The sequence below is a fragment of the Mixophyes fleayi genome, chromosome 4 (genome assembly GCF_038048845.1).
Source record: "Mixophyes fleayi isolate aMixFle1 chromosome 4, aMixFle1.hap1, whole genome shotgun sequence".
In the NCBI taxonomy this organism is placed as follows: domain Eukaryota; kingdom Metazoa; phylum Chordata; class Amphibia; order Anura; family Limnodynastidae; genus Mixophyes; species Mixophyes fleayi.
The window spans coordinates 28,562,643-28,634,731 of NC_134405.1; the positions used below are offsets into that span (position 1 = coordinate 28,562,643).

The following is a 72,089-nucleotide window of genomic DNA, read 5'->3' on the forward strand; positions in this document are numbered from 1 at the left end:
ATCATTTAGGGGGCGGGACCAAAATTATGCAATTTGTCAAGCCCCACCCCAAACACACCTTCCCCGGGATCTCCCTGAAGCCAACAAGGAAAAGTTGGCAGGTATGTAATAGATTCTATTACTGCATATGACATCACATTCTTTGGCTCTACCATCGTTATTTTATGTGCGATTGGTTGCTGGTTTAGCAAATTCCTTAAATCAGGTTTTTCAGGCATTGGTGAAGCAATTTTTGAGCTTTTATGACTGAGAATGACTAAGGGGTTACTGGACTCTTTTGGTGGAACACTAGTGCTCTCTGCTGGTCAAAAAGTAAAAAGTGCACGTGTCAGCAATACAAATTTTTATATAAACAGCATGTCTTGTAGTTCAAGCATTCAGATATACTACACATATTTATATAATTACCATTAAAGGGATCAGTAACTTCACCAGACTACATATCATCTCTTAAATCTTCATATATCCTGAGGCGTAACTTTTTTGATGGGTTGATTAAAGCAATAGATCATTATGGATCAGACGATATCGCTTACCTTAGCAAAGCATTTGACGCTGTATGACACAATAAATTAATTCAGAAACTGCAAGGCTTAGGAGTTGACTCAAATATCACATTGCCAGTCATAGCCTGGATATCATCACAACCCTGATCTCCTAAGTTTTCAAGTGAACATATGTCAAGAACGTTCTGCTGGACAATGCAACAATTATGAGAAAAAGATTGTGGGCCTGAGTCATTAAGGAAAGTAAGGCAAATAAAGGAGTAAATGTCCTCCGGAACAAACCATGTTACAATGCAAGGGGTGCAAATTAGTTTATTATTTTGCGCATAAGTTAAATACTGTCTGTTTTTTCATCTAGCACACAAATACTTGATAGCTTTATGTTTACACTGAATTTAAAGTTTTTCTAGGACATGCCCTACCTCAACTATAAGTCTGTCCCCACATTTTAAATTTTCCTCCCCCTCCAATGCAACCTCTCCAATGACTCAGGCCCTGTGTTTGCAATTTAATATCTTGGGGTCTGGTATCTTTGTTTTAAATGAACGCAATGATACACCTATCATGGTACAGTACATTGGTTTTTGCTCTTGTAAATGTTACATTGAGAAAGGTGAATTTAGATGTTATCCACTGCTGATTAATTTTTATGAATACCAACATTTCTACTTTTGTGGGGATGAATGGTTACTCTCTTTGGTTCCACGGCACCAGTGAATACCTATTCAGTTATTGCTCCAGAACACGGGCAGGAAAGATGGAATCTTTGATTATTCTGACCATTGGTCAAGTTCTTCTCCAACAGTTCAACTCTTCCTCAACCACTGTACAGTTAGGTGGAAGGACTTGTAATTCCACTTAAACTAAGCATCATGTAGTGGACTACACCCCATAGTTGATAGTTCCATCTGGGTAGTGTTTGAGACTAAGTGGTGTGGTCGGAGGATTTAAAAGAGGCTCTCTCCATTCTCGGGGGACAATGGGATGGACTGTTCCAGTATGACTAGTGTCCGAGTTGAGTCCAAGTTCAGCCCCATTGACCGTGGCATTGCCTAGTAGTCAGCTGGGCAGTAGAAACAGAAAACGAACTGCAGTCGAGAGATACGTTGGTCAGAGTTCCGAGTGGAATACTAGTAAGAGTTGCATGGAACTGCAGAGACATTGTTACATTTATAGTCATGCTGGGGCTGAAACCCCAACCATTAATCCGTTTAGTGAGTAAGTCTATGAAGCCAGGAAGCCTAAACATGATGACAGAGCCTGGGTACCTGCAATCTGTGTGATACCCTACTTCTAGTGAGAGGTACAAGAACTTGAGTTAAGTGGAGACTAACCTGGTTTTGAGAGTTCGGACGAGCTGCCCTGAGGACAGTGTAGAGACCGAGAGTGAAAGTTACCATTTCAAGGCATGAAGTGTCAGCTCATGTAGAACCGGTGACACACTGTCAATTTGCCAATTACTGGATGTGCATTGGAGAAGTTCGATAACGAAGAGAACTTTATTGAGAGACTATCGAGAGATTGCCAGTGTATTGAATCATCACGTAGGTGATGTCACACGTGGCTGGTTACACTTTTTTCTTATATACTTTTTTTTGTGTGATTTTATATTCCACATAGTTATTGGACGTGTCCTGTCTAGTAGAGCTGAGCAGACCTACACCTGAATTCATCACAACACCCATCTTCAAATCCATTCCTTGTTGAATTCGGATGCCGATTTACGTGCATTTTACATTTTACAAACAAACACACATTGTGCTCACCATGCGGTAAATGTATTTTGCAATGCAAGTTTGCCTTTACAAGCCAGCGCCGCTTTAAATTTTAGCTGTAAACTCGCGACTTCCGGCGACTTGAAAAAATCGGAGTATAATACATTTACCCCCATGTCTGCCTTGATGAATCATTGTGTTGATATAACCTTATGAATAATCCCTGGGGATCAAAGGCCGGCGTGACCTCCCACAGAACAATGGAAACTTTTGCCCCCTGGCAGACACTGCCATGTCTGACCACAAATTCTTGTTGCACATATCAGTGTATACAGACACGTGTGACATCTCAGATGGTGTTTGCACTCTGGGGTTGAAATATTGGCATGTTTAGGTGGGGTTTACTACTAAAACAAGAGCACAGTGGTCACCGTGGTTGCTGCTGTTCTCAAATTTGCCACGTCAGGCGACACATAGGCTGCCCACAGGGGCGTAAACCAGCCTGTAATTTGCATTCTGGCTGTACAAGAGCCAGTCTTCAGTGTGTATGTATTTTTTAAAAAAAATTTCCTAATGGGTTAAAAGCAGGAAGAATGAAAATGACTCTATATATTTAGGTAACAAATACATTTGTAAAATATGGTGTGTAGGGGAGTGATTATGTTAATAAAAGATTTGATCACGTTGTGAGTCTTTTGATTTAACAGTATTTTTGCTGGTGCAGTACAGGTCCCAGAGGGGACGTGAAGCCAGAGCATGCTGGTGCTGATAATCTCATTTATGACCACGCACTTACTGTACTTGGCCTAAACCATCTGACCTCTTCCCTCTACCATTCCGCCTCTTCAGCAATAATAAATTCTAACATCTTCAAATTTTACTTTTGCAATTATAATTGACTTGTTTATTTTTTATAACTTCCTAGATACACTAATAGTGCTATTTATTTGTTGTTTTCTTTTTGAATGTAAAAATGTAATCCCTTAACATCAGCTGTAATTATTGTAATGTTTAATGCTTTGAAGGTTTATTTTTTGTATGTTTGTTTACATGAATCAAAGTCCTTCTATAGCTGGGCATCAGCCAGTCACCGTTGGGGGGTTTCTCTCTCTCTCTCTCTTTCTCTCTCTCTCTCTCTCTCTTTCTCTCTCTCTCTCCTTGCTAAGCTTCCTCATTTGAAAATGTCAGTGTCAGCAAGGATGCAACATTTAGCTTGACCTGATGGGAGTAGCTGGGCAGATCAAGCCATTGGAAACCGCAGTTTGGCCGGGCACACTTGTGCACCTCATGTTCCATCCACATCATCATCACCATCAATTTATATAGCGCCACTGATTCCACAGCGCTGTACAGAGAACTCATTCACATCAGTCCCTGCCCCATTGGAGCTTACAATCTAAATTCCCTAACACACACAGACACTCACACACAGACAGACAGACAGACTAGGGTCAATTTTGATAGCAGCCAATTAACCTACTAGTATATTTTTGGAGTGTGGGAGGAAACCGAAGCACCCGGAGGAAACCCACACAAACACGGGGAGAATATACAAACTCCACACAGATAAGACCATGGTCGGGAATTGAACTCATGAACCCAGCGCTGTGAGGCAGAAGTGCTAACCACTGAGCCACTGTGCTGCCCAAATGCAAATCCAGATGCAAAAAATACATTTAGTTTTGCAGAAAGAGATATTAAAATGATATTTAGCAGGGAGAGGGTATATTTATGGGACATTGCCTGGTTTGGGGGTGGTTGCAGAGCTTTTTTTTATAGTGCTCAAAGTGAAAGGGATGGGGTTTGAGGATAGTCTAGACATGCCTCCTCTGTAGTTTGTTCATTCATCCTCTGGAGGTGGTGCACACTGAGGCCCTTAGTTGGACTATTACCTCCGGTCGCAAAGTTGCCAGCTATCCCCTGGCTGTGATGTAATGGTAGACTGATCTTCCTTCCACAAAGCTAGAAAACTGAGATTCACAGAAGCTTCAACAAAAGGAATTTCATTGGTCACTGTTTTGCGGCGGTTTTGAAAACCCCAGCTTAGTAAATCCGGCTGTTTGTATGTTCATCGGGATGGTGGTTTGTAAAGTGATGGTTTTGAAAAATGTCATTTCTGGCCATTTTGACAGCAGTTTGGGCTTTAGTAAATCCGGCGGTTTCAAAACCGCCAGAAAATAGCCGAAAAGCGGCGGTTTGAGCAAACCGCCCTTTTGTAAATCTAGCCCTTAATGTTTTTTGAGTGATTACACAGGAGGGACAGCAGGTGGTGCTATTACTAAACGTGTTATCACTCTGAATTATAGAAATGTAATCTGTTGTATAGGGATGTTGTTGTTCATGTAAGACGTCACGTCTGTATGCTGACAACTAAACAGTTTATTATAAACAGTACAAAGTTCTTTCTACTATTTATACCACAAAGAACTTCCCAGTGTGTGCCTATTGACAGAGTATAGATGAAGCACTTGATCTGCTAACAGCCCTTAGTGTAGACTGCCTACATTAGTCTGACCCTTCTCTACCTTGTTCTTATCCTGAAGTCCTAGACTGTCACTTATTTGCGTTCGGACATGACTTGCATGCAATTGTGGTCATTGGCCTAAGGTCCATTTCTGAGCATACGGGGAGCTATTTCACGCAAGCTGCGCTATGAAAACGGACGTCCGAACATGAAGCGAGTCCACTTTTTCAAAGAACAAAACATTATTCTTTCTTTTTTTCACAAAAATGAACATGTGAGCTTTTTTTTTTTTTTTGCCACATACTTTATGCCTCTTGTTGTTTTATAGTGGGAAAAGGGTTCTGTAGCCACCAACTAGCCCAAGTACACCAACCATGGAATCAAGTACAATAGTACAGAAACAGCATTTGCGCTGCTGACTAATATTTCTCGTGCGGTGGTTTAGGCGTTGTACAGACGTCCTTCCACTCTTCATGCCAGGAGATGTCCATGTAGTGGTCCAGATCTACCTGCTGGGTGTTACGTGATAAAGTTCATCTCTATTGTCACATAACCTGCAAACCAATTATGAAGGCACCAAACTGTAGAGGTAAAGTGCAAGAATGCTTTTGGCGATGCCACTTGCCTCAAAGTGCGTGAGTTTGAGGACCAAGATGGTGTCTTTTGTAAATTGGTTCGTTTGCACCCGGCGATAGGAGGTGTTTTGCACAGTGCTCCGCTTCAAGTTTTCCCACCTATGTGCAAAGCTAAGTTCGCTTCTAGCTTGTGGAGTCGTCTCCAAAGAGAGCACAGTAGCATGCGCCTTAAAGAGCGCTGGGCAGTCTAGATAAGCAAACAGTGCAAAACTAATGCTATTTGCAGTACACAACCTGTGCATAAATACCTCCAGTGATACATTAAAGACACATGCAATAATTTCATTGTTTATTACTATAAAAAAACTATCATCCTTTTGACATAGAGGTTCAAGTTAGCTAACATTATAAAATGTGCACATATTTAAAGGGCATATTCTAACAAAATGATATTTTATTATCTTGTGTGTAGAGGGCAACTGTGTAAACAAAAAAATAAAATGTATTTACCTTACACTGTTTCCAAGGTTCTGTTTGCCATGGTGAGCCTGTCATGGCTGACACCATGAGGTTCATGCAGTGTTAGCCGCAGATTGGGAGTGATTTACATTAAACAAATCCCATATGATGAGTGACACGTATTTTAATTTCGGCACTATCGGCGCGAACTTCATTCCCATCGTGTTCCCGCAAACCTGTCAGATTTATGTATTTTCGGTAGGAAATGGAATGCTGGTGGTCTCTTCATGTGCCTTCTTAGTCAGAATCCCCCAGTGTCTGCCTTTGTCTAGTAAACCTAGAAGGCTTTTGTTAAATTTATTGGTGGGGTCTTCTTTAAAAGGTTCATATGGGTCATTTTCTTTTAATAACCTAAATGCCTCTTTCAGATAGTCATTCTTTCCCATAATCATTATACTCCCTCCTTTGCCAGTGGGTTGAATGATTATATATTTATTCTCGCTCAATTTTTGTAGGGCTCCTCTTTCTTCTTTACTAAGGTTGGGTCTGGTTGTATTTGTCCTGTTTGTATCTAGCCTTTCCAGTTCCTCTTCTACCATCTTCTGAAATGGTTCTATGTAGGGGCCTTTGAGATGACTGGGGTAAAACAAGGATTTGGGATTCAAGCTTATAAACATTATACTGTGACATTTCAGAGGCTATCACGATTTCAATACCGTATCTAAAGGTGGGACTTTACGCACTCGTGAATCCTACCATATCATTACTGGACTTCTTTGGTTCGTGGAAAGGGTCCACTATCCAGAACCTCAGACATCATTATTCAATTTTTATGGTATATAACCGTTTATTGCATGCAATTTTGTATTATCTATACTTGTGTTTTGTCCGGAACAATATTTGCTTGCTGTAGCACTGCTAAATAAATTTGTAAAACCCACATATATTTGCATAACCTACATTTATGTTTAGTGGAGCGCCAAGGGGCATCATTGTACTTTAATACATTAGAACAACCCCCTACCGCCTTTCCTGGCACAGGGTAAAGTGGCAGAATAGAAAAAAATCTGCATTGGTGCATATGCGTGTGACCCACATTCTGAGCAGGTGGAGAACAATACGCTGGGGGAGGAGCTAAGGGTTTATCAAGGCTTGTGTTTCCTGTGGGTGGAATGATCACTGCTGGATAAGCTGGCTAATCTAATAGACAAGTGGTCTATATTAGGTGCTAGCGATTGGCAAGGAGAAATTTTTGGTTTATGTGTAAATTCGAGACAAATGTGTACAGGTTGAGGTGACTTCTAATGTCAGCAATAATTTGCAAAAACAGCTGCATTTTTCCATATAATATATATGTTTTCCTATTAAACCCTGAATAATAACATCAGAATTCACCAATAACAGTAATTTATCCATATATATAAATATCTTTTGTGCATTTTAAATTAATATATTTCACTTGATACTACCATGTATTGCAATTGTCATTATTATTTTTTTTGCTTCTGAAAACAAAATAAACAGTTCTTGAGCACTTTAGACTAATTTAAATGCAGTGCGTGAAACGCATTGTGTCTGCAAAGTTCTATAACTGATGTCAGTCCATACTGACTGCATACATAGTGCTCTTCCAATTGATCTAGCATTGATACTGTTGTCACATACCTCTTCCATTCACATAGCATTGCATTACAGTACCCACTATGCATTATAATAACCACGCTGGAAACACAATCCTCTATTTTCAGTGCACTCTGCAGCAAGTAGGTCTAACCAGGTCACACTGCACAGCAAGCACACTGCACCCATGTCTGATCATGCCCAAGGTTTAACTGAGAACTGTGACATTGTTGCAACAAGGTAAAAAAGTTTGTAGCTGCCTGTAGGGTGAATAGGGAAAGAAGGGAGAGTAAGAGCTTAGGCCAGGGGAGGAACTTCAGAGAGTTCAGAGCATTCAGCTAGAGGACTTGTAGGGTCTGGGCAATGCATAGTCACTCCATCTCTGAGGTCCTCACTCTCCCCTGATTCTCAAAAGAGCAGAGCAGAGGCCTCTCCTAAGCATGTGATGGTTCATTGGATACACACTGGGCGCATATGTTGGATCAACCTGTGGCTCTCCAGGTATGGTGAAAGTACAGGCCTATCCTGCTTTACCAGCCTATAGCCTGCGATGTTCTCTTATGTGATGTACATATATCCCTGTGAATGCATTTTTTTATATCAGATAAACTGGTTGATACTTTGTGACCTGTTAATAGCATCCAACCAATGCAACAGATCGATAACAACAATATAAATTCCAAAGAATAGAATATTTTTCTGTCCTTTCTCATAAGCCCTTCCAATCTGGAGAAAACATTGAATAAGAAAAAGAAGGGTCGGGTGATGATGGTTATGTTGAGCTTGTATTTCTGTGTTGTAAAGACCAACGTAGAATGCATATAAAATCTACACCAGCCTAAAATATAAGAAGACAAAACAAAATATCAGCAACGTCAACTATGGTTATAATAGACAATTGATTGTAGTTCATATAAATGGGACAAAACAGATAACATCGCCATGACTGAACATGGCACTTACTAGACAGGGACTGGACAGCGGTGAAATGTTCCTGGCAGAACAATTTGCTCCAGGATTGGATGTGAGCATCACGTGATTGGCTATTGGCTGACTGCTTTGACCAGGTATTTTCAGCTGGTGTGCAGTCCACTGGCTATAGTGTGATAAATGACAAAATGCCGCTGGGTCTTGTCTACCTGTTTAAGCCATTTCTATCAACTGAAGACAGTATTTCAAGATAACACCATCCAAAACTAAAATAATTAGTTTTGGGTGGAGTTGAAGCAGTTCGTCAGAAAGGCAGGGATCTGCAATGCCTCTAGAGGCCTCAGAATGCATTTATCTCTAAATTTACAGCCATCTGTCTTTGGATGTCAATGCTCATTTCTCCATAATCTTTTCAAATACACAAATGGAAAGTTTATAAAGGGGGGGGGGGCAATGACATTCATTTGGTTGAATGTTAACTTGGTCAGGACATATAGAGCCATTGGTGACCCACCTGGATCAGGCAAAGAACGCATTCAATGTAAGTAGGCTTTTGCTTTTTATATTAATCTATGCCCTCCACATAATTATAAGTTCCGTATATAACACAGCAATTAGTAACTTACTTCACATAAGAGAAGAATGGTTTATCACACAGTGTAAGTGTTTTCTTTAACTTCCATATAACGATCCCCAAGAAGATGATCAGCAGGAGAGCGATGACCCAACGTATGGACAGTCCTAATTTTCTTCCACTGCAGGATGAGGACATGCATATGTAAATGATGTATATGTTTTAATATGATGTTTAACAGCAAAAAAGAAAACTACATAAAAATATTCAAAGTATCAACACAGGGCTGTTTTTTCATTGGAGAGGCAGGGGCAAATTTCTTTTGTGGGCCTAATTCCGCTAGGAAATTCAGCTACATTCAGGACAGGCTGAGGCTGTGTCCCACTAAGGGGGACCGCATACTTTGAGTTTCTCTCTTATAAGAGCAACCATCCCAGCCTGTCATAGACCGAAGCCCGTAGCAGCTTTTGCAAGTCGACCTTATACCCACATTAGCTATTAGCGCTGGCGCTTAGATCACTTTTGATTAGGGGTGTGCACCGGGCACTTTTAGTGTTTTGTGTTTTGGGTTCTGATTAGCTTGAGGTTTTGGGTTCTGATTTGTTTTCCCAAAACACCTGAGGAAAGGTTTTGGTTCTGATTTAGGGTTTTGGGTTCTGATTTATTTTTAAAAAAGCATAAAAAGGGTTAAAATCAAGTTTTTTTTGTTTATTTTTCACTCCTACGCTATTATTAACCTCAATAACATTCAATAACAATCATTTCCACTAATTTCCAGTCTATTCGGAACACCTCACACCTCACAATATTGATTTTAGGTACAATATTTGATTTTTTGGTACAGCAGCAACAGTGAACGTATTTTGAAATAGCAGTACCTATTTTTTGGTACAGCAGCAACAGTGAACGTAGTTTGGAATTGCAGTACCTATTTTTTGGTACAGCAGCAACAGTGAACGTAGTTTGGAATTGCAGTACCTATTTTTTGGTACAGTAGCAACAGTGAATGTAGTTTAATATCTGATACGCATCTATGTGGACTGCGTAGTGGAGTGGCCCCGGTACCCAATTTGGTACTGGGCCCACAATATATCACCCTCAACTGGTCTGAATTCCACTGCACATATGGCTGCTCCTACATCCTCTGCAGCATATAGAGGGTGTAGTTCGAGCGCGTCACTACCTCTTGTTTTTGACGACCATGGTACAGAGCATTCATCATTGAGATCCCATCAAGTATGTCAAAGACAGACAGCATCGTAGTGTTATTTGTTGACTTTGTGAACAAAAAACCTGTCCCTGTTGCAAATCTTCGTGCAATGAAGAGTGACTTTTTCATTTAAAGGCTCAAGCTTTCAAGTGTAGTGTTTATAACATCGTTACACCAACAGGTAAAAATCCTTTTAATTGGGATAATGGAGCCACAAAGGAAATTGCACATATGTAATGCCCGCACAATGTTATTGGCGTTGTCTGACACCACAAATCCCCAGGAGAGTCTAAGTGGGTTAAGCCACTGAGAGATTATTTCCCTCAGTTTCTGGACCGATGCACCAGTGGACTCAGCAAGGACAGAGCACAGGACTGATGCACCATTGACTCAGCAAGGACAGAGCACTGGACTGATGCACCACTGGACTCAGCAAGGACAGAGCACTGGACTGATGTACCACTGGACTCAGCAAGGACAGAGCACTGGACTGATGCACCACTGGACTCAGCAAGGACAGAGCACTGGACTGATGCACCACTGGACTCAGCAATGACTTTTTTATATTTTTTTAAAAGGATTTTTGTAGAATTTTTCTTTCTTTTTCCTTTTTATGGAAAAATGTTTAATACTTTTAAAATAAATATGCACTTAGCAGAACAAAGCACAGGACAAAAGCACCGCTGGACTCAGCAAGGACAGAGCACTGGCAAAAGCACCACTGGACTCAGCAGGACAGAGCACTGGACTGATGCACCACTGGACTCAGCAATGACAGAGCACTGGACTGATGCACCACTGGACTCAGCAAGGACAGAGCACTGGACTGATGCACCACTGGACTCAGCAAGGACAGAGCACTGGACTGATGCACCACTGGACTCAGCAATGACTTTTTTATATTTTTTTAAAAGGATTTTTGTAGAATTTTTCTTTCTTTTTCCTTTTTATGGAAGAATGTTTAATACTTTTAAAATAAATATGCACTTAGCAGAACAAAGCACAGGACAAAAGCACCGCTGGACTCAGCAAGGACAGAGCACTGGCAAAAGCACCACTGGACTCAGCAGGACAGAGCACTGGACTGATGCACCACTGGACTCAGCAAAACACAGAGCACTGGACTGATGCACCACTGGACTCAGCAATGACAGAGCACTGGACTGATGCACCACTGGACTCAGCAAGGACAGAGCACTGGACTGATGCACCACTGGACTCAGCAAGGACACAGCACTGGACTGATGCACCACTGGACTCAGCAATGACTTTTTTATATTTTTTTAAAAGGATTTTTGTAGAATTTTTCTTTCTTTTTCCTTTTTATGGAAGAATGTTTAATACTTTTAAAATAAATATGCACTTAGCAGAACAAAGCACAGGACAAAACGCACCGCTGGACTCAGCAAGGACAGAGCACTGGCAAAAGCACCACTGGACTCAGCAGGACAGAGCACTGGACTGATTCACCACTGGACTCAGCAAGGACAGAGCACTGGACTGATGCACCACTGGACTCAGCAAGGACAGAGCACTGGACTGATGCACCACTGGACTCAGCAAAGACAGAGCACTGGACTGATGCACCACTGGACTCAGCAAGGACAGAGCACTGGACTGATGCACCACTGGACTCAGCAATGACTTTTTTTAATATTTTTTTAAAAGGATTTTTGTAGAATTTTTCTTTTTTCTTTCTTTTTATGGAAGAATTTTCAATACTTTTAAAATAAATATGCACTTAGCAGAACAAAGCACAGGACAAAAGCACAGCTGGACTCAGCAAGGACAGAGCACTGGACTGATGCACCACTGGACTCAGCAGGACAGAGCACAGGACAAAAGCACCACTGGACTCAGCAGGACAGAGCACAGCACAGCACGAGAAATAGCAGGACAAAGGACCACCTAACACACCCTCCCTCTTCCCTGATCAATGCCCGAGTGAAGATGGCGGCGGCAAGCGGGGAATTTAAGGGTTCCGAGTATCGCGAGATCCGACAGCGGGATTATGACTCAGAGCCTCGTTTTAAGTTTCGGAATCGGCGGGAATACCCGGACAGTGCTCGGATCTGACTCGGATCCGCACTGTTTGGGGGGGCTCGGATTCCAGGAATCCGAGTTCACTCATCCTTACTTTTGATTGAGGGGGAACAACATTTATTTATATATTTATTTAAGTAAATATGCATTAAAATGCAAGTCCTCAAATTGAGGATGATGGGGCCTGATTCATTAAGGAAAGTAAAGCAAAAAAATTAGTAACTTTGGACCTTGGCACAACCATGTTGTATAAGAGGGGAGGTAAATTTAAAATGTAAGGACAGATTTATAGTTGGATTAGAGCATGTTCTAGATCAACTTTTAATGTCAGTGTAAAAATAAAGCATATAAAGTATTTGCGTCCTACATGAAAAAACAGCCAGTATTTTCCTTATGTGCAAAATAATAAAGTCATTCCACCACTTGTATTGCAACATGGTTTTGCCAAGGTTTAAAGTTACTCATTTTTTTGCTTTCCTTTCTGTAATGAATCAGGCCCCATGTCTTCAGTATACAATTAAAGCTTTTAACATACTATTAAGAGTTGCACGTATCTTATGATATGTACAACTCAAAATAAACCATTCTTGCAATACGCATTTTGGCAAATGCCTCCAACTCTAAATGACCCAATAAAAACCCAATCTGGGCACAAACAAAAGCAACAAAATTGGAACCTGCTCAAGTACAAAACATTCTATGAAAAAATTGAGCTTAACACGTAGAGCTAGGATGGAAATAGAAGGAAGTAGGGGGCATTTTGCAGATTAATTTCAGTAGAATGTGGTACTGTGTTACCAAGTAGATTATACAAGGGGTAGGAAAACCAAAAAGGTGTGTATATATAATACAGATTAATGGCTAACTACAACTTGTACATACTGGGGCTGATGCAGAGTTGGCTGCAAAAGGGGCGGGATTTACATTTAAAAAAAGCCGGACATAAAAATTACATATTTACACCTGTATGGTGACCCATATGTATCTTAAGATCTGCAGCTTGGCACCAGTACCATATGCACCATCTTTTTATGCCAGGTTAACAGATATCTGCATCTGATTGAAATTGCAGGAAAATGCTGGTTCCAACTCAAATAGGAAAACAACGAGCCAGATTGGGTGACACTCAAATAGGGAGACAATGGCTGGGTTGGCTAGGTCGCACTGAAATAGGGAGACAATGAGCCCTGTGGGCTAGGTCCCACTCAAATAGGGAGAAAATGGCTGTCTTGGCTAGGTCCCACTCAAAAAATAGTTAGACAATTGCTGGGTTGGCTAGGTCCCACTCAAATAGGGAGACAATGAGCCAGGTTGGCTAGGTCCCACTCAAATAGGGATATAATGAGTATGTGGGCTAGGCCATACTCTAATAAGGAGACAATGGGACGGGTTGGCTAGGTCCCACTCTAATAGGGAGATAATGAGCCATGTGGGCTAGTCCACATTCTAATAGGTAGATAATAAGCCACGTGGGCTAGGCCCCACTCTAATAGGGAAGTAACGAGCTGGTGGGCTAGTTCCCGCTATAACAGGGAATCCACAAACATGGAAGCCCCTGCCACAGTGGAAACCAGCCATAGTCATCATCATCATCATCACCATTTATTTATATAGTGCCACTGATTCCGCAGCGCTGTACAGAGAACTCATTCACATCAGTCCCTGCCCCATTGGAGCTTACAGTCTAAACAGTCTTAATTCCCTAACATACACACACACAGACAGAGAGAGACTAGGGTCAATTTTGATAGCAGCCAATTAACCTACCAGTATGTTTTTGGAGTGTGGGGGGAAACCGGAGCACCCGGAGGAAACCCACGCAAACACAGGAAGAACATACAAACTCCACAGATAAGGCCATGGTCGGGAATTGAACTCATGACCCCAGCGCTGTAAGGCAGAAGTGCTAACCACTAGGCCACCGTGCTGCCCGTCAGTACATGGCCAGAGCCTCTATGGGGAGGGTTTTACAAATATATTAATGATAATTTTCCTTTAAAGTACTTGTTTATCCGTTTAGGTATTTCACTATTAATCCCACTCCCCCCCTTCCCTGCCAAGAATTCAAAATGCCATTGGTTATGGTTCGAGACTTGGAATTGACATTTGGGACATACGTATCTTCACAGAGGATGTCTAATGGTTTATTATCCTTGCAGGAGAGAAAGGGCATGGGTGCCAGGGGTCTCAGGCATTGGACTCAAGTCATATTGACATCTTAGAGGGGATTACTATTAAAATACCTCCATGGATTAATAGTCTTTAAGAGGTGTCCATTTAGATGGCTCAATACTCACAAACACTCAGGGCCTGCCCTGCTCAACTGACATCTTCCCTCGTGACAATTCAGATATTTTGGAGACTTTGGATTACAAAGAGACACACAATTCAGACCCTCCGAAGTCAGGATTGCACTATAAAATTCCCCAAAGCCATATGGAACCATCGCCTTGCAGAGTTCTGAGAAGACAAGGGGCAAATAGAATGAATGTTCAATGACTGTAATAAACAAGATACTTACAGCAAATATATCTGTCACTTACCATTTTCACTTAATGGTGGTATCCCTGTTATTTCGACTGACTCTTCATCAATACACAGGGCAGCTGTACAAGAGAGAGAACTGTGTAAGAATAATGCCTTGCACAAACTATATTTTATTTGGTTTTGGTTAAAGATGAGCAATCATAGATAATGACTGTTGGACCACTGGGTCTTATTTATCATCTGCAACATAGTCACTGGACAACACAAAGTTATTCCTTCTGACAGATTTTATCTACCCCGAGACATGTGACAGCAAGGCATATGGAGTATAATACAGGCTAATACCGCAGCCTAAAGCTGGTTTGTATTTCCTCTTTTCTCTTTTTCTCTTATATGAAACTAGACCTCTGTTTCACTTACACATGTAGTCAGCCATTCACTGGAATTCCTGTCCATTTGTCTCAGTCACTTCTTGCTCTGCAGAAAGTAGCTACACTCAGTATATCTCACTGAAAACTAAAGATGCTCACTGACCCCCGTGTTTTGGTTTTGGATCTGGATTACCTTCGGGTTTTGGTGTTGCGAAAACAGCACTTGCGTGTTTTTGTTTTGGTTATGGCTTTGTTTAGCTATTTTTTAAAAAATTCCATTTTTTGGGCTAAAATCACATAATTTAGGTATTTATTTGTATCTACATTATTATTAACCTGACTAACACTAAATTACAGTGATTTCCATTCAATTTTTACCATCTCACAGGTCACAATATGCTTTTCATATACTTTCAGCCAAATACTGCAGCGATCTGGCTGGATGGTAGGCGACAGAGCAATAACTCAAGCACACGGCAGTTCCTAGCACATCTAGGACACATTGGCACACAGCAGTGACAGAAAAGAAAAGTGCTGCAAGATGGAATTGTCCTTGGATTATGAAACCAGTTATGGTTCATTTAATTGCTCCACCTGTTTCTTGGATAAGTGAGGTAATTCTACAGCTAATACATGGCAACGAGCGCTGACCCCCCTGGGATGCGTGCTTTTATCAGACACACCTCAATCCATGGATGCACTAAAAAGAGCCATTGTAATTCCCAGCAAAAAGTGTATATAACACCGTACAGTTTTTGGTGCAAATTCAGAAGAAAAGCCTGCAGGACTAGTATTTGCATTACAGCAATGAGAATTAGCAATGCAGCTCTCCTTTTTGTGTTTCCTATATAACACACTTTTTGAGTCAGAATGAGAAGGTCTTTGTGACGAAATGAGTGCGATAACCCTGTGAGCATTCGGTGTCTCATTTCTCACATAATGTGGATTATAGTACTTTTTTTATAGCCCATGATTTTGTTCCCCAGCTCACCAGACTACAGACTACTACTGCATTGTCCAATAACATGTGGCTAAGGGGACATTGTAGTTCAGTGTACATATGTATATTGGTTATTGTATATTGATGACTTGCAGTAAAGTTGCTATTCATTGTCTTTAAAGTGAAGCCAGGGGGATTATGGGTAGGGATCAGGTTGCCATGTGCTGGAGTAGGAAAACTAATAAGTGTCCATTGTGCACACAGGCTATCTAACAGGGGAGGTTCTCTGAAAGGACTGCTCATCTTCACTGCCCTCTCCAACCCCCCCTATTCCAGCACTAACCAATGGTTAAGAAGAATAGACCCAGGGGTTTGCCCAGGGAGGGGGAAAACACTGTGGAAATTAGACCCTAGATATAAGAAGCGACTAAAAGGGGGGAAGGGTGTTCATTCTGGGATTTCATTAATGAAGACTGCAAGATTTAGTTTTGAATTGTCGTTTTCTAACTATAGTCTATATATGCAACTGAGAGAGATCCACGGGTCGTGAAGTCTGGACAGCCATGTGACTATAATTCCTTAAGCTAGTGGGGTAAGGGACGGATGATGTGGTAAATCTGCCTGGCATTTATTTACTGTGTGTACATAATATTCTAGTGTTGTTTGTATGACAATAAATATACTGTTGTATTTGTATAACTGCATTTGCCTGAGTGACCATATGAATCCTAGAAGGTACTGGGTAGACTTTCCTGGCATAGGAAGGCACCCGTGGGTGGCCAGCCAGCGTGAAGTGGGTAGCATTGGGCCAGATATACCCAGTATCTGACTGACCTTACAAGAAGATGCCCCACTGACCGTTGCAGAACTAGCACTCATAGAGAAAGGCGAAGACCTGATTCTTTCTTTGCCTCTGCGTGCGTAGAATGTCATGTTGGCAATTTTATTTTTTTCGGCACTTAACTATGCCATGATTACAGGTGTTTTTTTCTTGACCAAGGTAAAAGGTGTTTTTTTACATTCTTGTTTGTCGTACTTAAAATCACTATGTACTTTTACATAGGCTTTAACAGATGACGTACAGGGATTACTATCATCATAACTGGTGGCAGAAGCTGCTTGGTGTTCCTGCTCTTCTGTGTACTGCGGTGAATCCATTTTGATAACACCATACACTTTATGGTGCACATTCAGACAAAAAGCCTGCAATGACTTGTATATTTATATTATATTTGTATTTCAGCAATGACAAATTCAGCAATGGAGTTCTTCTCTTTGGGTGTATATAACACCCTACACTTATTGGTGCACATTCAGAAAAAAAGCCTGCAAGGATTTCCCTTTTTAGAGTCGGGCCTGAAGTTGACTACACCCTGTGCACTTTTTTTGGACTGGGCCATGAAAGTGCCGATTTCAGGTATTCAAAAAAAAAAGGGACTGGTTGAGCATTATAGAGCCAGAGTGGAGGTACAGACGTTACAATAACGCTTTTGCCCTGGGGAAGATAGATTGAGAAAAGCTCCTAAAGCTGGGTATTATGACAGTGAGTGTAATGCTTTATTATTACAATGAATCTGAAAAGGATGGTTAATCACTAATGTTAGATATAGTGCAATATGCATGTGGTTTACAATCAATATGGAGCAGAGGGCTTCTGGTGACTGAAGGTTAGAGACTCAGAAATCATCTCAGGGGTTAAACTGAGGGAGGTAATTCAGCCCTTCCCAATTAACAAGATTCACAGGGTATTGTTCAACCCTTGTGCTCTCCATTGGCTTGCAGAGTCCTCTTCCAGATAGACCAATTGGCTTGCTGCCTAGCACAAAGCCACCAAGGGGCAAGGAATACTTGCTGTCTGAGCCTGAGACAAGTTCTGTTATCACTTATATACAGGAGAACTTAGAGCAAGGGTCCATGTTCCGATTCAGAGCATAGGAATTTTGCATGGCAAAGTAACATGGTCCTCTAAGACCCTGCATTGACTATTTGGGGCTCAACAAAAATCACTATTAAGAAATTGTACCAGTCCCAGAGATCTCTAACCTCTTTGACAAGCTCCACCAGGTCATGGTCTTCAACAAACTGGACCTGCAAGAAATCACCTATAATCTTATCCATGTCCAGAATGGGGACAAATGACAGATGGTCATCAACACAAAGGATGGCCACTATGAATACAATGGGCCTGAGTCATTAAGGAAAGTAAGGCAACAAAAGGAGTAAATATTCTCTGGGACACACCATGTTACAAAGCAAGGGGTGCAAATTAGTTTATTATTTTGCACATAAGTTAAATACTGGCTGTTTTTTCATCTAGCACACAAATACTTAATAGCTTTATTTGTACACTGAAATTTAAAGTTGATCTATGACATGCCCTACCCCAACTATAAATCTGTCCCCACATTTTACATTTATCTCCCCCTCTAATGCAATATGGTTTTGCCCAGATGCAAAGTTACTCCTTTTTTATGCTTTACTCTCCTTAATGACTCAGGCCCAATGTATTCAGCCTGTGCAATGCCTCAGCCAACTTCCAAGCATATGTAAATTTGCTCTTTAGGGACCTTCTGAAGACCATTGTGCTCATCTACCTGGCTTATAGCATAATTTTCTCCAGCTTGATTGAGGAACAAAAACCGTATGTGAAAGGTATTGCAAAGACCCCTGAATAATCAACTATTTTCCAAGATGGAAATGTGTTTCTTTAACCCTCCCAGAGTGAGCTTCCTGGGACACAGAGAAATAGAATCTGAGAAGCTCACTGCTGTGCTTCATTGGCCATATATCCACCTTGACCAAACATGGGACACATTGACTTAACAGGCTTTTGACACCTTGAAACATTTCTTCACCTCAATGGCTATATTCTGGTATCCAGACCTCTGTCTGGTCTATACACTCGAAGGTGACACTTTTAAGAGCAATGCAGGAATCAACTTCACGGCTTTAATAAAGCTTCCACTGGCATTCCAATTCTACTGGATTTTCATTAAAGAGGTATTTTGGCTGTATGGACTTAGCTTAGCGATTGTCTCCAACCTTGGCTAAGTTTGGAAGGCCTTCTACAAGGGAATGGAAATTTTACTCCACTTCATGTCCAGGTACCATTCCCAGTTTAACGGACAGACAAGCAGTTTCTATGGTGATTTGTGTCAGATGCCCAGGATGATTAATCAAAAAACTTAGTAGAAGTCTCTGTAAGTGAATCCTCTTTTTACTTTAAGTACAGTTTTCTAGTTCTTCAAAGAGTCTTGTTTTGTTTGACTGAGTATTGTCCTTGGCTTCTTCCCTCACAAATGCTCATTCTCCAAATCATTGATTTAGGCTTTGTCCCTCATGATTCTACCTTTTCCAATCAATTAACTTCAGCTTTGTCCCTCACAACCAATTCTGCCAGGACTAAGTGATTTGGCCGGATGTAGTGTGTGTCTGATAGCTACCCCAGCCAGGAGGTTCTCTCCTGGCAGCGAAATGTAGTTCTATAAGCTGGTTATGGTCCCCTTTGGACTGATATACCCATGTCAGGATTAAGTGAGCATCAACTCTTGGAAACCACAGTAACATTCCCTGGCGATCTACTGGTGTGCCTGTAGGGGCAAAGTGGTGAACCATAACTATTTAACCAACGCTTATGGCATGGGATAGATAGATATATATTGCTGTTCTACATAGGATCTGGACCATGTTTGAAACCTATTGAGCTCTACTGAATAGGTCCAGATGGATTGAGTCCTCCTTTACAGTGTCTACCTTCATATATACATAGATCTATGGTTCCCATTGGCAGGTAAAAGGTGAATCCTGGAGAATGGACCCCCTTTATTTGCTAAATTTGCTAAATGGTGGTGGTAGAGGGTGAAATGAAATACAGAAGTTATAGTAGTCCAAAGGGGGACAACCCCTTTAAAAAAGTTACACATTTTGATTGACACTGTAAACATACAGAACAAATGTAGAGATTTGATGCATTACTGGAGACAGAATTGCTTCTAAAATGATTAGTAGAAAATGTCAATGGAAACTCACAGCCTCCGTTTGTGCAGCGCTGCTCCTTTAACTCCCCAAGCTTCATTTTCACATGTTGGATTAGTTTCTGGTACTTCTGGGTCACAGATGCATTTTGTCTGTATTTTATCTTCGCAATTACTTCATGATCCACAATGACACTGCCCTGGCTGCCAAATTCAACAGAGATCAATGTATTCATATTCCAAACACATATAACATGTCAAAATTACATTTTCATCCACTATGGCTTCAATTTTATTGCAAGCAAGAGAATGACACAGCATCAGGGACAAGTAGGGATCATTGGCAATTCTTCCTGGCCTTGATCCATATTCTAATAATAAAAAAATATTTCACCTTCACTACCCAACCATATTAAAGAATACTTGCCCACTTTCTCGGAATGTCCAGGAGCCTCCTGAATTTTGGGTACCTCTCCCAGACTCCTACTTCATAGGGTAGTGGGCAGGACTGGGACCTCAATGACACGATTCACCACTAATTTCATCACTTTGGCCCTGCCCTAGTTCTTGCCACTTGATCTCCCCACCGGGATCTCCCTGAGTGGGATAATCTAAAAGTTGGCAAAAATGTAATATAGCCCTCACAATGCCAAAACAGCCATCAAGCAAAAAAGAATGCATCAGCTATCAATACAGATCTCATGACTAAAGTCCTGTTATACCTTTGATGGCTCTTGCTCTCATCATTTGTTACTTCCAATGCGCATGATGAAAAGTACCTTCACCAACGTAAAGGGTTCATCTATTTCTGATCTAACTAAAAGTCATTTACAGAGTGAAAACCCACAGGTCTGCATCGTAGATCACGTCTTGAGACATTATGGTCTATTTGTATGCAGATTCGCCAGAATTTTTTATTTTTAAATACATACATAACAAAAAAAAACCCCTACAAACAGAAAAAGTAAACAGTAAGTCAATAAATTTAACTACATAGAATAATAAAATAATATCAGTCATAACTGGTAGACATCAACTATTCTAGGTACCCACTGGCGTTTACTTTGCTTTAAAAAACCTTTAGTACAAACCTCAGAGAAACCTCATGACAAACCCAAACGCGTTAGTCATGCATTTTTACTCATGTTTGGGAAGTCATTGGAGGTTGCGTAGGTGTCCCCAATGTCTTCACTTGGGGTAAACTCAAGTAAGTGGAGCAGACAGAAAAATGAAACGCTTCCAGAAATTGTGTACGGGGTCATTTTAGTTGCATGCATATGCCAACAATAAAATGCGAGTACAATGCATGAAGTTGACGCCAGTTTTATGAGGCGTAAAGTATCCATTAAAGTATCTAGACAATGTCATAATAGCTTATAGACATTTGATAGATTATTAGGCTAAATGGTGCTGATTTGCCATGCTGGCAAAATGAGCGTATTTATGATCATAGTACATATATCATCATATGATAAAAAGGAGTATTTTGATTTTTAGTTCCACTGTCCTGTCATGTTATGGGTATCAGTAATATCATCATTATCATTTATTTATATAGAGTCACTGATTCCGCAGCACTGTACAGAGAACTCTCTAACATCAGTCCCTGCTCCATTGGAGCTTACAGTCTAAATTCCCTAACACACACACACACACACACACACACACACACACACACACACACACACACACAGACACTAGGGTCAATTTGATAGGAACCAATTAACCTACTGGTATAATTTTGGATTGTGGGAGGAAACCTACACAAACATGGGGAGAACATACAAACTCCACACAGATGGACATGGTTGGGAATCAAACTCATGCCCCCAGTGCCGTGAGGAAGAAGTGTTAACCACTAAGCCACCATGCTGCCCATATAAATGTATAATCAGGAATGGTCTAACCAATTACTGTAGTCAATCTAATGGATGTCTTTATCTGGAGCAGTTGGAATTCTACAATGATATAGTCACATCAAGAGCATTATATTATGGGGGGGGTGAAAAAAAAATTAATCTCTTTCACTGTTGTGTAAATCCCTCAATGTGATACCAATTATATACAGTGAAAACAATTCCTTAGTGAAATGAGTGGAATGGCACCTTAATTGATTTTTTCAGTATGGGAGCTGGTTTCTATATATTGATTAACAATAGAACTCTATGGCTGAAAGAGTGTTCCCCTGTTATAACCTTTTCACTAGTTTATATAGTGAGGTCAAAGAGCAAAGTTAGGCTAAGTACAAACTAAAGAATTTTCCAACCGACTTGTTATTTACAATGATTGTGCCTGCGACTGAAGGTCGTATTCGTCAGACGATTCATGCGTACACACTAGGCAGATTTACCTTCAGATCTGTGCTCTTCATCTGGTCCACTAGTCCTTTAGAAAATGACAGCACAATAGTCACTCATGCAATCATTCCTCTCACACTGATTAAAACCACCTGTTATAGCTATCCACATGTCTTTACGAATACCGTTAGCTTCTGCGACTCTGAAACAAAATGTTCGGTCTCAGAACGAACAAACAAACTATTCCATCTACAGCACTCTCTACATTTAGTCACCAGGACATGTTCATTGTTGACATAGGCTGAAAAGACCATGGGGTATATTTACTAAACTGCAGGTTTGAAAAAGTGGGGATGTTGCCTATAGCAACCAATCAGAATCTAGCTTTCATTTATTTAGTATGTTCTAAAAAATGACAGCTAGAATCTGATTGGTTGCTATAGGCAACATCCCCACTTTTTCAAACCCGCAGCTTAGTAAATCTAGCCCCATGGCTCTGTAAACTCTATGGTGATCGTGATTGTGAGTGCACACACACTACATAATCGGCAGGTGACTGGAACTAGATTATTAAACAGTACGACCAACCGAATGAATCGACAATCGGCACTTTGGAACGATTGTCGTTCATTGTGTAAGTATAGACACTAACGCAATATGTGGCCGAGCGGTCGTTTATCGGATGATTGGCTCTAAAATCATCTGGAATACCTCCAGTGTGTACCTAGTCTTACTTAGTCTAAGGAGAATTTATAAATGAACAACTGCACACTTGATATTGTTCAATAAACAAATGAAAATGATATGTCAGTCATTTATATCTCAATATGTTGATACTCCACAAAGCAGCTTATCAAGGTTGCTAATCCCGTATTCTTTTTATCAACGGAAGCTGTGTAATTTATGGGAAAGTTTCTGTTGGTAAAGGGCAGTTGTTGGGTTTTTGTTAAGTGTGTAGCCTGTTTAATAATTATTAATAACCTTTATTTATATAGTAGGAACATATTACACAACGCTTTTCAGAAAATGTTTTAATAATTCACATCAGTCCCATTGAGCTTACAGGCTAAATTTACTACCACACAAACAGACTCACTAGGGTAAATTCCCACCAAAGCCAATTGAACCTACCAATATATTTTTTAACTATATGACCAGTGCTTTAGATTTCTTAGCTGTCTCTAAAATGGAGAGTTTTTATACTTAAATATTTTGCAAATATACCTTCAATACCCAGTGTTTCAGATTTAGCATATTGGAATCTATTTCTTGCTGCACCATGAAGATTAAGATGTTTGGATCTATGCAATCATCCCTTTGTGCATCTAGGTTTTCTGGCCGAAGTGCATTGGTTTGCAGGCGAAGATGTCGGTGTTTGTGCTGGTGCAAAATGGGTGGAGTTTAGGAGATTACGTGCACGAATGGCTCCCATGTAAAAGCAAGATTTAATTTCGTGGGATAAAGCAATTTAAATGATGGACAAGGATATTTCTTGCTTTATACATCACAAAACACTTTTCTCCTGGAAAAAGGGGAGAGGTCTCTGTTACCTTAGAGGCTGCGAGAGATTGGGTCTCACCCCTATATTTATTCTGAGATGTACTTGCACATTCAGTTTGTGTTTATCTGGCAAAGAACATTTCTAAGCACCTTTTACCAATGTTATTAAAAGCTCACCTCTCGCTTGACAAATGGTAAAGTTTAAATAAAGGGATTATACTAAAGCCTTTCATATGAATTTTTACTGGCCCCATCCTGCACCTTCTCAGTTTCTCTGCTGACCCACAAAACAAGGCACAGGATGCTTCTGGCTGGGGGTGTTTCCAAAAACCGCTAGGCAGTCGTGCATCTTGACATACACTCAGCGCACCTGTACAGATAATGAATTGTGGGGTGCACAGATTTTGCAGCTCCTAAATTTGCCATCTAAGGGGGTTAGAATGGTGATAAATTGGCCCTATTCTGACTCCTTGTACAATTACCAGACCCATCCATGTATCAATTGTCTGAAATATTAAGTATTATTGATCTATCAACAAGTCAAATGATGTTGCATGACACAGCCGAGTCCTGTTGTCTCATTATACCCTTCCCCCCAGCCCAGCCAGCCCCTTTGATCAGGGGGCTGGCTGGGCTGGGGGGCAGGGTGACATCTGCCCCCTGGTCGGTCCATAGTGGGCTACCTTGTCCTGGATTACTGGGCTACCTGAATTTTTTTCCATTTAAAAAATTCCTTATAAGCTGCTGAGCCGAGTCTGGCTACTCAGGCTAGAATTTTCCAGCCAGCCCTTGCCCCTGATCAAGCGGCACCCCATAGCATTGTACTTAGAATTTATCTAAGTGTGTCCTAGTCACATGTTCATACAGGGAACAGTATCCTATATTATATAATATATTTGAATATAATATAATATAAATGTACATTGTGCTACCAGTCTTTCTGTTTTCTATTTTAGGTGTTCTGTTTCCATACAGTGCATTATACATTTATTATTTTACTGTTTCACATAAAATGACAGAGCTGATACAATTCTTGTACTAATTGCAAAAGAAAATACCACTGCACTAGGTATCGCTATTCCAGTGTCATATTCTTGTCAATTATAAATATTTAGGTAACATGATTACTGGATGGTGCACTTCAACACAGATAGCTAATCAGGTAAGAAAAGAAGATAGGAAGAAATTGTGTATTAGAAGGCACTCCGCGATATCAATAATAAATTAAAATAACTATATCTTTATTGGTATGCTTTAAGAAAATCCCTCTTAATTGGATAGCGAAATATTAAAACCAAAGTGATTAAAGTGAATTAAAATAGCAAAATAAATTGCTATGCCCCGCTACTTTATATATATCTATATAAGTATTCAGTATATAATATAATAATCACTCCTATATTAGACCAGTCTCACAATTGGATACTATTCCAAATCAAATTAATTGAAGTATGTGTGGTATAAATAAGACTAATTTGGCAGTTATTACTTTAATCCAATATCCCAGTAATCCTTTATAGTAACTGTATTATCGATATCTGATATAATAGAAACTCCATATGAATCAAAAACACACTCTCAGTGTAATAACCCTAATCCTTATAATTGCTTGCATATAGAGCCCAATAAGGGCTTAAGCTATTGTTATATTAATAATGGGATTACTAGTGCTTAAAATAGGGTCTCTGCCTGACAGTTGTTTGGCTTAGTTATATACCCTAGCACTATATTGCTCTAGTAATTACACATGTGTGTTGAATTGATTAGTCATTCTGGTATCACACAGACATCTGATGTATCTATTGGAGCTCCTTCTAAATTAGAAGCCTGCCGTTTTTTAGTCATATACACACACACACACACACACACACACTCATGCTGTTATATAACCCATACAAGGTTTGGTTATCTGATAATGCTGAATAGAGACAAATAATGAGGAGTGATTGAGCACAGTAGAAACTCCATATAAATCAAAAACACACTCTCAGTGTAGTAACCCTGATCCACATAATTGCTTGCATATAGAGCCCAATAAGGGCTTAAGCTATTGTTATATTAATAATGGGATTACTAGTGCTTAAAATAGGGTCTCTGCCTGACAGTTGTTTGGCTTAGTTATATACCCTAGCACTATATTGCTCTAGTAATTACACATGTGTGTTGAATTGATTAGTCATTCTGGTATCAAACAGACATCTGATGTATCTATTGGAGCTCCTTCTAAATTAGAAGCCTGACGTTTTTTAGTCATATACACACACACACACACACACACACACACTCATGCTGTTATATAACCCATACAAGGTTTGGTTATCTGATAATGCTGAATAGAGACAAATAATGAGGAGTGATTGAGCACAGTAGAAACTCCATATAAATCAAAAACACACTCTCAGTGTAGTAACCCTGATCCACATAATTGCTTGCATATAGAGCCCTGCAAGGGCTTAAGCTATTGTTATATTAGTAATGGGATTACTAGTGCTTAAAATAGGGTCTCTGCCTGACGGTTGTTTAGCTTGGTTATATACCCTAGCACTATATTGCTCTAGTAATTGAGCACAGTAGCGGGGTAAACGCCAACGCGCGTTTCGCTACATGCTTTTTCAAGGCCCTGCCCTAGTTTCAAGGCCTTGAAAAAGCATGTAGCGAAACGTGCGTTGGCGTTTACCCCGCTACTGTGCTCAATTACTCCTCAATATTAGTCTCTATTTAGCATTCTCAGATAACCAAACCTTGTATGGGTTATATAACAGCATGAGTGTGTGTGTGTGTGTGTATATGACTAAAAAACGGCAGGCTTCTAATTTAGAAAGAGCTCCAATAGATACATCAGATGTCTGTGTGATACCAGAATGACTAATCAATTCAACACACATGTGTAATTACTAGAGCAATATAGTGCTAGGGTATATAACTAAGCCAAACAACTGTCAGGCAGAGACCCTATTTTAAGCACTAGTAATCCCATTATTAATATAACAATAGCTTAAGCCCTTATTGGGCTCTATATGCAAGCAATTATATGGATTAGGGTTATTACACTGAGAGTGTGTTTTTGATTCATATGGAGTTTCTATTATATCAGGATATCCCATTATCGATAATACAGTTACTATAAAGGATTACTGAGATATTGGATTAAAGTAATAGCTGCCAAATTAGTCTTATTTATACCACACATACTTCAATTAATTTGATTTGGAATAGTATCCAATTGTGAGACTGGTCTAATATAGGAGTGATTATTATATTATATACTGAATACTTATATAGATATATATAAAGTAGCGGGGCATAGCAATTTATTTTGCTATTTTAGTTCACTTTAATCACTTTGGTTTTAATATTTCGCTATCCAATTAAGAGGGATTTTCTTAAAGCATACCAATAAAGATATAGTTATTTTAATTTATTATTGATATCGCGGAGTGCCTTCTAATACACAATTTCTTCCTATCTTCTTTTCTTACACAATTCTTGTACTGTTTCTTCTATCCACCAAGGGGTATATTTACTGTTTATCAAACAGCGGTTCTGACATACTGTATGTATTGCCTTTACCTGCTTTACATAGTTCAGAATTTTCTTTAACTGCAACATTTTCCTTTTAAATATAGGAGTACTACGGAGTCCAGGCAATACAACACAAGCTTTCGTACGAGCCTAACAAACAAATGTATTATTATTATTACCATTTATTTATATAGCGCCACTAATTCCTCAGCGCTGTACAGAGAACTCACTCACATCAGTCCCTGCCCGATTGGAGTTTACAGTCTAAATTCCCTAACATACACACACACACATACAGACTAGGGTCAATTTGTTAGCAGCCAATTAACCTACCAGTATGTTTTTGGAGTGTGGCAGTAAACTGGAGGAAACACGGGGAGGACATACAACCTCCACACAGATAAGGCCATGGTCGGGAATTGAACTCATGACCGCAGTGCTGTGAGGCAGAAGTGCTAACCACTTAGCCATCGTGCTGCCCATGTATTGAGAGATACCCCCGAACCTCTGACATTTTAATATATTTTCCATTTTATTATCTTTGCATTTATTTAAAAAAATGTCTTTACTAAATATTATGTTAAAATGGTAAAATATGTTTTTGTTTGTTAAATGTATATATAATTATTTTTACCATCTGTGTATGAGATACATATCTAAAGAATATAATTATACTGTACATATATTGACTTGTATATTCTACACAAGGTGGGTGAGGGTTATACATGGCTTAAAGTATAGACATTAAAAAAGTAAATTATATAGGGTCTGATTCACGCAACTTTTAGGAGCACGGAACTTTTGCACAGTTCCGTCCGTATTCATATCCAAGCATATCTCTAGGTACATTTCTATTCGAATCTGGGTGTAGGTATCTGTCTAAACATTGTCTTATGTAGACACTCAGAACAGACTGCAGTATATGTACATGTGTATGCAGGGCCGGATTAAGGCCCTGTAGGCCCCTGGGCTAGGGGTACTGTGAGGCCCCCATTTTTCAAGCGACTTATGCCTAATCCGATATTATTAGGGGCTCCCTAGTAATATTGGATTGGGCATAAGTAGTTTGAGCTGTGTTCCTTTTAATATACTAAATCAGTATTCTCAAAATGCACACTTTGCCAGCCAGCCCCCAAACCCCCCCCTGCAAATATCTCCCCCAAAAGTGCACACTGTAACAGCCAGCCCCCAACCCCCCCCCCTTGCTAATATCTCCCTCAAAAGTACACACTTTGCCAGCCAGCCCCCAAACCCCGCCCTGCAATAATCTACCCCAAAAGCACAATATGCGTGCCAGCCAGCCCCTCCCCTTGTAATTCTCTGCACCAAAAATACAATAAGAAAATGGTAGTGGGAAGGGGCCGCACTTCCTTATATGTGAGGATGCAGCCACAAAATAGAACCCGTGGTATACGGAGGGAAATCCCCACCCTCCCAAATAAAGATGGGTAACAAGATGAGGTTCAGGGCGCAAAAGTACAAAAGTATGTGCCTAAAGCTGGATATACCGAATAAGCAAAGAAATGTCCAAATGTAAAAAGGGCAAACTTTCGGTAGTATCGTGCATTGAACAGCTACTTACTTTTCATTTTATGGGTTTTGGCCCCAACTCATGTGTGTTTGGACTCTTTTTTTTGTTTTTCATTTTTTCTTTTCCATTTTTTCTTTTTTTTTATCTATTTTATATCATTTTTTCATAGACTGTTTAGTCGTTTTTCATACTCCTGATCAGTTTGCCCTTTTTACATTTGGACATTTCTTTGCTTATTCAGTATACTGTTTACTGTATTGCCCAGTGCAATTATCTCATACCGTGCTCTGCATTGTGCACATTTTATTGTTTATATGTCTTTGTTCTGGCCAGAACATGTTTATTTGCATTTATGTACACATAATAGAATAAATTCCAGCTTTAGGCACATACTTTTGAGCCCTATACCTCATCTTGTTACCCAAAAATACAATGTACAGTTGTCTGAGCCAACCAGCCCCCAAGAGCGAGCTTACCTCGGTCTTCATCGCTGGTCTTCTCTTCTGTCAGCTCACACCCTGTCCCTGCTGCCTGTAGTGTCCGTTCCGCGGCGTGCACCTATCTCCTTCCTGAGGAGATCTCGTGAGAGTGATCTCACTCTCACGAGATCTCCTTAGTAAGGAGATAGGTGCACGCCGCGGACGGACCATTGTCTGCAGCCTGTCAATGGAGGTGAGTGACGTGACGTCACCATCATTCAGGACTCTGAGTCGCCGACCGCGGTACAGGCTGTAGCGTGGCCGGCGGCTCGCTACAGCTCAACATAAAAAAAAAAAAATACTTTCAAGAAAGGGCCCTACGGATGCCCAAGGCCCCTGGGCTGTAGCCCAGTTAGACCTCGGGTTAATCCGGCCCTGTGTGTATGTACAATAAAAGGTAATATCAGAGTACATAAAACTTTTTTTTACATTATTTATATAAAGATGCTTTCAATACATACTGTACATACAATGTGTTTTCATAGTATATTTGATTTGCACACTGTTGTTCTGTCATAGCTAGTGGCATGCATATGTATAATTTCCAGTTCAAAGACTATGTTGTGTCAGTCATCACTGTCAGTCGGAATTTACACCTGACCTGTAGTGCATGCACAAGATACGGGTGAAAAACAAGCCACAAACACAGGAACCAGCCGCATTTGTGCTGGAACGCCCTTACTGTAAATGGCCTATCTTAGTCAGCCCCATCCTTCCCCCGTTCTGTCTCTCAAGTCATAGGAAGGTCATAAGTAACACTTGCGTTCAGACATAAATGGCATGCAGTTGCATTCATTGGTGTAATGTCCATTACTGGGTAAGCGCAGAGCTATTTCACGCAAGATATGCTACGTACATCCGAGCATGAATAGGGCCCTTAAACTCTGAGCTTGTGAGCTGGGACCTCTTTCCACTTTGTTTTTGTTATTACTTTGTTTGTCCCCAATTGTAAAGTGCTATGGAATATGCTTGTGCTGTAAAAATAAATGTTGATGATAATAATAATAATAATAATAATAATAATAATAATAATAATAAAAAACAGCGGGCATGGGGAAGGCCTATTTTCACACTTTTGAGCTAGTCACATTACAACATCAATCTCAGAACTTGTTTTTGTGGTACTAACAAAAATCATACCTTGTTTTATTGTCTGTTTATCACACATGGTCAACAGACAATAACTGTATAAGAGACAGCCATCTTTTAGACAAGGGTATGTAATAAACATTCCAAGGAAGATGGATTACAAGGGGTATATTTACTATACTGCGGGTTGGAAAAAGTGGAGATGTTGCCTATAGCAACCAATCAGATTCCAACTGTCAATATGTAGAATGTACTAAATAAATGACAACTAGAATCTTATTGGTTGCTATAAGCAACACCTCCACTTTTTCAAACTAGCAGTTTAGTAAATATACCCCCAAGTGTTAATCTAGATTGGCACTGGCCGACCAGGGGTGCGGAGTCCAAGAACTGCCGCTGCAAACCGGGAACTTGCAGGTCGCGGTCCCCTGGACTGCCACTAGGTGTTCCACTGTAGTGGAGGAGATTTCAGGAGATGGGGAGAATCCAAGGGCAGGTCAAACAGGTTGGGAACTGGTAGACAGGCGGTCAGCGCGATACAGAACAGTATCCAAGAGGGAAGGTCACAGCTAAGGCCAAGGGTCCAAAATAGAAGATTCAGCATACAGAGCAGTTAGACAAGAATGGAAGAATGTTGCTCTGACTCTGCAGTGTCAGAGTCAATTTATATATTCTGGGGAGTTTGAATCTTCAAAGGTCATGTGATACCAGTCTAGACTCAGAAGTGCCATGTGGCCGCACTGACAGCGGATGCAATTGGACCGTTGTTGGAGTGGGGGCAAGGTAAATGGATAGTGACAGGGTACCTCTGAGGTCCAAGGTGTCAGGATAGGGGAGATATGACACTTTTAGTATCCATTCCTCTTTCCCATGGCTCTTCATTATTTTTCTGTAGGAAGTGGATGAGGGGGGTGATGCTTAATTACTTAATTGATTGTTGACAAGACAATGTTATTGTTAGTTGTGGAGGACAGGAAAGTATTACTTTAACTTCTTGTTTCAAAGAACCTCATTGGGAAGAGGAATGTGGAGTGCAGCATTGGAGCTATGTAAGAATCCTCTCCCCTCAGCAGTGGCTCATCATCCATGACCTATCCCCTTTGTACTTACTATTCTCTTCCACTCACTACACTCCAGTTCCCAATCACTTGTCGCTCAGGATAAAGGTAAGCTCCCATACTAATAACCACTAGTACTATGTAGTCCCATGCCCAGTGTCACTATGAAAAGTTAGGTTGTATCTATATTCATTTTGCAGTAAGTAGTCCCAAGTCATAGAGTACATTTTCAGCAGGACATCAGCCATAAAAACTCTGTATTAAGGGGAAGCTTTAGGATTAGCATATTCTTCAACTTCTGTGAGTGTACTCAACTTAGCAGAGGCTTTGACCTACTTGCCATGAGTAGACACAAACTACAACTACAATTAACAGTGATATTCCATCCTCAGGGCCACCGTCACACTGGGTCTATGCATTGGCTTCCCACCTGACCAGTGAAATGGGACTCTGAGCCAATGGTATTAATATTGAGGAAATATAATAGATAGAATGGCTGGCATTTTTTCAGGATAAGGGGAAATTGATCTGTGCCGACTGTATGGGGACAGTGTATGCAAAGCCTGTGTGTGTGTTTGTAGACAGGTCTATGTAAAGTGCGGTTTATACAGTTCTTATTCATGTCTATTTTACATTTGTCCTCTGTATACACTCAACAGTCTGCGTTGTCCAGTGTGCATGTAGACGGTGCATTCACCATACCCTTCATTGATCTCTACAATACAATGAAATTCTGTCTAATATGCCAATATTTATATAATCCCAGAAAGTCACCACTTAATCAATGGTTCAAATTTGCTCATCATTATAAGCTTATAAAGGGTCAATATATCCACTGCTCTGTAAATTAAGATACAGGTATCAAAGCAAAGATTCGTACCTGAGCTTCTGGATGTTCACATCTGTGTAACCAGGAAGTTTAGAGTAGATAGGTTCCATCTAATACAGATATGAGAGGTTAAACATTACATGAAGATGTCCAGGGAACCACAGGTAAAATTTTTGTATAAAGTAGATACACACAAAACAGTTAATTATGTTGTAGAATTGGTGAATTGTTTATTCGGGAGTTATGTGTGGACTGAACAGCAGGACTTCTGCTTATATTGTGGGAGTCCTTATAGTTGTAGTTTAAAATATAATTTTGGACAAAAAGTAATTGACAAAAAAAGTAAAATTGGACAAATTCACATTAAAAATTAACTTTGTTTTACCCTGAAAACAAATGACTAGGTTCTGTTTAACTGAAGGTTGCGCAATGTATCCCTGGAATTATTAAACAGACAGGTCCTTAGACAGTCACTGGTGACCTAGCAAGCCAATAATGGATTGGTTACTGAGAAGAGACCACATATCCCATCAACTGCTAGGAAATTCCCCCCTACCCTCTCCCTGTAGGAGTCCAGCAGGACTCTGTCCTCGGCCCTCTACTCTTTTAGCTCTATTCTTCCTCCCTTGGTGCTCTCATCTCCTACTTTGGGCTTCAGTATCACCTTTATGCTGATGACATTCAACTCTACATCTCTTCTCCTGATCTTTCCTCCACCTTCCCCGCTCAGGTATCTGACTGCCTCTCCGCCATCTCCTCCTGGATGTCCGAACGCTTTCTCAAAATCAATATCTCTAATACTGTACTCATTGTCTTTCGTCCGCCCAGACTCCCATCCCACCATGACCTCTCTATTGTCGTCAACAACACCACCATTTCCTCTGTCACCCAACTCCGCTGCCTGGGTGTCACCCTCGACTCCTCTCTCTCTTTTGCCCCCCCACATTCATTCCCTTGCCCAAGCCTGTCACTTCCAACTACGCAACATCGCCCGCATCCATCCCTTTCTCTCTCAGGTTGCCACCAAAACTATCATCCACGCACTCATCATCTCCCGCCTTGACTATTGTAACCTCCTCCTCATTGGCCTCCCCCACTCCCATCTCACCCCACTCCGCTCTATACTTAATGCGGCCGCAAGACTCATCTTCCTCTCACGCCGCTCCTCCTCTGCCTCTCCTCTCTGCCATGCCTTACACTGTCTCACAGCACTGGGGTCATGAGTTCAATTCCCGACCATGGCCTTATCTGTGTGGAGTTTGCATGTTCTCCCCTTGTTTGCATGGGTTTCCTCCGGGTGCTCCAGTTTCTTCCCACATTCCAAAAACATACTGGTAGGTTAATTGGTTCCTATCAAAAATTGACCCTGGTCTGTGTCTGTGTGCGTGTGTGTGTGTGTGTATTTTAGGGAATTTAGACTGTAAGCTCCAATGGGGCAGGGATTGATGTGAATGAGTTCTTTGTACAGGGCTGAGGAATCAGTGGCGCTATATAAATAAATGATGATGATGATGATGATCTTGTCATGAGATACTCTTCCTCTTGCCCTCTGTTCTGTGCCTCACTTCCCCTCTGATAACCACTTATCACTCCCATGTCTAAGACTTCTCCTGTGCTGCTCCGCACTTGCATTACCAGACTGTCTCCCAACCTTCAATCTTTATAATTCACCTCTTCTCTTTAGGTTATCTTGCCCCCACCTGATACAGCTCCCTCTTCAGACTCTAGTTTGTGTGGATCATAGACACTGTTATTTTGTCCTCATTTTACCTGGATAAATGTTGGGAGATATGGCATATTAGCGAGAACAGACTACTACTATTTCCAACTTCACCCTTTATCCTTCATCCTTCTATGTAATAGAGTGTAGGGCAAAGGGTTCATTTCGTAAAATATATTTAACAGATATGCCTTCTCACCTTTGTTTTAAAGTCCTTTTCAAAATCCTTATATTCCTTTGTCATTTTAGCAGTCAAATTTTCTGTAAAGTTCCTGTTCGTGGCTTTTAGTTTTACATTCACAGCATACTCAGAAAATTTAACTAGAGGAAAGAGTTAATGTAAGACTTTAATGGGATCCATGTATTGAGAAAATATAAAGGTTTGAAATATTTTATTTCAGCACAGATACATCAACATGGATTGTAAGGACACAAAATGTAGGATATGAAGGCACTTAAGATAGTTGGGTATGGAGGATTGACTTCATTAATTCTTTTTATAGATTTATGAATGTCAATTTGCCCGATTCTATGTATTAATAATAAAAAATGTCCTATCAACCCACATGCCCTCATTAAGTACACATATAATTGGGTGGCCACATTGATGATTTATATGTGGCACAGTCATATTGGTCAGGAGATGACAGCATCCACAGTTAGAAGAGGTCATCTTCCTACCAGACCAATTAGTCATCCTGGTAGGTATCCAAAAGATCTTGGGAGGATATTAATTAGGATCGGCAAATTTTTGAGCTTCAATATAATGGAAAACCTCTGTAGCAAGCACAGGTGGAACTAGCGAGCTGTGGACCCCGGTGCAGGAAAGCGGGAACCGGGGTCCATAACTCACTAGTTCCCCAAGCAGTGGGCCGCACTATCTCAATGGGCTCCGGTACACCGCACCTACTGCACCAATGGTAGTTTCACCAATGGCACCAGGTTATCACTAACCCAAAAAGGTTAATAGGTTAATTTTTTGTACACAATAACTCTTCATACAGAATCGACAATTAAACAAGTGTCGGGTGGTGCACATACACATCAAATATGAAATCTCATCAAGTATAGAAGAAGAAGGAAAATCTGTAATTCTGGGGCACTCAGTGATTTAATTTATAAAACAATTTTCAAACTTTATTAGCCAATTTTATTTTCAAATATAGAACCTTCCATTCTTTGACAGAGTTAAAGTTGTAGTGAAATATTTCAAATCATGTGACCGTGACTAAAGTGTTAATAAAGTGCAATAAAATAGCAGTATTCCACTGCTAGACCTCACTTGTGGGTTTGATTCATTTATTATCAATTTTATATATTATTAAATATTCAATCTCATATATGTTGTTCAATGCTCCAAATTACTCTTAGATTTATTGGTTTTATTAAACATATCACATCTGATCACGATTGTAGTAAATAATCCGGAGACGTCAGCAATCACTGATTAGTTCAAGGTGTATAATTACAATATCATCATCATCATCACCATTTATTTATATAGCTCCACTGATTCCGCAGCGCTGTACAGAGAACTCATTAATATGAATCATTTCCCTGTCAACATCCTCCTGTTGATTTAAATCATTATTATCTATGGATGGTCATAGAATATAGGCATATAAAATAACCTCCAATCGGTTGCAGTGTAAAGCACCCTCCATTAGAAGTTATGTATAAACTTGCTCATCTCATTCATTACTACATCAGTCATTCATACATAATAAACTAGCCTTATAAAGTTTGCATATACGCTAAACTATCTTGAATGGTGTTCAGATTGTTTAAGGCTAAGAGATAATTTTAAATCAAGATGGACTTAGAGCAATAACAGAAAGCGCGGCGAACGCAGACGCGTGTTTCGCTACTCTCGCTTTCTCAAGAACTAATAGTGGCATGTTAGTTTTACGAGCCGCGGCGGTGCTCGCTCTGGCCTCACAGATGCATCCCGGCCGTCGTCATGTCGATCCGGGCATCACTTCCGGTTTTCGGAAGCCCGTCATCATGACGACGGTCAGGACGTTCCTCTTATCACCGCCGCGACATGGGCAGCTGGCCAGCCGAGCGCGTGCGCAAATACCAAAAGCCAATTCATTCCCAGGTGGGGAATGATTATCATCTATGGCCCTCTATTCTATTGGTCCTTCCTAGTATATTAGGCTCCCTGCCTGTTATAGTTTGCCTGCTCCCTTTCTCTGCTCCTAGCTATTTGGACTTATTCTTATGTGTATGACCCCTGGCTTGCTTACTGGAATCTGCTGGATTGCTTGTGACCCTCATCTCTGCCTGTTTTAGATACGCTGTTTTGCTGCAACTCCTGACCTCTGCCTGGACCTCACTCCGCTGCCTGCTGTAACCCTTTTGACCTCGGCCTGTTTTCGGACTTCGCTGCTGCTACCACCGGGCCCTCGCCTGTGCAACGGTAATATTATAAACTTGTACTACTCTGAGTTTAAGACCTGGGGGCAACAGAGTATGATATGATATTTGCCGTCAACCTTAACAGTTAGGATATTTTACATAGTTTGATAATTATCTCAGAAACAAAGCACATCCACAAACAACTCTTTGTGTGCCTGGTGCTAACCAAGAACAGGTTTTTCCCCCAAAGTGTACATTCCAAAAATTACTCAAATGCTGTATATAGCTTAAACATCCTCTCTGTAGAATACTGCAAAACATGCTGGTGCTATATAAATAAAGGTTGATAATACTAGCAACTAATCATATTCTAGTTGCTATTTTCCTACAACAGTTTAGATAATGAAAGCAAATACCTGACTGAGCAATCGGTACACCATATTTTCATAAATGATACAATGTAAATTATGTATATATATATTTTATATATATATACATATATATATATGTATATATATATATATATATATATATATATATATATATATATATATATTATCCATCCCTGAGCTCGCCTTATGACACCTGCGTTACGGTTTGACAGGTGTACCGCCCCAGTCAAATTCCCCACCTATAGTGGATTTGCATTTAATTATTGATAAGTTCTAGTTCTAAGAATGTAGACATTTTCAGTGTTTTGTTAATCCTGTGACAATAATCTAATGATGACACACAGAGGAGAGATCATTCTGTGGGTTTAACAAGTATTCCACTTTTCAGTTGACCAGGGACTGACGCTTAAGTCCTATTGGTGACAGGATTAATAATTGCTCCAAACACTCACCTGTTGGAATACTGTCTTTGATAAAATTACACATAGGCCCGTAGAAGGCATTTGGACAAATACATCCAGTTCCAACATAGTATCCTCCATTCTGACACTGTGCTGTGGAAGACAAATATATATTGTATCAACATTAAAATTATAGGGATGTTCTATACCCCCATATCAAAATCTTAAATCCCAACATACCTAAATCAGCCCTGCTATCTGACTAACTTCACCCATATAATAACTGTCTCACTGTAGAGCTTTCTCCCATGGTTCCAATGTTATCAGCTATACAAATAGAACCAAAAATCTACTGGTCAGTCAGATTGAAGAAACAAGTTGCAGACGAAGAAATATTTCTGGGGACCCAAATAATTTTTTACACTTTGACTATTTTGTAATAAAAGTACTTCTATGGGAGAATGTGTTTCTTCATTGAACGAATTGCGCCCTTTTTGATTAATTTTAGAACAAAATCCCAAAAAGCAATATATAGTCATTAATTAACAAATATATGTTGGAAAATTAACCCTATACTTTGCATTATAAAGATAATTAATGTCACCAAGGGGTTGAGATCAAAGCATTTGAGTGAACATTTTTGTATTTTTAGTAACATTCACTAAATTACTTTTTAATATGCTAAGCTTTTTCTTATGTAATACCAGTGTTATTTCTGTAAAAAAAAAAAGTCTTCAGCACCTGCTTGGATTGATATCCAGTCAGTAATGAAAACATGACCTTAGAATGCACCTGAGATTATCCATGGAACGTCATCTGCATATGTGGACAATTATCTCCCAACTCGACAACTGCATTCTGCAAAAGATCTGTGTCTCTCATCCACTCTCCTTACATCTTCTCATTCCCAGTTACAGGACTTTTTTTGACCTGCGCCCACTCTATGGAATTCCCTCCCTCACACAGTAAGACTGGTCTACAAACTTTCAATTGTTCTCTGAAAATCCACCTCTTCAGGCAAGCTTATAATATTCCACAACCACCCTCTTAACCTCACTAAGTTACCCTATTACCACCCTTTAAACAATCCACACAAGACAGCAACCCTCTCATCCCCTGACTATTGCTGTGTGACTGGATCATATAGCTTACTAATCACTTTTTACCTTTGCAATCTGGCTAGATCGAAATGCAATATGTAGACTTAACCTTATGTATCAAACTCCCATTGTCCCATAATTTATAAGCTTGCGAGCAGGGCCCTCTCATCTCTTTGTCTGTATTACCCAGCAATGTTTACTACTGTGTTTGGGCAGCACGGTGGCGTAGTGTTTAGCACTTCTGCCTTACAGCACTGGGGTCATGAGTTCAATTCCCGACCATGAACATATCTGTGAGGAGTTTGTATGTTCTCCCCTGGTGAAACCAGTACTCTGGCACCAGGCTCATGGAGGGAGGATCCAGAAATACCTACTAGTGGCCCCTGATTGGTGGCAGTGGATTTTGGTGGTCAGATGCACCTGACCGCCGATAAACAGGGAAAGAAGAATTCCGTTGCCTAGCAATGGGCCGCGGATCTACTGCGCTCTTGCGTGCACGATAAACCCGGAAGTTCGTCCCATTGCTAGGCAACGGGACGCAAGTCGGGCAGAGAGACAGGCGTTTGTTCCCGGTACATAGGAGCAGTGCGGGGACGGCGCCTGACACAGAGCTGTTACTTTACTAAAGAGGACTTAGGATTTCTACATGCCTTTACTGGTGTCAGAAGTTGAGCCCTAGTCTATATTTCAATGTCTTTAGTTGCAATTTTACCAATGCAATAAAAAAAATTTGAAAACGTATAACAGTGAAACATATAATAATGGCAACCCAATGTCTCCTCTCTCTCTTGATTATTTAAGGTATACAAGAGACAATAAGTAAAAAAATGATTGTTTCAAGCTAACAAGCAATCAAAGCTCAGAGGAGAGTCTGTATAACATAATCTTTCAGCGTGTGCTGGGATAGCTTCATATGAAAAAGCAAAATTATAAGAAGACAAATTATAGAAGAAAGAAGATGATCAAAAGGAAAGAGCAGAATAAAGGAGTTATCAAAAAAACCTGTCCACCCAGTGACCTGTTGACTTGTGAGATTATGTTTGTGAGGACAGGGCTACATGAGACCAGGGCAGTGTTCTGATGGGAGGAGGGGAATGGAGGGAAGCAGAAAGCCACGGGTTGGGTATGGCTGCACGATGGCAATGTCAGGACCACGCAGCTTAACTGTTGAAGCTGTTAACCTGCCTGGTGGGAGAGCTGGCCAGTCGGAAGAAGGTCCTGTCATCCTTCTGCCTCCATCGGATATCTGCAGAGTTGTTTTGGAGGTAAGTCTGTCAATATTGATGTAGTTTTTTCATGAAATCGTTATTTTCTTGCAGGTCTTCTCACTGTCGGATTTTTCATCGTCGCGGAAGCGATTACCACCGGGAAGCCACAGACTGACAGTTAGATCATAGAAGAGCAGGAACTCTCAACAGCACTATGAGAGGATCCAGCTTCATTAAGTCATTTGATGTATACCCCTTTTCTGCAATTTTTGATCCATCACAAATCATAACATATAAGTGAAACAGTTCTCCATGGTTGACATTTTGGACATTTAAGAGAGTTTAAATCAATCTTTTAAGCAAACCATGAGAAATTCACTCATAGGGTCTGAGCCATTAAGGAAAGAAAGCAACACGGTTTCTTAGTGGTTAGCACTTCTGTCTCACAGCACTGGGGTTGTGAGTTCAATTGCTAACCATGGCCTTATCTGTGAGGAGTTTGTATGTTCTCCCCGTGTTTGCGTGGGTTTCCTCCAGGTGCTCTTCACACACTCCAAAGACATATTGGTAGGTTAATTGGCTGCTATTAAATTGCCCTTAGTCTCTCTCGGTCTGTGTGTGTCTGTGTGTATTTTAGGGGATTTAGATTGTAAGCTACAATGGGGCAGGGACTGATGTGAATGAGTTCTCTGTACGATACTGTGGAATTAGTGGCGCTATATAAATAAATAGATGATGGTGATGATGATAGGCAAAAAAAAGAGTAAATGTTCTCCAAGATAAACCATGTTACAATGCAAGGGGTGCAAATGAGTTTATTACTTTGCACATAAGTTAAATACTCCAATGCAACATGGTTTTGACTAGGTGCAAAGTTACTCCTTTTTATGCTTTGCTCTCCATAATGACTCAGGCCCATATGGTATAATTCAGTGAGTGGGATTGTTAAAAATGTAATTTAAATTTAAAAATAAAGTATTCAGGAATATTATGTCAAAATGACAGCAAGTATACATTGTACAATGGATTTCTGCTCAGAACGACTAAATAACTAAATGGGGTGATTTACAGACCCCCAAGACAGGAATTGGACAACATTTTAATGAAGGAAATCACCAAAATGGAGAGGTAATAATTCTGGGAGACTTTAGTCTGCCCGACATGGACTGGAGTGGGTCTGTCATACAATCAGAAGAAGGGACTTAGGCTAGGTACACACTGAAGAATTTTCCGATCAACGTGTTATCTAAAACAAGTTTCCCTTAGAGCGAAGGTCCGACCGCTCGGACGATTAATGCGTACACACTAGTCATGTTTTAGACAATTAATGCAAGACTGACCTAAAAGCGACTTTTCATCGCCATATTGTCGTGAGCAAAGATTACAAATTTGTACACACTTAAGTGACCATGTAACGATATCCCCAAGAAATTTAAATAAGGGGCAGAGCATGATCGATAGACACCTGCTATTGCTTTACCACTAGAACACCTAATTACAAAATGAGTGACGTGCCGACACCACACCACGTGGGACTGGTACAGGCATCAGAAATTAACATACATACGCCATCAAAGGAGTTGGAGCTCGAGGGACTATCTGCACTTGGTCGTGGATCGCTCGGAAAATTATACACACTACATGATCGTTAGGTGGATTGCTCAGAAAATATCAAATAGTACTACCAACCAAATGAGCCGACAAGCGGCACTTTGGCACGACTTTCAACCATCGTGTCACTATACACACTGACCCGACTTCCGACCGAACAGTCGTATGTTGGATAATTTGCACGATTATTGGACAAAAATGCTCCAGTGTATGCCTAGCCTTAGGTTGGATACAAAATGCAGAAGATTCCTCGCAATTCGATATACTTAACGATGTTACCGACTAAAAAAAAAGTCGTCATCATCAACATTTATTTATATAGCGCCAGCAAATTCTGTAGCACTTTGCAATTGGGAACAAACATTGATAAAACAATACTGGGTAATACATACAGACAGAGAGGTAAGAGAACCCTGCTTGCAAGCTTACAATCTATAGGACAATGGGATTTAGAAACACAAGGGCATGTGCTACATCATATTGCATAATGGACCAGCTAGAATGCAAAGGTAAAAGTATTGAGTGGGTTGTGTGTGTTGCAATGTTGGTCAGAGGGTTGTTGTCTTGCGGAAATTAAGGAAATTAAGATGGTGGTTGACGAATATCATAACCTTGTCTGAAGAGGTGGGTTTTCAGTGAACGCTTGAAGGTTTGAAGACTAGAGGAAAGTTTTATTGTGCGTGGGAGGGAATTCCACAAAATGGGTGCAGCCCAGAAAAAATCCTGAAACTGAGAATGGGCGGATGTTATGAGAGTGGAGGAGAGACGTAGATCTTGTGCAGAACGGAGGCGTCGAGTGGGGAGATATTTTGAGACAAGTGAGGAAATGTATGTCGGTGCAATTTTGTTGATGGCCTTGTATGTTAGTAGAAGAATTTTATATTGGATTCGTTGAAATACAGAAAGCCAATGTAGAGACTGACAGAGTGGCTCAGCAGAGAAAAAACGGTTAGTAAATAAAATCATGCAAAATAGATTGTAGGGGTTCAACTCTGACTTTGGGAAGACCAATAAGGAGGGAATTGCAATAGTCGATGCAGGAGATGATGAGTGCATGAATTAATGTTTTTGCGGTGTCTTGTGTCAGATATGTGCGTATTCTGGAAATGTTCTTTCGGTGTATGTAACATGATTTAGATATAGAGTTGATGTGGGGAATAAATTACAGTTGTGAATCAAGGATTACACCTAGGCAACGTGCTTGCGGGGTGGGATTTATGGTCATGTTATCAACAGGAATAGAAATGTCAGGCAGGAAGCTTCTGTTTTTGGGTGGGAATATTATTAATTCAGTTTTTGAAAGATTGAGTTTGAGTTGGCAAAAAGATATCCAAGATGAAATGGCAGAAAGACAGTCATTAACGCGAGACAACACAGATGGTGAAAGATCAGGAGAGGATAGATAAATTTGTGTATCATCCGCATAGAGATGATACTGAAATCCAAAGGAGCTTATTCGTTTTCCAAGAGAAGTGGTGTAGATAGAGAATAGCAGAGGACCTAAGACTGAGCCTCGTGGTACTCCAACTGATAAAGGAAGCGGAGCAGAGGTGGATCCAAAGAAATTAACACTGAAAGAGCAATTAGATAGGTAGGATGAGAACCAGGATAGGACAGTGCCTTCAAGACCTAGGGATTGTAGCGTTTGTATGAGGAGAGAGTGGTCAACAGTGTCAAATGCAGCAGAGAGATCCAGGAGAATTAGAAGAGAGTAATGGTTATTATTTTTTGCTGTGACCAAATCATTGACAACCTTGGTCAGCGCAGTCTCTGTGGAGTGTTGAGAGCGAAAGCCTGACTGAAGAGGATCCAACAGGTTGTTTGCTGTAAGAAAGTGTGTGAGGTGAGTGTAGGCAATTTTCTCGAGAAGCTTGGAGGTGCATGGGAGCTGGGAGATGGGGCGGTAATTTACAAGAGAGTTAGGGTCAGAATTCTGTTTTTTTAAAATGGGAGTAATCACTGTATTCTTTAATAGTGATGGCAAAATACCAGTAGAAAGAGAGAGATTACAGATTTTAGTTAGAGGGGAAATGAGAACAGGAGACAGGGACATACCAATTTGTGAGGGAATGGGATCAAAAGGGCAGGAGGTAGAGTAGGAAGATGAGAAGAGAGTAGAAACTTCCTCTTCATTTGGCGGATTCAAATGAAGAGAGAGTGTCAGAGGGTGCTACAAAGGGATTGAGCTGATTGCCTGTCAAGGGAGATGATACCATTTCAAGCCTGATCTTATTAATTTTGTCCTTGAAATAGGAAGCAAGATCCTGTGCACTGATGTTAGTTGGTCATTTGGGGCAGGAGGATTCAGAAGAGAGTTAAATGTGTTAAAGAGGCATTTGGGGTTAGAAGCCTGAGCATAGATGAGAGATCGGAAGTATGCTTGTTTAGGAGTGGTAGATATCAGTATATGTGATGAAATAATTAGAGGCACAAGATTTACGCCAGTGACGTTCTGCTTTACGAGAAAATTTTTGTAGAGTTCGTGTTACTGTAGTGTGCCACGGTTGGCAACGAATTCTACGCAAAGTATGTAGTGTCGCTGGAGCCACTTGATCCAGGGCAGTTGCTAGGGTTTGATGAAAATGGGGTACTGCCCGATCAGGGGAGGAGAATGTAGAAATTGGGGAGAGAAAGTGTTGGAGAGAGGTGGAAAACTGTTGAAAATCAATAGCGTTGATATTCCTGCAGGTACGAGGAGGCTTGGAAGAGTTTGACACTAGGGAGAGTAAAGAACTGGGGGTGAGCGAGTAGCTAATAAGGTGATGATCCGAGAGGGGGAAAGGAGTGTTTAGGAAATGAGAAACTGAGCATAGTCTAGAGAAAACAAGATCAAGACAGTGGCCATCCTGATGAGTAGCGGATTTAATCCACTGGGAGAGGTCGAATGAGGAGGTTAGAGAGAATAGTTTGGAAGGAGCATTGGAACGTGGATTAGAAATAGGGATGTTGAAATCACCCATGATAATGGTGGGGATATCAGAAGATAAGAAGTGAGGGAACCATGCAGAGAAGTGTTCAAGAAATTGTTGGTGTGGACCAGGGGGGCGATAGATGACAGCAACTCGCATAGAGAATGGGTTAAAAATCCTAACAGCATGTACTTCAAAAGATGTGAACGTGAGGGATGGGACACTTGGTAGCACTGTGAATGTGCACTGTGGGGAGAGAAGTAGTCCAACCCCCCCTCCTTGTCTACCTTCTGGTCTGGGGGTGTGGGTGAAATGGAGACCACCATGTGAAAGGGCTGCAGGTGAGGCAGTGTCTGATTGCGTGAGCCATGTTTCTGTTATTGCCAGAAGGTTGAGGTTGTTTGAGAGGAAGAGATCATAAATGGAGGTAAGTTTGTTAAGTCCTGATCAGCATGCCGATTCATGCGTTCACATTAAACATATTTTACAAGATCTGCATGCAGCAAGGCCTTGTGTCAGACAAGATAGTGAAAGTACAAGGAAAGGAGAAACAACCTTTTCACAAAAGAGGTAGGAAGCATTGTTCAAACAAAAAATATTGTTGTTAGGCAATATAAATGTACTCAGAAGACTTAAGTTATACTGGTATATCCAGTATATCTAGTACATTATAAGCATTAGGAGGCTAAGATAAAATTGTTATGTGCGAAGGTTGAGGAGAGAAAAACACAGTCAGACATCAAAGGAATTTCACTTTACATTAGTAAGGATCCAATGGCGTCTGGAGTTCTTCTAAATAAAAATGGACAGACATGTGGGGCCTGATTCATTAAGGAACTTAAATTAAGAAGTTTCTTATTTAAGTCTCCTGGACAAAACCATGTTACAATGCAAGGGGTGAAAATTAGTTTTCTGTTTTGCACATAAGATAAATACTGACTGTTTTTTCATGTAGCACAAAAATACTTGATAGCTTATTTGTACACTGAAATTTAAAGTCAGTATTTGTAAAATGGTTTTGTCCAGGAGACTTAAATAAGTTCCTAATTTAAGTTCCTTAATGAATCAGACCTGTGGTTCTTATCGGCTAATAAATTCTATATTGCTATGTCTTTGTATGATCCAATTTGCATTCATTCTCAGCTTGACAATTGTTATTATTCCCACTGTCACTTGTCAGACCCTTATAAGGTATTTGTGCTTATTTTGCATACTTTATTGCCTCCTGATCTGATCCGTTGGAAATTAAAGTTGACATAAAGCCTGTATTTTGCCCACTAATGTCAGCGTATCAATACACCAACTCAGATGGGAAAAAGGCAATCATCCACCTATCAATTCCAGTCTTATGGTGCTAATCCAGAATATGCCAACAATGTAATGAAATCAATTTATTCCAATCTAATTTATCAAATGAGGGAAAATAAACATTGAAACAGATTTTACCCTGGATCACCAGTTCCAGTCACCACGCAAGTTTTGTTTAGCTAAAAATATATCTACACATTTCTCTAAAGCTATAAACTAACATGACTCGTTTACTAACGATGACTGCAAAATTAGCACTGATCAATCAGACTCCTGCTTTCACTGACTAACTTTAATATATATTGTGGTGACCCACTCCTCTACGCAGTCCAGGTACATTTATTGGTGCGAATCATACAAGTTCAGGGTTTTTAATATATATTGTGGTGACCCACTCCTCTACGCAGTCCAGGTACATTTATTGGTGCGAATCATACAAGTTGATGGTTTTCTTATTATATATATTGTGGTGACCCGCTCCTCTACGCAGTCCAGGTACATTTATTGGTGCGAATCATACAAGTTCAGGGTTTTTAATATATATTGTGGTGACCCACTCCTCTACGCAGTCCAGGTACATTTATTGGTGCGAATCATACAAGTTGATGGTTTTCTTATTATATATATTGTGGTGACCCACTCCTCTACGTAGTCCAGAAAGATACCTCGTTGCAACGTTTTGGACTAATAACTATATTGTGAGGTGTTCAGAATACACTGTAAATTAGTGGAAATGCTTGTTATTGAATGTTATTGAGGTTACTAATAGCATAGGAGTGAAAATAAGCCCAAAAACTTGATTTTTAAACTTTTTATGTTTTTTCCAAAAAAAATCCGAATCCAAAACCTTAAATCCGAACCGAGACCTTTCGTCAAGTGTTTTGCGAGACAAATCCGAACCCCTAAAATAATGAAAATCCGGATCCAAAACACAAAACACGAGACCTCAAAAGTCGCCGGTGCACATCCCTACTGTATATACAAAAGCTAGTTATTGACTGAGTGCCATCAATCAGTTTAACATTTGCACCTGCATGCAGTGCTGTGAGTAAGTTCTAATGGGACAATGTCACAAACTAATATACAATGCCATTTGCTTATAAACAGGTGAAAAAAATTAATATCTAGAAACCAGACCCATTGTCTGGGGTGTCACTTACCAGCTGTATAAACCTGAAGCATAGCAGAGATGAGAGCATGGCTGAATGCAGTCTTCATGTCTAGATACATCCTGATCTACAGAGTTTGTGCAATTTTACTTTCTGTGCTGTCAACAAAGTTCTCTCTGTCAAAGCATGAGCAGAAGAACCACAGCCCACTGATAAATACTCCACCTCCTCTGAATCAGGAAGAAAGTCGTAAAAGTAAGATAAAGTCAGGGCCTGATCAAGCAATAGGCTGATCGGGCTGCAGCCTGGGGCACTGGGACCTAGGGGGTGCAACGCGTCAGCATGTAAGATTTTTTTTTTTTTTAACTTTACTATTGATTTTGGGAGCTCCCCCTCCCCCCTCCTCCACACTGTCGCTCCATCCTCCCCTTTCCTCCTGTCCACTCCTCCCCTCTCCTCAGTCACTGCCTGATGGTCGTGATGTCATCATCCCGTCCCGACTGTGTCAGTGAGGAGCTGCAGTGAGAGGAGCTGACTGCTGGCGGAAGAGAAGAAGATAGGTAAGCAGATTTGTGCTATGCAGGGGGACAGAACATACTTGCCAACCTTTGAATAGGGAATTCTGGAAAATCCTGGGCAGGGGGCGTGGTTGGAGGGCGGAAGGGGCGGGGTGCAGTCAATAGCTTCATTTTACCCCATCCCCGCGACAAAAACGTCATTTTGTTTTGCGAGGGCAGGGCCAAAATTACGCAAATCACCGCGAATTGCGTCATTTTGGTGAGTAAATTGCAGTATGCGGGATACTTGCCTGCTCTCCCGGGAGACCTACCCGGATTTCGGGAATATCCTGGACTTTCCGGGAGAGTTGGCAAGTATGGGACAGAGTGTGTGTTTATGCAAGGGTACAGTGTGTGTGTGTGTGTGTTTATGCATGGGGAAAGAGTGTGTGTGTTTATGCATGGGGACAGTGTGTGTGTTTATGCAGGGGGACAGTGTGTGTGTGTTTATGCAGGGGGACAGTGTGTGTGTGTTTATGCAGGGTGACAGAGTGTGTGTGTGTTTATGCAGGGGGACAGTGTGTGTGTGTTTATGCAGGGGGACAGAGTGTGTGTGTGTTTATGCAGGGGGACAGAGTGTGTGTGTGTTTATGCAGGGGGACAGTGTGTGTGTTTATGCAGGGGGACAGTGTGTGTGTGTTTATGCAGGGGGACAGAGTGTGTGTGTTTATGCAGGGGGGCAGTGTGTGTGTGTTTATGCAAGGGGACAGTGTGTGTGTGTTTATGCAGGGGGACAGAGTGTGTGTGTGTGTGTGTGTGTGTGTGTTTATGCAGGGGACAGTGTCTGTGTGTGTGTTTATGTAAGGGGGCAGAGTGTGTTTATGCAGGGGGACAGAGTGTGTGTGTGTGTTTATTCAGGGGACAGAGTGTGTGTGTGTCTGTGTGTGTGTTTATGCAGGGCAACAGAGTGTGTGTTTATGCAGGGCGACATAGTGTGTGCGTGTGAGTGTTTATGCATGGGGACAGAGTGTGTGTGTGTGTGTGTTTATGCAGGGGAACAGAGTGTGTGTGTGTTTATGCAGGGGGACAGAGTGTGTGTGTATTTATGCAGGGGGACAGAGTGTGTGTGTGTGTTTATGCAGGGGGACAGTGTCTATGTGTGTTTATGCAGGGGGACAGTGTGTGTGTGTGTGTGTGTGTGTTTATGCAGGGGAACAGAGTGTGTGTGTGTTTATGCAGGGGGACAGAGTGTGTGTGTGTGTGTGTGTGTGTGTGTGTTTATGCAGGGGGACAGAGTGTGTATGTGTTTATGCAAGGGGACAGAGTGTGTTTATGCAGGGGGACAGAGTGTGTGTGTGTGTGTGTTTATGCAGGGGGACAGAGTGTGTGTGTTTATGCAGGGCGACAGAGTGTGTGTGTTTATGTAGGGCGACATAGTGTGCGTGTGTGTGTTTATGCTTGGGGACAGAGTGTGTGTGTGTGTTTATGCAGAGGGACAGAGTGTGTTATGTGCGTATTGTCGCTAACCAATAACAATTGTCGAACCTCGATTTGTGTTTCCAACGCACAAAGATTTATTCGCAAATAGTAGAATAATATGCTCAAGCGAAGTGATAATAAATACAGCGTTACTTATCGCAGGCGCTCTGGATCCAGTGCAGTCATTCAATCCTGAAGTCTGGGGACAAGATGTCTGAACACTAGATGTGAAGCTGCTGCTTATATACACACAGAAATACAGTAATACAATAAAGGTGGTATAGCTTGCATCTATTGGTCCAGGTCTCAGGAAGGTCCAAGGGGTTGTCAATCATTGGCTAGTTCATCCTAAGGAATCCAAAGGAGGGGGTCACCTCTCCAGGGGGTATGCTCGGCTCTTCCCGCCAAGATTCCTCAGTCTTAAGTAGTTCATAATTCCCTATCATTCATAACTTGTGTATGCACTCTGCGATTCCCTCGCAGAGTGAACCAAACAGTAGGATATGTAAAGAGGTTTTTTATGATACCACTCATGATATGATTCCTTCAACCTGTTCCGTGTATTTCACTAATATGCATGTAACTCTAATATAACATATAAATACTACTATATTTCGACATAACTGACTATGTGTTGCAACTACCATTAATGTGTACTATTTTATAAGTCCAATAAAGGCCAATTACTGTTGCTGCCACGTGTAGTGGATGCGTACGCCCTTTCACGCCGTAGCGTGCCCTTGTACGCCGTAGCGTACCGTACGCATCTTTTCTGACAAAGACAACCAAGTTTTCTCGACTTTAATTAAAATGACTTTATCCAATTAGCTGACTTCGACAGCTCCACCCTTTGATAGTGTAATAAACTATCACCCAATCACCGTTTCAAGTTCAGGATTATACAATACTTCTTCACAGACCATGATCTCGGTATCTGGTACCACCCTTTCAGTCTCTTTCTCAGTGTTACTCCTATGAGACCATTTTCCACACTTCAACACAGTAGGAACACATTTGACAACTAAACCAATTGCTAAAATGACACCCAGTATAAGGAGAAGGAGCTTACCTATACTAGCAACCATTTCCTGTACCCACTCCCCCAGACCGGAGAACCATTTCACAGGGTTCAACCACGAGAACCAACCCGCCACCTATTCCCCGACCTCATATAACGAAGAATTATGGCTCTTTCGAAACTCCCATTTCAGCTGCAAAATTTCCTCCATCTTCCGGTCTATAACCTATTTAGGGTCATCCGTATTATTAGTAATGTACGTGGCAACATTTGACACCGAACTGGGTAGCCAGTGTCACACAGTACCCACCAGTGATAGAGGTGAGGTAATTTAGTACCAGTCTATGTTGCACCAACTCCTTCTTTTACGCTTGTAGCTCCCTTCCAGTATACCTGAAAGTGTCATCATACATCTCGGTGATATTATCTATTATTTAGCTCTAGGTCTTGGATATATTTAAAGTTTAATGTTCCCCGAGCAGTCCTGGTGAGGTCTAGAGCAACCATAACTTGGAAACCAGCAGTTTCATTAATCAATTTTGTAGCTATGGGTTCCTCACCAGGAATCCTATTTCTCTTGCCACGGTGTTCATACTGTGTGTGTATGTATGGTGGTGATGTAGTCTTGTGAATACCAACCATTTCTTCATGAGTAATAGTCATGATTTCAGGAACCAGTTTAGCTAAGAAACACAAGCCCTTGGAACTCGGAGTCACCCAGGAATAAGCTTTCCTTCCACAAACAAAATACACATCATCAGGGAGAACATAAGGAACAGTATGCCCATGAATTATATCACACAGAGTTTTGATAAAACTACCCATGCCTAGTGTCTCCATTTGCTCTAGACACGTGTCGGCATTAATGTCATTTTTACATTTATCTGTAGAGACTTTTCCAATGGATACTTTCTTATGTTTGGTTATACGCCCTAATTTGTGACTTCCATCAACAGTCCTGCCTAGTAGTGACCTTGTGAGTCTCCCTCTAAAATGAGTGTGGCGAGCCATTGTCTGATCTGATAGGTCAGCCTCCCAATTCTCCAGGCACTTTGCATGAGATATATTTAGGCACAGCAAAGATCTGCCTATTGAGTATTGTCGAAGCGTCAGACTAGGGGACCTAGTGTTATTGTACCTCCCGTCTATGGGCCTCCCACCCCTCAATTCGAGTACTTTGGATATGTTTAGAGGGAATGGCACTAGTCCTATATTATGCTGCCCTTGCGGCACGTGAGAGCACACCCAACACTCGGTCTGGTTTAGCACCTTACCCACCAGGGAGTGATAATCCTCCAAAGGATGCCCGCCTATATTTAGAGTACTGGGGGACTGGCATCGTTGGATGCATCTCTCTTCAACTAGGGAGTCGCAGAACTTGCAGATACAATACTCATAAGACAATAGCCCCTCACACTGCCTCCGAGTTCCTGAGCTAGCAGACCTTTTAATAACCCCCGGACCAAGTTTGATAATGGGCTGCTCTGAGTATCCTAATAACTTTTCCTCTGCCTCCATTTCATCCGTATCACTCCCAGAACTCTCCTCCGTCCTCCATCCTCCTTCACAAAAATAGAATGTCCTAAAAAAAATAAAAACAAGGAAAATCCTGGAACAAAAGAAAAACAAAAACCGCCACTCCATCGCTGGAAAGAAAGTTCTGGGGCAACGTCTCTGGTTCAGGTGTCTCGACTGCAGGCTTTAGGTCTCCCGGAACAGACTCACGAGTGACAGATCTATGTCATTGGTCTTAGTTTTATCTTCCACTTTCTCCGGATTATGGACTCTCCTGCAGTGGGTGGAATGGACCCAAGTGTCTCTCTCTGCAACCTTCAGTGATGTAGTACTGGTCAGCAGCACTTGGTACGGGCCTTCCCAACGGTCTGTTAAACAACCTGAACGTAAGAAATTGCGGATCATAACATAGTCTCCAGGTTCAACATCATGGCAGTTCGTTTCTGGCATACCAGGTGACAGAATTTTTAGTTTTTGTTGTTGTTGCTTTAGCTGTCTACTCATTCTTATAAGATATCGTACAGTCACTTCATTATTACACTTCAAGTCGTCTTGTGGACTCACGATCAAATGAGGCTGTCGTCCGAACAGTATCTCAAAGGGGGACAGATTAAGAGGAGGTCTAGGAGTGGTTCGAATGCTATGGAGGACCAATGGCAAAGCCTGAGGCCATGCCAACCCAGTTTCAGCCATTATCTTACCAAGCTTGTTCTTTATAGTACCGTTTACTCTCTCTACCTTACCACTGGCTTGTGGTCGGTAAGGGGTGTGAAGTCTGCTACCGATTCCCATGAGTTTACACATATTTTGGAAGATATCACCAGTAAAATGGGTACCCCTATCACTTTCAATGATTCTAGGGATACCGAACCTACACACAAAGTCTTGTACAATTTTCTTTGCAGTGAACACAGCAGTATTAGTGGCTGCCGGATATGCTTCTACCCAATCGGAAAACACATCAATACACACTAACACATACTTTAAATTCCTGCACGGTGGTAATTGGATATAGTCAATTTGTATTACCTGAAAAGGTCCGTCTGTAGGAGGGATGTGGGATGGCTCAGTTGGAATAGTTTTCCCAACATTTTTCCTCAAACAAGTAAGACATGACATTGCTTTCTTACCAGCCTGAGAGGAAAATCCGGGAGCACACCAGTATGCTCTCACCAGTTTGCACATACCTTCTTTACCAAGGTGAGTCAGGCCGTGTGCTGCTTCAGCCAGGCTTGGATAGTATGTTCGGGGAGCTACAGGCTTACCTTGTCCATCCCTCCAGAGTCCTGAGGACTCTTGACCACATCCCTTCGCCTTCCAGAACGCCTTTTCCTGCAGGGAACACAAATCTTGCATTTTAATTAATTTCTGCATGTCTAATATCTGAAAAACCATCATAGTCTCGGTCGATACAGTCATAAGTTGCCCTGCTGCCCATTTAGCAGCTTCGTCTGCCCTGTTGCTGCCCAATGACACTGGGTCTTCTTCAAAGGTATGGGCTTTGCACTTTATGACGGCTACTGTTCTGGGTAACTGTATCACTGTCAGAAGTCCTTTTATGTGTTGTGAGTGTGCCACTGGTGTACCTGCTGCTGTCGTAAAGTTTCTAAGACGCCAAAGGGCCCCAAAATTGTGCACTACCCCAAAGGCATACCTAGAGTCAATATATATATTGGCTGATTTGCCCTCTGCCAATTCACACGCTCTCCTTAGTGCTACTAGTTCCGCCACCTGGGCTGAGTGAGGTGGGCCAAGGGGTTCAGCTTCTACCACATCCTGATCGTCTACAACAGCGTAACCAGTACATAGCTCTCCCGTCTCTGTCTGTCTATGGCAACTTCCGTCTGTATAAAACGTAAAATCTACATTTTCTAAGTGGGTGTCGCGTATGTCGGGCCTTGCAGTAAAGGTCTGATTCAGGTGTTCCATACAGTCATGCGTGTCAGTATTCTTGCCTAACTCATCATCAACCAGGGTCTCCTCACCTCCCACCCTTTGTGTCTCTAGAGACACATACGGAAGGTATGTAGCTGGATTTAAGGTGCTACATCATTTGATGGTGATGTTTGAGGGTGCCATCAGGGCTAGTTCCCACTTTGTGAATCTAGCTGAAGAGACATGTCTGGTTTGGGCTGAATTTAACAGAGCTGATACAGCATGGGGTGTATAGATAGTTGAATTATGTCCTAATACTACGTCCTCGCTCTTACTTATCAGAAAAGCCGTTGCTGCTACACTTCTGAGACATGTTGGGAGTGATCTTGCCACATTGTCTAATTGTGCACTGTAGTATGCTACCGGTCTGCTAGCGTCACCATGTTTCTGTGCGAGGACGCCTGCTGCACAACCATCAGCTTCTGTACAAAATAGCTCAAAAGGCTTTTCATAATCAGGTATTCCCAATGCAGGTGCTCTAGTCAGACTATCTTTAAGATTAAAGAACGCTTGCTCTGACTCTTCTGTGTGTACAACACGTTCTGGTTTTGAGGAAGAGACTAGCTCCTGCAATGGTAATGCCAGAATAGAAAAACCTGGGATCCAGGATCTACAGTATCCATACATCCCCAGGAAAGTACGAATCTGCTTCTGGTTCTGCGGCAAAGTCATGTGTTGTATGGCCTCAATCCTGTCGGTTGTCAGGTGTCTTAGCCCCTTAGTGAGGCAGTGTCCTAGGTATTTGACCCTAGTCTAACATGGCTGTAATTTATCCTTTGCCACCTTGTGCCCTGTTTGTGAAAGATGAAGCAACAACAATTTAGTATCATGCAAACATGACATAAAAGAATCAGAGCACAACAACAAATCGTCCACATATTGAATTAGAACAGACCCATTGTGGGGTTGAAAGGATTGCAAACAGTCATGTAAGGCTTGGGAGAAAATACTGGGGCTGTCAATGAACCTCTAGGGTAGTCTGGTCCATGTGTATTGCACTTCCCTGTAGGAGAATGCAAAAAGGTATTGGCAGTCAGGGTGAAGAGGGACTGAGAAGAAAGCAGAACATAGATCAATGACAGTAAAATGACTGGCAGACGGTGGAATCTGCATGAGGATGACAGCTGGATTCGGCACTACGGGGAATTGGCTCTCAACAACTTTATTAATTCCCCTTAAGTCCTGGACTAATCTATAGCCCCTCCCCTCATTCTTCTTCACAGGGAAAATGGGACTATTCGCTGCACTGGCTGTACGAATTAAAATCCCTTGTTGTAACAGCCTCTCAACAGGATATACCCCTAGTTCCACCTCCGGTTTTAATAGATACTGTGGGATTTTTGGAGCTATCCTACCACTTTTCAGATTGACCATGACAGGGGCTACGTTTGCCATCAGTCCAGTGTCCTGTCCATCTCTGGTCCATAGTGAACCTGGTATTTCCAGCAACATCCCCTTTACTTGAGATGGACTGTGTTCTATAACAGTAGAGTGTAACATTAACCTGTGAGGGGTGTCCAATATATCCTGTACCTCATGTGCGACCTTCTCCAGTATGTCTAAGAACACACCATCAGAAGTACAGTATATGACACATCCCATTTTACATAACAAGTCTCTCCCTAGCAAGTTAGTAGGAGCCGCCGCAGCCAAGAGGAACGAATGCTTGGTATGCAGGGGCCCGATAGTAACCTCAGCTGGTTTAGTTAGTGGATAATGCAACACTTTTCCCGTTACCCCGATGGCTGGAATTGTTTTACTGGTCACCTGTAGATTGAAAGGAGAGGTTATCACAGATCGGGCCGCCCCTGTATCTACAAAAAAAGTTTCTTTCCTACCAGCTATGTCAACTATCATTGTTGGTTCTTCCATCTGACTCTCAGTTAACCTCACTGGCTGTAGACTACAGGTATGACCTGACCCCTAGCGCTGACTATTGCTTTCCCGTGCAACATTTACTGCTGCGACATGCGCGGGCAGGCTTGAGTCTTCTAGTCTATGTGAATCCCTCCTTGGAGGATATCTATGTGACTCTTCATTAGGATTATACCTTCACTTTGTACAATCTTTTCTCATATGTCCTTCTTATTTGCAATTGTAACATCTCAACATTCTGCGTTTCCCGTTATGTGGGTTATATGCTGGTGGTCGTGTATGCATTCCCTCTAATGCCTGTATACTCACCGTCATCAACTTGTCACTCTTTTCTTCTCTTTTCCTAAAAATATTTTTGTCATGTTCCACAGCAACTTCTCTAAGAGAATCTACCGTGCTGCCTCTCCAACCAGGGGTTGAGGTTTGTACTCTTGTTTTTACATTTTCCTTTAAACCATCCATCAGTACTGTTACCGCTACTTCCCTATGATGTGGGTTCTCCCTTATATCTGATATCCCCGTAAACTGTGTCATTGATGCAAGGGCTCTACCAAAATAATCCGCTGCAGTTTCACTGTCTTTTTGTTTTATGGTGAAAATCTTACTAGAATTTACTACTACTGGAAAATAGATGGCTAAGTGTTTGACAATTTTTTCTATATTTTTTTGGTTAATCTCATCAGTCAAGGTGTCATCTTCCTCCAGCAAACAATCTTCAATAAATTTTTGTATGTTAGTATTGGGAGGTAGACACGCCCTCAACACTACACGCCAATCCTTATTGGTTGGTTCGTGGGCATTTCCTAAGTCTTTAACAAATTTCTGACACTTAGCCAACTCCTTTCTAGGATCTGGGAATTCAGTCATAATGGAACGTAATTCTGATCTAGTCCAGGGACAATGCATTGTAACATTTCTTAAAGGAACTACACCATCCTTATCCGGTTTCCCATTGGGAACTGATATTGTGCGGACTGGGTACGCACCCTCTGGCTCACTGACTTCAGGGAACACTACAGGATTTGCTAGTTTAAGATTTAGAATGCTTTCACTATTAGTGATCACGCTACTCTCACCTATCTCAGCCATTTTCTCATACTTGCGCTGAGCCTCTAGTACACTAACAGCATGGGCAGTGGCCGAAATCACAGTGGGTTCATCTTCATCTTCTGATACACTTGTTTTAAACTGGCTTAAAACAGGATACAACTTAGCAATTTTTCATTTTTCAGTTTTAATACCGGCTGTACTTACCGCTCCCGCCACATAAGGTGGCGGGGGCGCGCTTGCGCTGAGTTCGCCACGCTTCTCAACGGCTACTTCCGTCGTGCGCGCGCTTTTCGCCACGCCTACTTCCGCTTTGCATTCGCTGCTATGCCACGTGTTACCTTCCATTTGCCACAATTTTAAACAATCATTATGTTTATTCCTCACTTTCGTTGAGTTAATCAACCATACTTTATCTTTTACAGTATTTAGTACCTCTGCATTAAAACTCCCTATTGTTGGGAAAGGCCTATCACAATCTTTGGTCATCTTGACCCACGTGTCGCAATACGCAGTTGCGTATGCACCATATTTCTTACACATGAGAAATCTCGCTGAACCAATAAGACCTTCCTTAGGCAGTACCTTGGCCTTCTCTAGCGTTTGCTTAGCACCCATATTGAACAATAGGGTCCCAGAAATATCACAATATCCTGCCACAAAATAGGGTTCCAGAAATAACACAATATTCAGCCACTAATTTTCAACACTACCGCTAGAGATATTTTACCGGCCTGTGGACGTATTTACTACAAGCCGCGTCCACTCGCTTCCTCTTGTATTAAACAAGGACCCTTAATACAGAAATATCAATGCGGACTAAAGGGTTATCAGCTTCCTGATCACCCCTGACTCTCCAACAAAATCTGTTGAGTTTATTACATTTGGCAGCATCCGGTAAAGTCAATTACCAGCCTTACCAACGTAATTCCTCCCCGTTACTCCCAAGTCGTAATCACGGCTTTCCTTGCCGTGCGGTGCAATCGCAATGCTTAAAGCTAGTCTGTAAGCGATACGATTACCCTTGGGTGCACGTCGCGAAAACTTATTCAGTTTCCGCCCCCTGTATACCTGCCTTGTATACCGTACACCAGTTGGGCACCTGCCTCGTCAAACAGCAACTGACACTCTATTTTACAATAGATAAAACCTTAGTGTATTTAAAGTCAACAAATCACACGACATACACCTTTTCTGCGCAGAAAATAAAAGAATTCCCAACAATAGTAATAATGTCCCAGAGGTTTTCACAAGTGATTTATACTATGCATGTATAACTATCAAATCGATTGTTTAACCACGTGGCAAATCTACCGGAAGTTCGCGTACACACAGCAGGAAATACACATACGCTAAGCAATGAAATACAGTAAAAACGCACAATGACAGTAAAAGAAACAGTTTTCTCTTTTGTCCCTAGGTTCTAGTTAGCGTGCCCTAGACAATGCAAAACGGACATTCGGTTTCACAACACAGAGTAAAATTCAGGTTTTGAACACATTTGCGTTCTTACCCGTATATGACGCGTCTCCACCCTTTGTTGCGAAACCGAAATCCGTTGGTCTTGCGTATTATCAGCAACGAAACCTCCAAAGCTCACGAGCCCCCAAATTGTTATGTGCGTATTGTCGCTAACCAATAACGATTGTCGAACCTCGATTTGTGTTTCCAACGCACAAAGATTTATTCGCAAATAGTAGAATAATATGCTCAAGCGAAGTAATAATAAATACAGCGTTACTTATCGCAGGCGTTCTGGATCCATTGTGCAGTCATTCAATCCTGAAGTCTGGGGACAAGATGTCTGAACACTAGATGTGAAGCTGCTGCTTATATACACACAGAAATACAGTAATAAAATGAAGGTGGTATAGCTTGCATCTATTGGTCCAGGTCTCAGGAAGGTCCAAGGGGTTGTCAATCATTGGCTAGTTCATCCTAAGGAATCCAAAGGAGGGGGTCACCTTTCCAGGGGGTATGCTCGGCTCTTCCCGCCAAGATTCCTCAGTCTTAAGTAGTTCATAATTCCCTATCATTCATAACTCGTGTATGCACTCTGCGATTCCCTCGCAGAGTGAACCAAACAGTAGGATATGTAAAGAGGTTTATTATGATACCACTCATGATATGATTCCTTCAACCTGTTCCGTGTATTTCACTTATATGCATGTAACTCTAATATAACATATAAATACTACTATATTTCGACATAACTGACTATGTGTTGCAACTACCATTAATGTGTACTATTTTATAAGTATGCGTGTTTGTGCGAATGTATGGTAAAAGACCAATTACTGTTGTACACCCTTTCATGCCGTAGCGTGCCCTTGTACGCCGTAGCGTACCGTACGCATCTTTTCGGACAAAGACAACCAAGTTTGTTCGACTTTAATTGAAATGACTTTATCCAATTAGCTGACTTCGACAAGTGTGTGTGTGTTTATGCAGGGGGACAGAGTGTGTGTGTTTATGCAGATGGACAGTGTGTTTATGCAGGGGATAGTGTGTGTGTGTTTATGCAGGGGATAGTGTGTGTGTGTTTATGCAGTGGGACAGAGTGTGTGTGGTGCTGTACACAGTGAAGGCAGGAAGTTATCATCAATTGCGTCAGGGTTAAAGCCCTGGTACACCAACAATCTGTCTGGTACACAATAGGAAACGCTAGCTTACTGTACACAAACTCAGTAATCTGGCAATGTTACAGCAAGAATTACAGGTTAATATGGCAGCTGGGGTGTGCACAGGGCCAGTGATAACTCCTGAATCTATATACAGTCAAGTCCATAAATATTAGGACATCAGCACAATTCTAATATTTTGGGCTCTATACACCACCACAATGGATTTGAAATGAAACAAACAAGATGTGCTTTAACTGCAGACTTTCAGCTTTAATTTGAGGGAATTTACATCCAAATCAGGTGAACAGTGTAGGAATTACAACGGTTTCTATTTGTGCCTCCCACTTTTTAAGGGACCAAAAGTAAAGGGACAAACTAAACAATCCTACATCAAACTTTCACATTTTAATACGTTGTTGCAAATCCTTTGCAGTCAATCACAGCCTGAAGTCTGGAAGGCATAGACATCACCAGACACTGGGTTTCATCCCTGGTGATGCTCTTCCAGTCCTCTACTGCAAATGTCTTCAGTTCATGCTTGTTCTTGGGGCATTTTCCCTTCAGTTTTGTCTTCATCAAGTGAAATGCATGCTCAATCGGATTCAGGTCAGCTGATTGACTTGGCCATTGCATAACATTCCACTTGTTAGCCTTAAAAAACTCTTTGGTTGCTTTTGCAGTATGCTTCGGGTCATTGTCCATCTGCACTGTGAAGCACCGTCCAATGAGCTTTGAAGCATTTGACTAAATATGAGCAGATAATATTGCCCGAAACACTTCAGAATTCATCCTTCTGCTTTTTTCAGCAGTCACATCATCAATAAATACAAGGGAACCAGTTCCATTGGCAGCCATACATGCCCACGCCATGACACTACCACCGCCATGCTTCACTGATGAGGTGGTATGTTTTGGATCATGAGCAGTTCCTTTCCTTCTCCATACTCCTCTCTTCCCATCACTCTGGTACAAGTTGATCTTTGTCTCATCTGTCCATAGGATGTTGTTCCAGAACTGTAATGGCTTTTTTAGATGTTGTTTTCCAAACTCTAATCTGGTCTTCCTGTTTTTGTGGCTCACAAATGGTTTACATCTTGTGGTGAACCCTCTATATTCAATCTTGTGAAGTCTTCTCTTGATTGTTGACACATATACACCTACCTCCGGAGAGTGTTCTTGATTTGGCCAACTGTTGTGAAGGGGTTTTTCTTCACCAGGGAAAAAATTCTTGTGCCATCCACCACAGTTGTTTTCCGTGGTCTTCCGGGTCTTTTGGTGTTGCTGAGCTCTCTGGTGCGTTCTTTCTTTTTAAGAATGTTTCAAGCAGTTGATTTGGCCACACCTAATGTTTTTGTTATCTCTCTGATGGGTTTGTTTTGATTTTTCAGCCTGATGATGGCTTGCTTCACTGATCGTGACAGCTCTTTGGATCTCATATTGAGAATCGACAGCAACAGATTCCAAATGCAAATGTCACACCTAGAATCAACTCCAGACCTTTTACCTGCTTAATTGATGATGAAATAACAAGGGAATAGCCCACACATGTCCTTGAAATAGGTTTTGAGTCGATTGTCCCATTACTTTTGGTCCCTTAAAAAGTGTGAGGCACATATAGAAACCGTTGTAATTCCTACACCGTTCACCTGATTTGGATGTCAATACCCTCAAATTAAAGCTAAAAGTCTGCAGTTAAAGCACATCTTGTTAGTTTCATATCCAATCCATTGTGGTGGTGTATAGAGCCAAACATATGATAATTGTGTCGATGTCCCAATATTTATGGACTTGACTGTAGTTTTTCCAATCAGAACATGTGTGCATGCTTGTCTCAGTGTCAGAGCTTGAGTCTCGCAATACTGACAACCTCTGCTGCTACTGAGAGCCATGATGTCAATACCTTCTGCACCTCAACCAGGATGCTAGAAACATGAATGCCCATCATAAGTATTTGCAAGCAATATTCTTAGAAATCTAGCTCTCGTTGCATAGCTACAATGAGCCTGACTGCACACTGCTGGGGATTTTAGTACGACTGCTGTATTTTGTGACACACTGCCAACCTGGCACTGAATGCTCTCTCAGCACCTGGGAGATGGGAATGTCCAGTGCCAGATTACCAGTTAGGTGACCTCGGCCACCAACTAGGTCCTGTTGTACCCTGGGAGCATGCCGCTGCCACTTCCGTCAGACAGCGGTGAAGGGCTTAGGTTGCTTATCTAGTAATCTGGGGCCTGATTCATTAAGGTTCTTAAATGAAGAGGATACTCATTTCAGTCTCCTGGACAAAACCATGTTACAATGGAAGGGGTGCAAATAAGTGTTCTGTTTTACACATAAGTTAAATACTGACTGTTTTTTCATGTAACACACAAATATCAACTTTAAATTTCAGTGTACAAATAAGCTGTCAAATATTTGTGTGTTACATGAAAAAACAGTCAGTATTTAACTTATGTGTAAAACAGAACACTTATTGGCACCCCTTCCATTGTAACATGATTTTGTCCAGGAGACTGAAATGAGTATCCTCTTCATTTGAGATCCTTAATGAATCAGGCCCCTGCATTGTAGGGATAATCAGGGTGGGGCCGGGACTAAAGGGCTAGTGGTTGGCCCCAACCCTAGAACCAGCCACCAATCACCTGTGTTCCTTTCTCCTAATGATGTCCATCAAAGTGTTCAGATCCTTTGTTACCTCCAAAATGTCAGAAGAACAGTGACTGTTCTAATAAAGAGAGGCATTCTGATATCTGTGGGAGAAACTGCAAGGACCCTTACCCAGGTACGAGCCTCTTACTGAGAGGACATTTAGGACATCTATCCACAAAGCAGTTACTCTGGGTGTACAGCTGATATGAAGTGCTGCCTGCATCAGAGGGACCGGACTGCATGACTGTTATAAACCATAAAAGATAACTCCAGTCAGTACATAAAGAATGTACATTGTGAATATGATCACAACCATTTTTATGTTATATATTTCAGATGTCTTTATTAATTCAGATCTATCATCTCACTTGGGAAGATTGATCTAGTGTTTCTGAATGACTGTTTTGAACTTGCCCATAGAACATCCCTTATCCAAGATGGCCGGGACTGTCTCATAAAGATTCCATCTTGGATCTCATTTCCTCTTTGTGCCTATAAAAGACACTTCCTGTTTTGAAGCCTTTGCTTGAGTATTGTTTTTGAATCTGAACCAGAAGCTTCCAGAGAACCTTTCTCCCTCTTGTGATTTGGATTGCAATTGTTAGATACCTCTACCAGACCTTTATCTGCCTTCGGACTATTGACTTCATTTGTTGGATACTTTAGATTTGTATATCAAAATAAATCATTTTTACTTTAGAACTACCTAGCTATTGGATTCCATTTGTGAAACCAGAAGAGTGACAGTGATACGCTGCACATGGTATTTCTATTACTTTAATCAGTACTGCTCTTTGCAAACCCATCTCTCTTGTCTCCTGTCCTCCTTCTCTCTTCTGTCCTCCCCACTCCCCCCCCCCCACTCTGTACATGTGAATGCCTTCTTCAGCTTCATAGTTTGTTTACAAAAATGATTTTTTTCAGGGACAGGTTGGTAGAGAGGAAGAACCCTGAGACCATACTTTTTTTTTAGGACCACATAAGTCAAAATCCAGCTCTGGGAAGGCCTGGGTAAAGCATAATTGATTATGGGTGTTTTTTTATTTTTTGTTTATGTATTCTTATGTATTCCTTTTGGGTTTTTTTTATAATTATTTGCTTCAGTGCTAGCCTTAGGAAACCTATAGCTAGCCATCTGCTATAGATTGACCACAGCTTTTGTAAGTCTAGTACGGAACAAAAAAATGATAACAATATCAAGTGATAAATAAATGGAGTGGGCTCACTCACAAGTTTACCTAAGAACACAGCCATGAATAAAGTATGGTATCAAAACCTCCTCCAAGAGCAACTTCGTCCAACCATACAAGAACAGTTTGGTGACAAACAATGCCTTTTCCAGCATGATGGAGCACCTTGCCATAAGGCAAAAGTGATAACTAAGTGGCTCGGGGATCAAAACATCGAGATTTTGGGTCCACAGCCACAATACTCCCCAGACCTTAACCCCATTGAGAACTTGCGGTCAATCCTCAAGAGGCGGGTGGACAAACAAAAACCCACAAATTCTGACAAACTCTAGGCATTGATTAGGCAACAATGGGCGGCCATCCGTCAGTATGTGGCCCAGAAGTTGACTGACAGTATGCCAGGGCGAATTGCAGAGGTCTTCAAGAAGAAGGGTCAACACTGCAAATATTGACTCTTTGCATAAACTAAATGTAATTGTCAAAAAAAGCCTTTGACACTTATGAAATGCTTGTAATTTTATTTCAGTATACAATAGTAGTATCTGACAAAAAAGTCTAAAAACAATGAAGCAGCAAACTTTGTGAAAACCAATAATTGTGTCATTATCAAAACTTATGGCCATGACTGTACGTACCATCCTACATTTAATGCTTAATTAATCCAAGCTGTTGTTCATGGTCTTTAGCAAGTGTAATCCACAAAGTGTCTTGGTTGAAGCCTTTGATTCTCTCTTAACCTGAAGCAGTCTATGAACTCTGGTTAGCTGAAAGCTTCAGGGGTGGCAAAAATTAAAATTTTTACCCATCAGATTTCATTTATCTAATTGGTTGAAGCTATCAGGGGATAAATTCTAATAATTGTTTTACATTATTTGGAATCTGAAAGGGGGTGGGGTGGATTTTATGGTTTCAGCAAACTACAGATTATACCACTTTCATACTGCCGCCCCGGCAATATCCCGGGTTGTTAACCCGGGATATTGCCGGGGCACAGGGCAGTATAGATAAGAAGATTACCGGGTCGGGCGGGTTCATACTGCACCTGCCCGACCCGGGTTTTAGAAAAAAAAAAGTGTAAAAAAATGTTTTAATTAAAAAAAAATATATAACAAATGTTTACTTAACTTATTTTCAGCCAGCGGTGTCTCCGGTGCGTTGCCGGCTGTCAGGGGGACCTCTGGGTACTAAAATGACGTCATTTCTAGTCCATTAGAAATGACGTCATTTTAGTACCCAGAGTTCCCGCTGACAGCCGGCAACGCACCGGAGACACCACTGGCTGAAAATAAGTTAAGTAAACATTTGTTATGTATTTTTTATTAATTAAAATCTTTTTTTTTTACTTCCCCATTTTTTTTTTTTTTACAGTATGAATGATGAGACCCGGGAATTACACGGGTTGCACCATTCATACTGCAGGCGAGCGGGGTCCAACCCTGGAATTACCCCTCGCAAAATCCCGGGTCTAAGACCCGGGATTTTAGACCCGGGATTTTGTGGTTGGACTATTCATACTGCACCAAGACCCGGGTTTTTCAGCGCGCCTCTGCAAAAACCCGGGTTTTTGGTGCAGTATGAATGGGGTATAACATGGGACTGATCTGAGCCCTCTGTTTATCTCTATTTAATAACAATTATATTTAACAACTATTCATTCATCTACACAGTTTGAATGTAAGCCATAAATTGTCATCAAGTTGATAGGTTCCATAAAAAACTATTTGTAGCATAAAAACAAATAAATCTTTACAATGTTAACTGTCTAACAATGATTAACAAGGTGAAAAACTAGGAAAAGTTTAACGTAATTGACTATTTTATTTTGTCTCTTTGTGAGCAATGGTTTGTGAGTCAACCATAATGTTTTATTTCAGTTGACTGCTACGAACTGTAAGGGCTAGATTTACTAAGCTGCGGTTTTGAAAAAGTATTAAAACTATAGCAACCAATCAGATTCTAGATTTCATTTATTTAGTACACTCTACAAAATGACAGCTAGAATCTGATTGGTTGCTATAGGCAACATCCCCACTTTTTCAAACCCGCAGCTTGGTAAATCTAGCCCTAAGTGTCCCTGCTAAGAGTCAAGATAAGAAAATGCATCTTTAAGGCTGTAAACACTCTATAATGTTTGCTTTTGAAGCATTTATTGTCTCCTGTAAGTAAATTATTCCTTGTTTATAACATATAATATCACTAGGATGTAAAAAAAATAAATTGTGTATGTGAAAAGTCCATGGTGTATATTTACTAAACTTCGGGTTTGAAAAAGTGGAGATGTTGCCTATAACAACAAATCAGATTCTAGTTATTATTTATTATTATTATAATCTACAAATGACAGCTAGAATATGATTGGTTGCTATAGGCAACATCTCCACTTTTTCAAACCCACAATTTTGTAAAATATACCATCATGTGTATGTATCTATGCGATTATAAAAGTGTTTATATACATTAGCAGCACAGGTCTACCAAAAGCTTTATATAAGGCTTAAAGTGTACCTACTGCCTATACAATGCAGAGGCAACAATTCGGTAGGCTGGGTCATCAATCAGACTATAAAATCACATATCTATCTATCTATCTATCTATCTATCTATCTATCTATCTATCTATTTATCTATCTATCTATCTGTTATCTATCTGATATCTATCTATCTATCTATCTATCTATCTATCTATCTATCTATCTATCTGATATCTATCTATCTATCTATCTATCTGATATCTATCTATCTATCTATCTATCTGATATCTATCTATCTATCTATCTGATATCTATCTATCTATCTATCTATCTATCTATTTGATATCTATCTATCTATCTATCTGATATCTATCTATCTATCTATCTATCTATCTGATATCTATCTATCTATCTATCTATCTATCTATCTATCTATCTGATATCTATCTATCTATTAGGGGTGTGCACCGGCCACTTTTGGTGTTTTGGGTTTTGGGTTCTGATTAGCTTGAGGTTTTGGGTTCTGATTTGTTTTGCCAAAACACCCCACAAAAGGTTTTGGTTCTGATTTTGGGTTTTGGGTTCTGATTTTTTTTTAAAAAAGCATAAAAAGTGCTAAAATCCATATTTTTGGTTTTTTTTCACTCCTACACTATTATTAACCTCAATAACATTCATTTCCACTAATTTCCAGTCTATTCTGAACACCTCACACCTCACAATATTGTTTTTAGTCCAAAAGGTTGCACCGAGGTAGCTGGATGTCTAAGCTAAGCGACACAAGTGGGCGGCACAAACACGTGGCCCATATAGGAGTGGCACTGCAGTGGCAGACAGGATGGCAGTTTGCAAGAGTTTGCTACAGGTGCAAGATGGAATTGTCCTTGGTCCGTCCCACCCACCCTGATGTTGTTGAAATAGGACATTCGCACTTTAACAAACCAATCAGGAACAGTGAACGTAGTTTAATCTCTGGTACTAAAATTTCTGTACTGCAGGAACAGTGAACGTAGTTTAATCTCTGGTACTAATATTACTGGACTGCAGGAACAGTGAACGTAGTTTAATCTCTGGTACTAATATTTCTGGACTGCAGGAACAGTGAACGTAGTTTAATCTCTGGTACTAATATTTCTGGACTGCAGGAACAGTGAACGTAGTTTAATCTCTGGTACTAATATTTCTGGACTGCAGGAACAGTGAACGTAGTTTAATCTCTTGTACTAATATTTCTGGACTGCAGGACTATCTCTGATCGAGATCGTGGAGGAAATTGACAAGGAAGGTGTTGCTGGTGTGGATACAACAGGACCAAGGGATTTAGGTGTCCCATCTAGGAGTGGCACTGCAGTGGCAGACAGGATGGCAGTTTGAAAAACTAGGCCCCAAAGAGCACATAATGCCAAAAAAGAGTTGCAAGATGGAATTGTCCTTGGGTCCTCCCACCCACCCTGATGTTGTTGAAATAGGACATGCGCACTTTAGCAAACCAATCATTTCAGCGACAAGGCCTACAAAACTGTGGCTGAAATGATTGGTTTGTTTGGGCCGCCACACAAAAAAAGCTATTCATCTCTCCCTGTACAAACTAAACTGGCTCTACTGAGGCAAGATGTCGTCCTCATCCTCATCCTCTGATTCCTCGTCCCCTTCAGTGTGTACTTCCTCATCCTCATATAAAAGCCTAGCGGCGTGTGTTCGTGTGTGTGTGTGTGTGTGTGTGTGTGTGGAAAAAACTACCGGGTGACAGAGTGCTCAAGCTGCAACGCCACCTGCTAGGCGGAGTAATATACTACACTGACCTACTAAATTCTTAGCATTATCTAATATATAAAAGCCTAGCGGCGTGTGTTAGTGTGTGCGTGTGTAGAAAAAACTATTTTCTCAGAAAGGGCTCATCCAATTGACCTGAAATTTGGTATACTAACATTATTTGACAAAAAAATTATAATAGTGAAGTCAGTTAACTTCCATCATCCCCCCTTCCCCCCGTGGGAGGGGAAGTAAAGGCTAAATTTACGTGTTGAGGGCTCAAACTCATTTTCGTGAGGTAATTTTACCTCATGAACACACATGCTGTGTTAGTGTGTGTGTGTGTGTGTGTGTGTGTGTGTGGAAAAAACTACCGGGTGACAGAGTGCTCAAGCTGCAACGCCACCTGCTGGGCGGAGTTATATACTACACTGACCTACTAAATTCTTAGCATTATCTAATATATAAAAGCCTAGCGGCGTGTGTGTGTGGCGATGAAGATGACAAGAAACTTTTTAACACCTTAAGTAGCTTGATTTGACTAGAATGCATGAGTATCATGCACGGGTTAACTTGTGTATATATATATATATATATATATATATATATATATATATATGTATATATATATATATATATATATATATATATATATATATATATATATTAGTGTGTGTGTGGGGCCATATTTATATTAGTGTGTGTGTGTGTGTGTGTGTGTTTGTGGGGCCATATATATATTAGTGTGTGTGGGGGAGGCATATATATATATTAGTGTGTGTGTGTGGGGCCATATATATATTAGTGTGTGTGTGGGGCCATATATATATATATTAGTGTGTGTGTGGGGCCATACATATATTGTGTGTGTGTGTGTGTGTGTGTGTGTGTGCGCAGTATTTTAATATAATATGTGAGGGAAGGGAGGATCTTAATATAGTGTGGGAGGTAGGCTATTTAATAGTGGAGTGTAGGTGGGGGCTAATTATTTAAGGTGAGGTGAAAGAACCTTTAATTTAATGCTGGGGTGGTTTAGGGCTATCAAATGAATATGGAGCTGATTTTGGGGAGAACGGCTATTTATTGAATGTGAATATGAATTATTTATTGTCGGGGATGGTTGTGGAAAATGGCTATATTTATTACATTTTAATGCTATTTAATTTATTGCTGGGACTGTTTGGAGGGAGGGAAATATGTCTTGAGTAAATGGGTATACTGTTAATTTAATGTTGGGGCTGGTGGGAGGGAAATAGGTCTACTTATTAAATGTGAATATTATTATTGTGGGGACTGAAGGGAGGCCTAATTATAAAACGTGAGTGCTATTGTTTTAACATTGGGGCTGGTTGGAGTTTTCTAAATCTCATGTACCCATTTTTTTTTTTTTTAAAATAGGGCATCCAATATTCCAGGATCAAGACAAGAATGAACTGAGCTAAAGAAACCATCTGCTACTAGTGGTGAAAGTGACCAAAACAGGTAGGAGAGAGCAGGACAGTCTGCCAACTATCCTGAATCTGGTAGGGCAGTCCTGAATTTGGGTGACTGTCTCCCTTAGTCAGGATTTGGTCCGACTGCAAGGACAGTTGGGAGGTATGTCCCGCTTCACAACGTACTGCTTGTGAAGGCAAAGCTGTGTGCTTCTAACAGTAGGGCCTGTGTATTTGTTTAAAATTATAAATGTAATGTATTATTATAATGTATGTATCAATGCCCCATGTTGGCCACACCCACAACACAATGAGGTCACGCCGTATGCGGCGGCACATATTTTCATTCCTGCTGGAACTGAGGTGGGCCTGTGTACCTTAAATGCCAGGGCTGATTTTTAGTCCCAGTCAGGCCCTGTATATGTGTGTATAAAAAGATCTAGGGCCTGATTTATTAAGGATCTTAACTTGAGAAACTTCTTATTTCAGTCTCCTGGACAAAACCATGTTACAATGCAAGGGGTGCAAATTAGCATTCTGTTTTGCACATAAGTTAAATACTGTCTGTTTTTTCATGTAGTACACTTCTATTTTCTTACAAGGATACAATATGCATATTAATTATTAAGTGTTTGTCATATAGTCTTGTGTTTTGTGTTTTGCTATGTAGTTAGATAAGGAAGCGTATATAATTAGAAAATTAGAAAATGTATTACCATTGTGTTTCTAATCTTGTGACTTGTATAACCATAAATAAATATTAGTAAACTAGAGCTGAGTTTTTATGTCAAATTATTATTATTTTTGCAATCATATATATATGTATATCAAGTTGCATACAAATATATTTATGTTAGGCTGCAAAGGTTTGGCCAAATAAATTTTGCATAGTCAATGAGCTAAGATTATATATCTGTGTAGATTGTATATTTATTATTACATAGATATATTTCTTGGACCGTAGTGAAATAGATCCTCTTTTAAAAACACATGAGACAGTCATATGCTCATACGTGATAAATGTGTTTATATAATATATGATTGGACTAGAAGTAACTTTTTGCCATTTAGTTTTATGAGCCGACCAATTGCAAGCCTTGTCTACTATATAAATGCCTAGTGGTGTGTGTGGCAAAAAAACAAAACAAGCTGCAGCGCCACCTGCTGGGCATAGTTATACACTGACCTATATATTTCTTGAAGGAGAAGTGACAGTTGGGAGTGGTTGGTGGTTGCCGGGGGTGACAGTGGGGAGTTTTTATCACCTAAAGTTGCTTGATGAAGGATGTGGCGATGAAGATGAAGGATGAGCTGATGGAGAAAAATGGTGAGGTGGTGACATGTGGACAAAAACACGTCAAAAAAGGGCGCTTGCGTCGGTAAGTAACGCTCTACCCCTGAGGAGGCCTGGGCTAGGCCCAAATGCATGACAAGAACCTTTTTAACACCTTAAGTAGCTTGATTTGACTAGAATGCATGAGTATCATGCACGGGTTAACTTGTATGATATATTTGCACACAGATATGTGTGACATATAAGATATATCTATAGAGATATATATTAATACTTATATGTTAAATAGATATTATAAATATATATCTATAAATAAAGATTCCGGTTTACACCTGGTTCACAAATGTGAGTTTTCCATGTCCCGAATACTTCTGAGACCTGTAATATTCACAAAAGGAAAGTGAATTCAGGAGCAACATGTAAGGAAAACATTATTTATTGTACCTGATTTATATATTTACAAAGATAGCATCCACTTCTCTCAAATTACCAATGTTATATAAGTATGAAGTCTAATAACACTATTTTTTTGAAAATATGTGATCATGTATTATTCATTTTAATGACTTGTTCTGGATCTTCTCTAAGAACACATTTTTTCTTCATTGCTGTCTGCATATTCATAGCCAACAATTCAGTCTTTCCCAACAAAACTAGGGCTTTTTCTATTTAAATTTGCAATACCAGATACGTCCCTAATTGTCTACTGTGTAGGTCAATTTAGCCATCAACTTATCAACTAACAATGGATTTACAGATCTTAATAAATTTCTACCTACAAGGTCTTACTGACCATAACAAATTAAACAATACCAAATAATGTATGTTGCTACAAATTCTGGAGGACAATCATATACATGAAAAAAATTGGACTAAGTTGAGTTTTATGCTAAATAAGAAAAAAAACTATTACCACCCTATCTATTCATGAGTTTTAGCAAAGGGAAGAAGTCTTCTGGTGCAGTTTTTTCATAAAAACAATCAGCAGATTTGATGGACTCTCCACAAGTGAAATTGGATTCTGATTCTGAAGACGAATCAACAGAACCAGCTGTCAAAAATAAATATGTGATCTGAGAAGAAGTCTCTTAAACATACAGTACATTTCAAATGGAACTGCCAAAATCTGTGGCAGACTTAAAATCAGAAGTGGCAAAAATTGCAGCCTGCACAGAAATAAACCTGAATAAAACTTGATGAGGTTATTCAATACCAACAAGAAATAGAGAAGACCCTTGCGTCTCTTCATCAGAATCTCCAACAAGTGAAGGAATAACAGGAGGACATGGAAAATGGAGCCCAATGGAACAACCTTCGTATTAGGAATATCCTAAACCTTCAACCAGAATATTCCCAAGAGCATTTTTCACTTGATAAGGCCCACAGAACTCTAAAATCTAGACTGCAAAATGAAATCCCTCAAAGAGATGTAGTTCTCAGACTACACAATTTAACAACCAAAGAGACACTGTTTCTAGCTGCCCAGAACCCAAAAATATATCTTTTTGAAAGTATTCAATTAGGGATTTTCCAAGATTTAGTTGCTACTACTCTTTGAAAGAGGTTTGAATGTAAAGAATGCACCTGAATCTTGAGAAAAAATAACAAATACAAGTGGGGATTCTTATTTTAATTTCATTGTGTCTCAATAAGGTAGATGGGTCACGTCTAGAACTTTGGAGGAAGCAGCAAATCTACTAATGCTATTGAACATTTCATCTCCATCAGACCCTTCTTCTTCTGAATCATCTAGAACAGATCAAGTTGACACTGGCAGTTCACTTCCACAAAGAGCACCTAAGAGATTCTGGTCCGGACTATTCCTTTATAGTTTGTATTTTCCATATTAAATCTAGTGGCATTTAAGTTTTTTTTTAAGAAGTAGTTACCTGGCCTAGCAGCCACAGTGTGAGTTCACGACTCTGAAGAGCTCCGGACTTGGACATTGGGGATTCCTCTTCCCCAAAATTACTTTTTGTTCCCAGAATTGGTTCCTGGATACTATTTGGAGCTCAGTGGTGCCCTCCTGCTGAAACTTTATACAATACCAGTCAGTTCACCCTATGGTAACCTGGCCCCTGGCAAAGATACTTCCTTTTCCGTCCTTTCTTCCTCCCAGGGCTAAAGATCTGCCTCAGCTGAATGGAGACCAGCTCTCCCCCAGATCGTGACTATCCCGATTGCCTACTCTGCCTTTCTTCCATGGGCAGCACCTTTTCGCCAGTGAAACACCTCCTGACTTCCCGACTCTAGCAGAAACTTTCTTGGAACCTCCACGCTAAGTTAGACAATCGCACAACCTAACCTGTACCTGAAGATCCCAGTGAGTGGCGCCTTTTTATCTGCCAGAGATTAGGTCTGCTCCTAGCTCTCCGATGTCCTCCATGTTCCCTGCTATTAATAAACACAAACAAAAAGAAAACTGAGAGCGCAAAAAACTGTAAGCCACTAGTTGGATTAATTACAAATTAATTTATTATATAAAATAAAATAATATGTATTTAAAGATGATATAAATATACCATTACACATATTTATAAAACAATAGCCAGTATTAGGTATAACAAAAAACTGGCATATATCAGATTCAACACTCTAAAATGTGTCAGAGCACATAAAATATTCCCTAAATGGATTCACAGCAGATGTAGTAATAATTGGATATACTCGTGTATATGTATAGGTTGAAACTTGTAGACACAACAAAGTGTGTAAGATGATAATCCAACAAATACACGGCTCAATCCTGGAAAATGAATGTACTAGAGCACACAAATGTAAAAACAAATCCTCATACCGCAGGTTATTTAGTCCATGATAATGATAAAATCACTCATGAATGATTCAGGAAGTTCATATGAACAAAAACCTCGTGTGTGAAATCCCCAATTGAGTACACAAAAGTCACCCTCTCTGTGAGAGGAACATTGTTGCCTTTTAGGTTGTTATATACTTGATGTTAGTCCCGGATAGGCAATCTACTGTGATAGTAAAGATCACTCATAGATAATTCAA

General features: G+C 40.7%; 1 protein-coding gene across 1 annotated transcript; it reads right to left on the reverse strand.

Moving 5' to 3' along the window:
* Positions 1-7,251: 7,251 nt before the first annotated feature.
* LOC142149732 (mucin-17-like) lies at positions 7,252-46,431 on the reverse strand. The gene is made up of 9 exons (XM_075205037.1): positions 46,344-46,431; positions 37,099-37,200; positions 34,093-34,214; positions 32,225-32,283; positions 19,924-20,072; positions 14,640-14,702; positions 14,394-14,556; positions 8,896-9,024; positions 7,252-8,177 (listed from the first exon to the last, which is right to left on the reverse strand). The coding sequence occupies exons 1-9, from the start codon at positions 46,411-46,413 to the stop codon at positions 8,168-8,170; spliced, it is 867 nt and encodes a 288-aa protein (XP_075061138.1). The 5' UTR covers positions 46,414-46,431; the 3' UTR covers positions 7,252-8,167.
* Between the last annotated feature and the right edge of the window lie 25,658 nt (positions 46,432-72,089).

Bases quoted from the DNA above. Each gene is read 5' to 3' on its own strand.
- LOC142149732 (XM_075205037.1), bottom strand. From the start codon at position 46,413: ATGTATCTAGACATGAAGACTGCATTCAGCCATGCTCTCATCTCTGCT. The intron at 34,215-37,098 runs GTGAGTGTTTGG...TCTTTCCTCTAG, and splicing joins CAAAGACAGTATTCCAACAG to TTAAATTTTCTGAGTATGCT. The intron at 14,703-19,923 runs GTGAGTTTCCAT...TCTCTTGTACAG, and splicing joins GCGCTGCACAAACGGAGGCT to CTGCCCTGTGTATTGATGAA.